Source organism: Patiria miniata, unplaced genomic scaffold (genome assembly GCF_015706575.1).
Source record: "Patiria miniata isolate m_02_andy unplaced genomic scaffold, ASM1570657v1 HiC_scaffold_14, whole genome shotgun sequence".
Lineage (NCBI taxonomy): Eukaryota > Metazoa > Echinodermata > Asteroidea > Valvatida > Asterinidae > Patiria > Patiria miniata.
The window spans coordinates 10,773,703-10,845,791 of record NW_024037052.1 but is presented as its reverse complement, the minus strand read 5'-3'; the positions used below and the strand labels follow the sequence as shown (position 1 = coordinate 10,845,791).

Sequence of the window (72,089 nt, the reverse complement as noted above, 5' to 3'; positions counted from 1 at the left end):
TTTCATAAGAAAATCACCAACATCTTTCAAAGGTGCTGAGCACGGATCCACCGAGTCGACTCTGCACCATCTATAGAAATGTTGAAGGCGGTTGTCGTAAGTCTGTCTAGTGGATTTTCGACGGCCTCTGGCAACCATGTAGGCAGCGTCTGCTGAAAGGCCTGCTGATCAGAAAGAATGCTGGACAACATCCAACACGTTAAGTGGAGATTTTCTGACCCCAGGTGAAAAATCTTCGACCGAGGTTGGCAAATGAGGTCCGCTGGTTGTGGAAGTAAGACTGGGGGATGTACAAGAAGGCAAATAAGTCTTCGGAACCATGCTTGGCAAGGCCAAAAGGTTGCAATGAGAAGAACCCTGCACGCTTCCGCTTCTATCTTGGTTAGAACTCTTGGAATTAGTGAGATCGGAGGGTACGCAAAAGCCTACATGTTTGTCCAATCGATCGATCGAGTATACCGGCAGCTGGTGGTTTAGGGCTGACGCAAACAGATCTATGTGAGGTCGGTCGAATTTCTTGAAGATAGCCTCAACCACAGTTCGATGAAGAGTCCACTCTGTGGGGATAACCTTGCCCCTGGATAGGCCGTCTGCCAGGGTGTTCACTTTCCCTGCGAGGTGAGATGCAGATAGTCGCACCTTGTTCGCTAGGCACCAACATAAACATAACGGGGGGGACCGAGTCCCCCCCTGTCAGTTGACATACGAGACGACTGTCGAGTTGTCGGACATGATCCGAACATGATGACCTGTCACCAGTTTGGAAAAATGAATTAGAGCTTGTTGGACTGCTAACAACTCTAGAGCGTTGATGTGATATAAACTCTCTTCTGGGGACTACATTCTGGCTGTGGTCTCTGCTCCCAAGTATGGATCCTTGTATGGATGCGTCGGTCGTCAGAATCAAGGTGGGTTGAGGTCGAGGGAAGGTCACTCCGCAACTGAGGTTTACCCGTTGGCGGCACAAGTTGAGATGTTGAAGTGCTAGGGGCCGAATCGGAACCAAAAGCGAGAGAGAATCTCGTTTCGGACGATACAAGGCCAGGAGATGGAGTTGTATGAGAAGCATTCGCATTCTGCACCAAGGAATGAGGTCCACTAGACTTGCCATTAGTCCCAGAAGGCGTAACCAGGCCATTTACCTTTAACTCACCACAGTGACCTTGACCTTTTGACCTTTTGACCCCAAAACCAATCCCAACTTGCCTACTCCCAAGGGCAACCCCCTACCAAAGTTACAATCCCAAACAACATTTCTAACTCAAGTTATCATCTGGAAACTAAGCTGCCCGGACGTTCGTCGGTGTTTACGAGGGTATACTTGTGTGTCTTTCTTTTTGTACAGAATGTATTTGTATGTCATTTTTACCCCTCAGCCGAGAGGCTCGAGGGGTATTGTCATCGCCTACGGCGTCCGTCCGGCTGGCTGTCCGTTCTGACCATACCACCCTTGTGGGGTGATGTTCCTTTCAGGACACATCACCCCACTTTTTTCACAATAGAAAAACATCACCCCAGAAGGGAATCTTTAGAAAAAGGGATAATGGGAACACAATGCTATCACCCCACAATTCCGTCTGGCTGGAACGTCCGTTCTGACCATACCCCCTTGTGGGGTGATGTTCCTTTCAGGACACATCACCCCACTATTTTCACAATAGAAAAACATCACCCCAAAAGAGAATCTTTAGAAAAAGGGATAGGGGGCCTAATGGGAATACAATGCTATCACCCCACAATTCCGTCTGGCTGGAGCGTCCGTCCGTATGTCAGTGCGTACCGGACGGACGGACGCAGTAGGCGATGACAATACCCCTCAAGCCTCTCGGCTGAGGGGTAAAAAATTGCACCTCACATGTCTTACACATGTAAATTGTATGAAAGTGCCCAATAGTACTTTCTGCCATCTCATTTTTGACTTAATTTGCTTCTGGAATGGCTTCACAGAAATTGTATGTCTATGTACGAGTACATAGACATACATACATTTGTACATGCCTGTGCCATCCTTTGTAATGAACACCTTGCCCTGCTTATACCACCTTCGTGAAGGTGCGTCACATAAATGTCCTTTTAATGCTCATTATACATGCATGTATTTGCAGTGATTTTCATTTTTCAAACATGAGCACAAATGTTGTAACATTTGACCCAAATAACATTTGTCCTTCCGTTACCGTCCTTCCGTTACCAATTTGGTAACGGAAGGATGCGATTTAATTAATTTTAATTAAAAAACGAGAAGTACAGAAGTGTCAGTTATAATGTCATATTGAAGGCCTACCTAAACTTGCTTTACATAGTAACTTTCACTGCATTCAAACGGCAAGTTTTTAAAAATAAATTAAAAACAAGAATAGTGTTAAAAAACACAAATGCCCCGCAACCATGCCTATTTCCATGACATAACACCACTCTATTAACATCAACTTACCTGGATCACATGGAACGTTCATTGACATCGTTATTGAGGGATTTGGTTCAAATTGGACGGGTGGTTTTTAAATTTAAAAAAAGAAAAGAAATGATATACCCCTAGAGGGCGCCCTTTCAGATGACATCATAATTTTTGTGTCCTTTATTCCTTTCATAACACTTTCATAATTTATTTGAATATAGATAAAAAGCTTCCGCTTTCGAGTTATATTAAATTTTTATTGCACTTCCGGTAATACCAGAAGTTAAAGTCAAACGGTTTTGTGCCCGGGAAAAAGAATTGTTGCCCGAGGCACCAATTAAAACCTGCTCGAAAAACGAATACGATACTCTATTTAGTTCTAAAGCTGAAACTTTTTTCTCAAATTTGGCTCTTAAATTGATTGCAATTTGACACCTGATGACATCACGGTGACATCAGATAATTTTTTACATCTTGGGATGGGGGTTCAAGTTCATACCAGGTTTAATCATATCCCCTAAATCGTTTGGGGAAAAAAATGGTTCGGTTTGAGTTTTAAGCTTCTGTCTGCATTTTTATTTCACAAATACTTTAAAGGGAAAATACAACATTTGCAAACATCAAAAAATAAAACTACCAAATCATTTTGAAATACCTTGCTGGACTGTTAGTGAATGACAGTGTAAAGCATCCTGTAAAATCATGGCACCTGGTATACTGTCATTTTCAAGAAAAGTGGTATTTTTGTATCAATTTCCAACGCTGATCGGCCGATCAGCGTTGGAAACAACTGGCTTTTTTTTCAAATACTGGCCCCAATTGACCATAGCACTTGTTTGCAATCGATTACAAACCTATGAACGGGTACGAGCCAGCTAAACTGGTTCCCTGACCTTACAATTCCCCAATGTATGTAAACTGCTCTGTTTCTTTTTATATGGAGTCAGGGAACCAGACTACAGGAAAATGATCGTTTTTCTTGGTTTTTATAGCATTTTCGAACCAAAAACCTCCAAAAAGTCAGTGTAACTATATTTGCTATAAATTTCCAACCCCCCAATTCCATCCATTCCTGGAAATTACAGCAAAAGCAAATGATGTATATTCCCTTTAACCTTCTGGTTGACCCGGAAGTAAAGGTCAAGCGAGTTCAAGTACAGACAAAAAATGTTTATCAATGAATGGTCTATCTGAATACAACGTATGAACATGATTGATTATTTTGTTTGAGAGTTATAAGTGAAAGATGTTCGTCATTTTTTTCAACAAAAATCGCTTGTAATTTGACACCCGATGACGTCATCATGACATCAGAGTTATATGCACCACTAGGAATGAGGGTCAATATATGTTAAAGTTAACAAGTACATACCATATACCGTTTAGGGAAAAAAACACAGAGAATTATTGTCCAGAAAAAAGAAAGAAAGATAGAAAGAAGATTTATCAGAATTATTCTAAACAGTGGTCAAGTTGTGCCCGACCACTCAATGACAAGGATCTACCGTATATCAGTGGTATAAAACAAATATTGAGTGGCTTTAAATTGTGAATTGAGAGGAATATTATCTCTCGGTAAAATCTGGACTTTCAGTTCAGCTTAACCATTTAACACTGCGTTCCGACTTGAATTGTGAAAAGGTGGATCAAGATCCGGCATTTTGGTGTGATTGTTATCTTACCGCAACAAAACCGCAAGTCGCGTTCCCACTTATGCTTGATCCACCTTTTTGAACGGAAATGTCGAGTCTGAAAGGTCACTGAGTTCAGTATTACGCATGCGCTAGCTTGCTGAGCGCGCTCTGTGGGAGTACAATTGCATGTTGTTGCATGCTAGGATGGGTCAATTTTCAAACAGCGCTATCAGAATTCACCGACATAAATTACACGAATTCACCGACATAAATCACGGATCCGTAATAGATCCTTGCATAAATTAACTATTGAAATCGAAAAGCGCTGCTCATTGTGTGATGTCACATTCTCGCGGTTGAAACCAATGCATTGATAAGGAATTCCCCAGTTCTGAAGCTTCTCATTGGTTAAAAATGGTCACATGATGTACTACGACATCATTTTCCAATTTTCTATAATCAATTCTACAGATTTGTCACCTCTGTACGTACCGTGTTATCGGCACTATTCTCATCGCATACTCGTAAACTTTTCTATGATTCTGTACTGTGCCAAAGTGACGTGTTTTTGGCGAGTGCGGGCTTTACACTAACACAGAGTTATTTATGAATGTAAAAATAAGTAAAATTCACAAAAGAAAAAGGTTTGAAACGGACGAATACCCAACGAAAATTGTACAAGGCCTAGTGTAGCTTTATTAGGATATACCACGTGCGCTGCATGCATGCATCATGCATGCGTCGTGACACATTTTGCAAGCCTGTAGTTCGGCAGTTGTTTATTGTGCATGTTGTGCAAACTGGAATTTTTCTTACGAGCTACATGCCTAAAAACGTGTTTCTTCATTCATAAGACCGCACAATTTTCGTGCCACTCGTGCACCGGGCGGATGTTGACAGGTCAAATTGCCGCATCAGATCCACCTTTTGCATTCCCATTTGAGCATGATCTGCCAATTGCAGGATCTGATCCACCAATTGGGGGATCTGTATCCTAGTCCAGAGGTTGATCGAGAAAGGTGGATCTGATCCTGATCCACCTTATAAAGGTTAGCGTTCCCATTACACACAATTGCTGGATCTGATCCACCAATTGGGCGATCTGATTCGGCAATTTGGCAAAAGGTGATCAGATCCCCCAATTGGTGGATCTAGTGGGAACGGGGTCTCAGTTAGAGAGAGTTGGCTGTATGGCTTGTTTGAATTGTAGCCATCTTGGAGGTGTGTGCTTATTTGTCAATGGGGACACGCATGAGTAGACCTCTTGTGCATTCATTGTTTAATGAATAAGCTTCAAAACCTCCAAGATGGCTGCTGAATGCAATCAAGCCATACTCAATGATCCTTGTAATCTTACCTTGATGGACCTTTCCAACTCATCAGCCTTCCATGTGTCTTCTTTGCTTTTCTACATTAAAAATAGAGCGTAAAACAATGACACTTAGTGGGAGCACTTTCAAAAAATAACAGCGTTGCTGTTGAAACCCCTCAGCCAAAGTTTGTCGAAAAGGGCAAACTGACATTCCATGCAGAAACCATTAACTCACCACAGTGACCTTGACCTTTGACCTTTTGACCCCAAAACCTATCCCAAAGTGCCTACTCCCAAGGGTAACCCCCTACCAAAGTAAGACACCAAAATCTCATTTCTAACAAGTTATCATCCAAAAACCATTTACATTTAACTCACCACGGTGACCTTGACCTTTGACCTTTTGACCCCAAAACCTATCCCAACTTGCCTACTTCCAAGGGCAATCCCCTACCAAAGATACACACCAAAATCTCATTTCTAATTCAAGTTATCATCCAGAAACCATTTACCTTCAGCTCACCAGTGACCTTGACCTTTGACCTTTTGACCCCCAAACCGATCCCAACTTGCCTACTCCCAAGGGCAACCCCCTACCAAAGTTAGACATCAAAATCTCATTTCTAACTCAAGTTATCATCCGGAAACCATTTCCCCTTAACTCACCACGGTGACCTTAACCTTTGACCCCAAAACCAATCCCAACTTGCCTACTCCCAAGGGCAACCCTCTACTGAAGTTACAATCCCAAACAACATTTCTAACTCAAGTTATCATCCGGAAACTAAGCTGCACGGACGGGCGCTCCAGCCAGACGGACGGTCTAGCCAGACGGAATACTGTGATTCATTTTATTTGACATTCAAAAATGCCCACAGGTGGGTTGCACGAGGTTCTGAGAACCTCTCCAGGTGATCTTTTATTTTCAGGCTCAAAGTGATGTTAACATTATTAAAAAAAATAGGCCTACTGCAAGTAAATCTTGGGAGGATCCTCCTGGCAAGCTTGCAGTTCGTACATGTACAGGGAGTTAGCAAGGACAATTTTCAGTGTACCTAACCAACATGGAATGTGTCATGACTAGCAACAGGGATTAGCAAAGAAATGGGTGGGCAGCAGTGGTGGGTGGGCAATGTGGTGTCACTTGTGTGTGCCACTGAAGTAAGTGAACACCCCTAAGGCAAAAAAAAAAGAATAGTTCTGCTTCCGGTTACCCACTCAACCCTATTTTAGGCTGCAACCCTAAAAATTGTATCGGCAAGCAGTGCTGTAGGTCTCGAGGCAGTGATGTAGGTCTCGAGGCAGTGATGTAGGTCTCGAGGCAGGTCTCGGTATCGAGACCGGTCTCGAGACCGATTATCGTAGGTCTCAACAATTTCAAGGTCTCAACACAAACTCCCTTGCAGTACTTGGGCACAATCATAACTTGCGCACATGTAGCCTAGAGAGAGGCTGGGAACACAGTCAACACCGAAATGCGTGGCGCCAAGGCTGCCATTCAGCAGTCAGGCACTTCAAGAACGACAGACAAATTCAACTGGAGACAAAGAGAACAAAAAGGAAGCTGAAGTGCACAAGCACACAAGACCCTATCCCAGGTTTCACTAGCCCAAAGTATGGTCGAGTGTGTGGATCAAGACTCCACTCCCATGCAAAAACCCAAAATAGGACTTAACTCGACATAATTGCTGTGTATTCATGCGTTGGCAACGATGTGAGACTCCATCATCAATGTATATATGCACAATGTACATGTACACAAAACATATTTTTGTCCATCATGACCATGTGTACTACGAGAATGTGGTAGGCGAAATATCAGCGAGCTGCGTAGAATTACACCGAGTACAGTTTCCCATTGCCAAGCTCATGCAATCTCGGTCGAATGTCAGTTGTAAAACTGCAAGCGCCCTGTAATTTTGTAGAGGATAATAAAAACGGTCACGTGAGGATCAGAAATACTCTTGCATTCAAAAAATTGAAGACAAGTTTGACATATTTGTCGAAGATAATAAAACTCCTAAAATCTGTAATAACCACCGATCTGCAGAAGATTTTGCATGCATAAAAAATTGTTACAAAGATTGATTTTTTGTATCAAATTAAATCTCATTAAAAATCGAATTAATTTTTTTTTTATCATGACTTTAGGTTAATTTCCCTAAACCCGTGTTGGACCAGGATCATACAACATTTTGAGCCAATCAGACCGAATGTTTTCTAAATAGAAAACTTTGAAAAACGTCCTTTCATGATGACGTCACATGCCCCATGATGACGTCATCGTAACAATATTTCTCCTTGCACATTATTCAATTGTGGTTTTAGTTTGTACCAAGTTTAATGCCAATTAAATGAATAAAAAAAATTGTATGCAGAATATAATTTTAAATTTTCAACAAAAAAAAACATTAAAAATCAACCAATGACGTAATCATTATGAAATTTCAGAATTTGTGGAGGCCAACTAAAAGTACTAGTACTTTTATCTACCTACCCACCAAGTTTCATGATAATTGGATTTTCCCTTTTTATATATGTTTTAAAAAATCTCAATTTTTAATAACGTCATCATGACGTCACACATTTTGCAATTTTTACCTATTGCTTAACAAACCTAATGCAAAAAGAATTTTAAATTTAGCAAATTGCATTCGTGAGATATGGCAAAAGTCTTCAAATGACTTTTTGGTAGTCATTTTGGCACCTTGTTTTAACATGCAAAATGTGACTGTTATGGAGAGTTTTTGTGTATAAGGCAGGGAGAAAGGTTCAAAAGAGTTTCATTATGTTGCAGTTCATCAAACTCAGATTTTATGGCATATTAGAAACCATGAAGAGGAAGTAATGTGATTGATGTAACGTGAGTGACGGTACCTCCCTGCAATCTAATGTCCCTTGCATCTAAAATACGCACTTATTTGATTCTACAGCTACATGTATGGGTTGAATAAAAGGTCAAATAATGTTACTCCTGTGTTGCAGACTACAGTTTGAAGAGACTTTAGGCCAAAACAAAAAATACTTCTGCTTCTGGTTACCCAATCGACCCTATTTTTAGGCTGCGATCCTAAAAATTTTATCAGCAAGTCCAAAAAAATATAATAATAAATGAATAAATAAATTTAAAAAAACAATCCTGTTGTCTTTTCCGTCTTCACAAAACACCTCTCAACAACTGTTTTGCATAAAAAAAATGCTTGTACAGTAAACTCCGGCTAAGTCAGCACTCTCGGGACCCGAGAATTTGTGCCGGCTTACATGAATGCTCTTCTGCAATGATTCATTGCACTAAAATTGGCTTCGATTCACCCTGGATTGTCTCCTTAATGCTTGAGTTGAATCCAGCAAATTAATCCTCGAATTGTGTCATCACGTTAGGGGTATTGATAGTGGAGACCACGATACATATGGGCAATTCCACGGTTCGACGGACATGGCTAAGAAAAAAGTTATATTTTTTAACCCAGTTTCACATTTTTATTACAGAGTATACATTCAAGTATGAGAAATTAACAAAGAAAACCCAATTTTATCAAACATTTTTTGAGAAATCGTGTCGTAAAGTGAAAAATATTTTTTCACTACAAAGAACTCAAAAAATTAGGTAAAGTTTAAACATTGATTGCTATTAATGCAATTGGAGATATCATAACCTTATTTCTAGCATGTACATGTGTGATAGTCATAATCTCTGAAACATATGTCAATTCACAGCCGTCATCCATTTGTAGATGTCAAAAAGTAGCATTTTATACCTTTTTTTGGTCAATGTAACGTGAGTAACCGAAAAGATATAAAAGTTTTTTTTCACCAACATTTATAATGAATTAAATTTTGGTATTTAGGATTATCATTCTTTGCATGAACATAGATATAAATATAAGTGCTTTGTTGACACTAATACACACATTTAAGAATAAAAGGCAACAAAATTTGGTAACGTGAGTAACTTTTGTAACGTGAGTAACCAAAAATGTAACGTGAGTAACCAAGTTTATTAGCCCGAGTCACCCAAACTATACCCAAACTGACTTTTGCTTGATGATGTTGATTTTGTTGATAACTGTTTATCTTAAACCAAAGAACCTCAAGCATTAAAAATACCTTTAAGCATATTTTTTCCTGTTTATGGTGCAAAATGGTCTTTGAGACAGCATAATTTGAGACAGTGCTGAATGACTTCATCCCTACCTCCACTGCTGAAGTAAAGAAAGTTATCATGGGGTTCACCAACATCGACATGTGAGCTAGATCGAATTCCCACGGGTCTCCTCAAGGAACATGTTGATGTCTTTGCCCCATTCATCGCAAAGATAGTTAATAAGTCCCTCCATTCTGCCACATTCCCAACGTGTATGCAACATGCTCTTGTGAAACCTCTCTTCAAGAAGCCACATCTCGACAAGAATGACCTCGCAAGTTACCGTCCTGTGGCAAACCTCAGCTACCTCTCTAAAGTTATTGAGCGAGTGGTGTCCATTCGCCTCCAGTCTTACCTAAAAGATAACAACCTTCACGACGACTTTCATTCTGCATACAGAGTAAATCACAGCGTTGAGACAGCCATCCTACGAGTACAAAATGACATACTCACAGCGATGGATGGTGGAAGGGTAACTGGGCTTATCCTTCTGGATCTGAGTGGTGCATTCGACACTGTTGACCATGAAATTCTGTTAGAAAGAGTACAGCAGATTGGTATTGGGGGGAAAGCTCTCCAATGGTTTGGATCCTACATCTCCAACAGGTCACAAGCTGTATGTGTTCGAGACGCTACCGCCGACACAGTTCATTTAAAGTTCTGTTCCACAAGGATCGGTTCTCGGTCCAAAATTGTTCAATATCTACACGCTCCCACTACACAGCATCATCAAGAGTCACAACCTCTCCTATCATACATACGCTGATGATACCCAGCTGTACTTCTCATGTCCTCCAGTACAAGAACAACTAGATGCATGATAGTGTGGCCTTCCCATGGACCCAATATTCTGTGCTATAATGGCATAAATTAAGTTTTAGCAGACTCTCAGAACATGAGAGGTTTGTTTTGATGGCTCAGCATTAGTTAAAACAAACCCACTAAATTACAGCTGGACTTAAGAAGAAACATCAAATTCCCGATCAGGGGATCAGTATGCACTGTAATAGTGTCAGAATAATGTCAGATGAAAACCTTTATCTTGGAGTAGGCCTACTTGCCATTGGAGATCCAAAATGCAAATTTAAGTCAGAATTCTGAGATGGGTTGGACAAAATGTAACGTGAGTAACTGTAACATGAGTAACCATGTTTTTTGTGGATTGCAAAAAAAAAATGGGAGATTTTGGAGGATTTGTTTTACTCTTATTATGTGTGCCCCATGGCATGGTCTTTTATCCATTTAAAAGAAATTTCCACAGGTTGCCTGTATGAGGACACTTTTTGATCAAAGCATGTTTTCTTTTTATGCATGTCCAAAAATGTAACGCGAGTACCCGATTTCGGGCGTCTTGTTTAGGCCCAAAAAAATGTTCTCCAATACCTATGTTCCCCAATACCGATGTTCCCCCGAAATTCTTAGGATTAGAGTTAGGGGTAGGGTTAGGGTTAGGGTTATAAAAAACATCCTCGACTCTAATTTGATCAAAACTAGATAGGGGCCTAACACTACACGATCACCTGAAAATCACATCTGAAAAAGGGTGGACTACTTTTCTATCACTTTAAAGAGGGTAAGTGTGCTTCTAAAGTGTAAATAACCTACAAACAAAGTCTACATGTGAAAATAAAAACTTGACAAAGTTCTACATTTTAGGGTACATGTTCCAAGTGTGGCCTTTATTTACAGAGGTAGTCCAGTAAATTGGCCACATTTATGTAGTTCTGACGCCTATTGGGTAGAAAAATACTAATTATGATAATTTAGTAAAAAAAAATCATGCCAAACAATTCTGAGATGGGTTGGACAAAATGTAACGTGAGTAACTGTAACGTGAGTAACCATGTTTTTTGTGGATTGCAAAAAAAAAATGGGAGATTTTGGAGGATTTGTTTTACTCTTATTATGTGTGCCCCATGGCATGGTCTTTTATCCATTTAAAAGAAATTTCCACAGGTTGCTTGTATGAGGACACTTTTTGATCAAAGCATGTTTTCTTTTTATGCATGTCCAAAAATGTAACGCGAGTACCCGATTTCGGGCGTCTTGTTTAGGCCCAAAAAAAAAATATTCGGTCTCTGGTCAGACCAAAGTTCCGGAATTGACGCGACGACGCGGCTTTTTTTTTTCTTTTTTTTTTGCATTTTTTTTTTCTTTCTTCAAGCTTGAATTGTACAGACAAGGTGGGGTACTATTTTGCTTTTTTGGTGTCCTCATGTACATTGGTGTCCTCCATAATTTGCCTTGGTGCTTTCGATCATTTGCCTTGGTGCAATTTCCCATTCCTTGTGCTCTTTGGTAAAAACAAGGAGGGGTGGAAATAGAGGGCGCTGTTGGAGCTACCGCAGAACATTTTGGGGAAAAAAAGAGATTGACGCGCATGTTTAAAATCGACGCGCACGCTGACCAGAGATCAACTGATTTTTTTTTTTGGCCTTATCATACATAACACATTTTTCTGGATGTCATCTTTGGTGCTAAGGTAGGGCTAAGTCTACTCTATCTACCATGGGAATAACACTTATTAAACCTTTTCAGTAAGGTAATTACAGCCCAAGGAAACTCAAAAGTACATCAAAAACGTAACGTGAGTAACCGTGGAATTGCCCATATGTACGTGCACAGTAACAAATTAAATGGGTGTGTGGTCCGGTATATACCACGCACGCATTGACTGCAGCACTGGTCATTCAATAAGACAACCCCTAAAATGGACAGAGCGCATACATGTGTATAGACTAGAGGGCGTACTGATATTGATATGCTCACGATGCATATGTGATGTATGCAGTAGGACACCCTTTTTCGACACCGATGCATGCAGCGATCACAGGCCGTGCGAAACCACTTTTCACTCAACACTTTGCCAATCGCAGTACAGGAAGTCGATGCCAATGCGTGATTTGTTGAATGCCGACTTACACAAAAGATTTTGTGATGCTTTTTATGGAAATGGGACCGAGAGTAACACGACGACTTGAGCGAAATGGCGACTTTTAAAAGCCAACTAAGAAATAAAAAATTCAATGGAAATGCATTACGGACAATCGGGACTTTCAAATGAACTACAAGCAAAATCAAAATGTGAAAATAAAAACTTGACAAAGTTCTACATTTTCGGGTACATGTTCCAAGTATGGCCTTTATTTACGGAGGTAGTCCAGTAAATTGGACACATTTATGGGGCTAGTCACAACGAACGTGTTCATGGTACTCTGGTACCCTGAGTTAAGTTGCGCATGCACAACACGGCGGGAGTCCCACCAGTTGGTACCCGACCACCTGTCTTACATGGCAGGATGACCGTAATACCATGTTAAAATTCTGCTTCACTCCAAAAATCTGTCAAATCACCCAGGAAAAAAAAAAAAAAACTAACAAAAAAAAAATGATAAATTTTAAGCAGGGACATCAGTTTGGCCTCTTTGTCTGTTGCATCTAGCCCATGTAAAGCTGGTACTGGTATGTCATTTCCCGAGTCCAAGTGGCGACCATTTAAAAAAAAAAAGCTGGTGGCCATCTTGAAAAATAGCCCGGTTGGGTGGCCATTTTGGAGGGGAACAAAAAAGGGGGCCTCCTTCCTTGTTTTTCAAAAAGGCAGGACACTGAACATGTGGTTTTTTTACTTGGCCTAAGAACATACGTACAAGCCTGTACATTGTATGTCACAGATAAAGGACAGGGTTTTGAATTTTGAGGGAAATTTGGAGGTAAAATGACGATGACGACGACAAAACACATCACGAAAATAAAGATAGTGATCACCGGTTCACAGTACGAAGCACCGAGAACACACAAGGCGCCCTGTAGCCCGAATGCCTCTGATAGTAGAGTACGGCCAGAGGCATTCGGGCTAGGTGTGCTGAATCGCATGGCACCTGAATCGAAATTTCTACCCCAAGAAACTGTTCAAAACGTACAAAAAAAGGTGTCATTATATTGAGAGAAGTCTGCTTTATGTTAAAAAGGGGGTCTACCCGATCATGGGCGATGTTCTCCAATACCTATGTTCCCCAATACCGATGTTCCCCCGAAATTCTTAGGATTACAGTTAGGGGTAGGGTTAGGGTTAGGGTTATAAAAAACATCCTCGACTCTAATTTGATCAAAACTAGATACTAACACTACACGATCACCTGAAAATCACATCTGAAAAAGGGTGGACTACTTTTCTTTCACTTTAAAGAGGGTAAGTGTGCTTATAAAGTGTAAATAACCTACAAACAAAGTCTACATGTGAAAATAAAAACTTGACAAAGTTCTACATTTTAGGGTACATGTTCCAAGTGTGGCCTTTATTTACAGAGGTAGTCCAGTAAATTGGCCACATTTATGGGGCTAGTTGTGACGTATTTTTCATCAAATTTCTTGGCAATGACAGATCCAACACTCACATAAATTAACAGAAAGCCTAACAAGTAAGTGATTAACCTAAAGGAAAATATTACATGTAGTTTTAAACTCTTATGTGAAATAACGTGCCGCATGACAATTTTGAGTGTATTTACGCCTGGACGGAGCGTGGTGTTGTTTACAACGCCATGTTCACGGGTCTAGCTAGACGCGACTCTAGGCTAGGGTGAAATGATTGTAGGTCAACTCGCGGCCATCTTGAAAATGGAGGGGAACTCATTGCCCGCGGTTGCGGCGTGAAACGCTATGGAGCCATAAACAACAGTTGAAGAATTTCCGGTACAAATACAAGAAACTAGTGATCATTTAATAAGAATTTGTGTTGGGAAAACCTTACCAAGTCGGAAATATAGGTTGATGGTGTGAGCTTAGGCACTGACCGATATAGCGCAGCGTGAGTTTTCGAGGAGTGCCCATGGGGCCTGTGTGCGAAGCTGCCGGTCAACTTCGCGGTCTGTGCACGTGCTGCCAACATCTTTGGACAGGCACCCCATGACAAGTAATTCTCTCCCACTACATTTTTATGCCAACTTTTCGATAACAATAAACAGGAACTTGATGGAACTTCTTCTTTTTTCAAAGCTTGGATTGTACAGACAAGGTGGGTACTATTTTCCTTTTTTTGTGTCCTCATATACATTGGTGTCCTCCATCACTTGCATTTGTGAAATTTCCCCATTCCTTGCTGCTCCTTGTTACAAAAATTTGAGTTGGTGCGGCAACAGAGATCGCTGTTGTAGCTACCGTGGACAATTTTGGGGAAAAAAAGATTGACGCGCATGATTAAAATTGACGCACGCGCTGACCAGAGACCGAGTATTTTTGGGGGGGGCCTATAGCAAATAAATGAAAGATTCCTATTTGAGTTTTGACTTCAGACATTTTGTGAAATGTTAATTTATTTCAAATTGTTACAACTCAATGATTGCCCCGAGTAAAAGTCTAGTTATGGAATATTGCTTCACGAATCTACTTGCAGTATTACTTGCACTATTACAGTAGTACATTATTGTAGGCTTTTTGAGTTTTGACTATCAGAAATGTTGTGAAGTGTAATTTATAAGAACACCCATAAAACACCCCCCCCCCCCACCCTCCAAAAAAGAAGGACAACTAGAAGGGCATCGTTTTCATCCTTGTCCCAGCCCAAACAAATAACTTTACTAATATTTTTTGTACATTTTAAATATAAATAGTTAAAACACTTTTAAATCTTTGTAGCGGACCACGTACATGTACACATAGGCGCTCCATACTTTTGTATCCATTGATTAACCTTTGACCTTCAGATGAATGCTGGGAATTGTGTTGTGATGTAAGAAGGCGGATTGTTTGCAATCGCGGACGAATAAAGTATCAATATAAATCCAGTAAGATCGACTCATGTCACAAGTTCCTGTTTAGGCAAATCATCAAGTAACTTCGCCTGTTACATCTTTAACGGAAATAATGGACTGCGAAGTTGACCGGCTGCGCTATATCGGTCAGTGCCCAAATGTGCTCCCACTGTCCAACACAAATTCTTCAAAATTTGTCAAAGGACTTTGTGATATTAGGACCAGAAAATTGAACATTTAACCGTTTGTGTTTTTTGCTTTATCCATGTGTTGTCAGTCATCATCCACATAGATCGAGAACTGTAGCGATTGTAGCGATTAACCCAATTATTGTTGTGAACAAGAAACTGTTACTAAACGTTTGTGCTGTTGTCAGGAAGACTATTCAGCCATTCTGTTGTCGTAGCTATGGATAGATCAACCTACCTCAATCGCTTTACCGCCGACCACATTGGCCAACTGTGTGAACTAAATCATATTGATGTGACCACCATCAAAACCATACCAGAACACATAACTTGTCTCGCCGAGTTGCCACACATGGTAGAAGAGTTTCCCATGCCAAACCGAAAGTAGAGACCCTTGATCTGCTCAAGATAATTCAGGAACTTAAAGCAAATCGACGCCAGGACACTGAGAAACTTTGTCAAACACTCGCTTGTGCTGTTGCTACCAAAATGCCTCCCGTCGTGAATGTGGGCCCCAAATTACCTGACTTTCACAAGCTAGGGCCTGATGATGATGTGGCATGTTACCCGAGTACCTTTGAGCGTGTGGCCGTTGCTGCCAAAAAAAAAAAGAAAGATCAGTGGCCCCGCCTATTGGAACCCTATCTCACCGGCAAAGCCCAGAAAGCATTCCACTCCTTGAGTGATACAGATAACCAGGACTATGACAAGATCGTCGAGGTCGTCCACCTTTGCTACTTCTTTACCCCCCAAGGCGTATCAGCTGAAATACAAGACAGATGTGAAAAAATCGGATGAGACATTCGAAGAGTTCGCTCATTGTCTTGAGTGGAACTTTAACAAATGTGTTCAACTATCAAAAGAAAAACTGAACGATGCAGACACCAAACGAGCATTCAACCTTGTCTTGACAGATCAATTCCTGTCTGTCACAGGGGATGAACAGCTTTGTCTGAAACTGAGGGAGAAAAAGTTTGCCTCGCTGATGGAAACTGCCAAGACAGCCGATGAACTCATCCTTCATTGCCAATCAAACAATCTCCAGACACCTACCGGACCCCAACCGAAACCTGACTCACCGCCAACCACCATTACTGGCCGCACCGAACCATCTACTCGACCTACTACTACCACCAGACCAGACCAGACCAGACCAGACCAGCCTCATCGTAACCTGTACAACATCGTGTGCTACAAATGCAACCAAATTGGACACAAGGAGTCCGAATGTACCTACCCTGCCCCACCCCAAAAAGCAGACTCATACTCCCTTGGTGAAAATGAACACTAGTCCGGGTAGCCGAGTGAATCTCATCCAACAACACACCCCACCCCTTGATGTGGACTCAACAATTGACCCTCGCACACGTCGTGCATGTAGCCCTCTGATTGAGGCCAAGATAGGCGACAGTTTCCGAGTGATTGCTTTGGTGGATACTGGGTCCACACTGTCATTTGTCACTGACGAGTTTTGTGCTCAACTGCCAACATCCGTGCCTGACTCGTCCCCTGTTCAGACACTTACTGGATGGGACTTACAACACTGGGAACAATCACGTTGCCTGTTGACGTTGGTGGAGAAACCACAAACATTGTGTTGCACCCCTCCGCTCATAAAGGAGGACAATCATCAACTACAAGCAGTCCCTAAAGTGCTCCAGGCTGAAAGTGTTGCCCCAAAGCCAGTGCCAGGTGCGATGGAGCATAACCCCACTCATGCTGAACAGTTCCAGCAATACTTACGCCCCTGTGTCGTAAGAGACACAGAGACAGCCTGAGAGAACCCCTGTGGCGAAATGGAGTTCCGGGCCCTGATGTCTGCACCAACCCCATTCCAGCCCACAAGCGTCCCCATGAGGAACAACAGGAAGATCCAAGTTGGCAAGTGTCACTGTGTCATCTGAAATAGTCATCGCCCATGTCGACTGCGTCTAACTCTGCATGAGACAGACTCTCAGCCGGAACACTGTGATCATCAGCGACTCTGAACACTTCTGTTCATGTACATGTGTTGTTCTAGCTGCGCTGGAATTTGTTGAGGCCCAAAAGTTCATGTTTTGTTGTTAAAACCAAAAAAAACCAAGTCAGGTGTGTTTACAAACACAAATGCCCCGCAACCGTGACTGTTTCCATGACATAACACCACTCTTTTAACATCAACTTACATTGTACATGTACCTTGGTCACATGAAACGTTCATTGACAGCATTAGTGTCTTCTGTAGGTATTATATGAATTAATCCCTAATCCCTATGATCTCAGAATAAATAGGGCCTACAAGATTTCTATTGTTTTAGCCACTGTGACCTTGACCCTTAACCTTTCGACCCCCAATGCGATAGGCCTATTTGGATTACCAAGAACGATCCACAAACCAAATTTGAAGTTCACATGTAAAGTATTTCTCAAGTTATCGCGCTGACAAAATTTCTTTTGTTTTAGCCACTGTGACCTTGACCCTTGACCTTTTGGCCCCAAATGCAATAGGCTTCTTAGGATTGCCAAGGACAATCCACAAACCAAATATGAAGTTCATATGTAAAGTATTTCTCAAGTTATCACGCTGACAAAATTTCTTTTGTTTTAGTCACTGTGACCTTGACCCTTGACCTTTTGGCCCCAAAAGCAAAAGGCTTCTTAGGATTGCCAAGGACAATCCACAAACCAAATTTGAAGTTCATATGTAAAGTATTTCTCAAGTTATCGCGCTGACAACATTTCTATTGTTTCAGCGACTGTGACCTTGACCCTTGACCTTTGAGCCCCAAATGCAAAAGGCTTCTTAGGATTACCAAGGACACTCCACAAACCAAATTTGAAGTTCATATGTTAAGTATTTCTCAAGTTATCGCGCTGACAAGACACACACACACACCCACCCACCCACCCATACACACCCACACCCACCCCCCCACCCACCCACACACCCACCCACGGAAGGACAAGGCGGAAACAGTATGCCCCTTCGGCTTCGCCGCGGGGCATAACAAAACGCTAGAGACAATCAAAGGAAGAACACACTAATTTCTTTTGATCCCTTTTGATTCGGTCAGCTTTAATTCCAGTATTAGTTCACCTGCATTCCTTGTTTTTTGATACGGCGATTGTTCCGATTTACATTAGGCTTTTACTTAGTCATGCCAGAAACTGAAGTTGGAGAAGTTGTGCGTACTACATTGTATCTATGCCAACAAAATAAGTTCTCTAGTAGTACAACATTCCACCCAGATGTGTTCCGTTGGTACGTGTGGACTTAAGTTGCAAAAATGTTTCTTAAGTGTAGACATTATGAGATCACCTTAATTCCATTTTTTATGTATGTACTTATGATCAGAACTCTAGAATTTCCATCCCTCAGATTGAGTGACTGGACTTTGGAGGGGAAAGTGTAGCGGACCACATACATGTACACATAGGCGCTCCATACTTTTGCATCCATTGATTAACCTTTGACCTTCTGATGAATGCTGGGAATTGTGTTGTGATGTAAGATGGCGGATTGCTTGCAATCACGGACGAACAAAGTATCAATATAAATCCAATAAGATCGACTCATGTCACAAGTTCCTGTTTAGGCAAATCATCAAGTAACTTTGCCTGCTACATCTTTAACAGAAATAATGGACCGCGAAGTTGACCGGCTGATGCACGCATGGGTGAAAAATCACACTGCGCTATATCGGTCAGTGCCCAAATGTGCTCCCACTGTAGAACACAAATTCTTCATAAAGGATCTCTGGTTTCTTGAATAATTTGTATCGGAAATCCTTCAAAATGTTGTTTAAATAAGATAGTGGATATATTGCCGGCGGTAATCCCGGCAAGCTAACGTTTACTAAAGGTTTGCCGACGGAAATTCTTATCAACAGAGGGCGCTGTAGTCTCTAAGATAGGGCTGAATTATAAGATAATTACCACCAACAGTTGTGTAGCACCTGTAGTCTAGTGGATAAGCAACGGATCTCATACATGAGCGGGAAGAGCCGAGTTCGATCCCCGCTGGCGACATTTCTAAGGTTTTTTTTCCCCATTTCCCCAAAATAAGAATTTTCTTTTTTATATTATTTTAACATGTCTCAAACATTTTATTGAAGAGTAGATTACATTTTCTTTTTCAGATTTGTGGCTCTGGAGGATTTTTTTTAAGGCAGTGGATATTTAGCCGGCGACGGAAAACCTTTAACTTGCCGGATATGCACTGAACATGCGCAGTTAGTGGTTACTGTTTATTTGTTCTAAGACATTTTCCAGTGACAAATTTTAGTCTGGTTCCATGCCCACATTATCGTTGAAACTTCGCATTCACAAGATGGGAATCAGACCATTTTACAATTTCGGACTTTATTTCCCTTTAAAAAAAATCCTCCAGAGCCACAAATCTGAACAAGAAAATGTAATACATTGCAATAAAATGTTTGAGACATGTTAAAATAATAAAAGAAGAATATTCTTATTTTGGGGGGATGGGGAAAAAAAACTTAGATATGTCGCCAGCGCGGAACGGAATCGAACCCGGGTCTTCCCACTCATGAGATCCGTTGCTTATCCACTAGACCACAATTGCTACACAATCGTTGGTGGTAATTTAATATCTATAAGAGAGAGTTTTACTCAGCCTCCGAGACGATGTTGCTCCTAAAAGGATCCGAGACCGCGGGCTCCCGCGGTGCCAAAATCGCTCCACATCCGTGGGAAAATGCGGAGGGTGTCTTCCGCCGGGTCAGACACTTCGGGTCGTCCTAATTTTCCCATACAAACTGGCGATCCGCTTCGTCGATTTTTCGTGACTGCGTTTTGCGCAGGAATTTGCCGTCATCGTGTGTGCTTTCACATTGACTGCCTGGCCGCCCCCTGTGCTGGCTTTTCTGAAAGTCTAGACTGTGCGAGGTCAGCGGCTTCGACGTAGGGGTTCCGTTTACATGTTCTACTTGGCCGTTCTGCAAGTGTTCACCAAACGGTTGTATGGGGTGACCTTGGTAAAATATTTGTTTGTCCATGGTGCGTGGCCACCAAGTGTCCCTATTCTTTCATATGCTTTGCTTGTTGCCCCTGCGCTGAGTGCAACAAATACTCAGAATGACTACACATTAGTATGCCTTGCGCGGTCCGACCAATCGAAAGTGAACACTGTGTACTTCCGGGGTCTGCGTAAAACCGTCGATGGCAACGCGTACTGCAGCATGCTCCACACCCTGGAAACGAGGTTGGGTCTACGGTGCTCGCCATTGCACAAGCATGTGACGTCGCGTGATGGAGTGCTGTTGCTTCCATAATGTGTTTACAGCTCCATGCTTTCACTAGCTCTATGCTTCCACCAAGGCTGAGCGCTGTAAGTTCGCTGCCCGCCACGTCACGGTATAATTCAGTGTCGTGTTTGGGACCAACAAAGGATCGATGCATTGCTTCAAATATCGCGATCTTGAACGCAGGCGCAAAAAAAACGACAAAACAGATAGCCGGTCCGTAAGGAAAAAATAGGACAACCTGAAGTGCTTGATTTAGAGGAAGAAATTCTCCGTATTTTTCTATGGACGTGGAGCCATTTTGGCGTCGCGGTCGCGATCTTGAACGCAGTCACAAAAATCGACAAAACTGATCGCCGGTCCATACGGACAAATTAGGACGACCTGAAGTGCTTGATTTGGCAGAAGAAATTCTCTGTATTTTTCTATGGACGTGGAGCCATTTTGGCGTCGCGGGAGACCGTGGTCTCTGATCCTTTCAGGAGCGAACATTTCTCGGAGGCCGAGTAAAACTTGCTCTTATAAAGATGGTTGATCAACTTGTATAAAAGTTGAATCGACTTTTTCCTCGCAGACGGTCTCGCAAATTGTGAGAAGTTTACGTTTGTTGAAGAGTCCAATACTGAAAGTAAATTATGACCTTCCTCCATCATTCAGACCCTTTGTAATTCTTCCCCGAATAAAAATTGTAGCCTACTATAATGATTCTATTGCTCAGAATACCGTGTAGCTGATTCAATTACCCCAAGCTCGAAAATGATGTTTAAAAGATGATCTTTTGCTCAAATTGGTTTTAGTGGTCAGAAATTGCCTCAGATCACACCACAAAAATTGCTTTTCTATAACTGCATGTCTCCTCAATGATCCCCCATTTACATTTAACTGCCCACATTTTCATCCCCAACACTATGCCCTATATACCCGATCTATGATCGGGTAAATCAGCTTGTATCTTATAATTCAGCCCTATCTTAGAGACTACAGCGCCCACTGTTGATAGGGATTGCCGCCAGCAAACCTTTAGTAAACGTTAGCTTGCCGGGATTACCGCCGGCAATATATCCACTATCTTATTTAAACAACATTTTCTTTTTAAAGGGAAAAAATGTCTGAAATTGTAAAATGGTCCGATTCCCATCTTGTGAATATGAAGTTACAACGATAATGTTGGCATGGAGCCAGACTAAAATTTGTCACCGGAAAATGTCTAACTTTAAGTAACAAAAAACAGTAACTGCGCATGTTCAGTGCATATCCGGCAAGCTAACGTTTAGGCCTACTAAAGGTTTGCCATCTCCGGCTAAATATCCACTGCCTTTATAATTTGGCTCCATAGCGTTTCACGCCGCGACAGCAGGCAATGACTTCCGGCCCCTCCATTTTCAAGATGACCGCTGAATGTGCAGCCATACTGCCAAGTGCCATACTGGGCCTATACTCGTGTACCCTAACGTGGCGCACTTCGAAGCTTACCCGACTTTCCTCGTGTAGTGTTGCCAAACCTCTTTGTTGACAAACCTCAAATTCATGCAATGAAATACTAGTACTTTTACCTTATCAATGCTTGCTATTTTACCTCTGTGAACAATTTCAGTTTCATAAAATTTAATCCGAAATTCAAAAACGGTGGTGTCCAGAAATTGGGCACAAAGTGGCGTAGCCCCACTAGTGTGGCCGTCGGTATGCTGCGCTGAACCTTTGGCCACACACCGTGGTACCGCGCGCTACTGAGGACGAAGTTTTCATAAAAATTCAGGGCAGTTTCTTACATTCTCAGTTTCTTACTTTCTTATGGTTGTATTCTATGATGTCTCACCTGTCACTTCTGGGATGCTTAGGTCTAATGATGTTCCATTTTCCGAGATATTCTTCAATCTTTCTGGAGCCCATATGCACTCGTGAAACGTCTGGTGGTGGCAGCCATTTTGAATGTGACAAGAGATGACCTCAAGCTGTGACGTCGCGTTTATGCAAATTGCTTGTCGAGCGCGCGAGGGCGCGAGTTGCAAATGCGACGGCTGTTTTCTGTGCCGTAGATCCTGAATAGAGATCGGTGCACGTGGCCCCCTGACGATAAATGCATGGTACAGGAAACAGCCGTCGCATTTGCAACTCGCGCCCTCGCGCGCTCGACAAGTAATTTGCATACACGCGACGTCACAGCTTGAGGTCATCTCTTGTCCCATTCAAAATGGCTGCCATCACCAGACGTTTCACGAGTGCATATGGACTCCAGAAAGATTGAAGAATATCTCGGAAAATGGAACATCATTAGACCTAAGCATCCCAGAAGTGACAGGTGAGACATCATAGAATACAACCATAAGAAAGTAAGAAACTGAGAATGTAAGAAACTGCCCTGAATTTTTATGAAAACTTCGTCCTCAGTAGCGCGCGGTACCACGGTGTGTGGCCAAAGGTTCAGCGCAGCATACCGACGGCCACACTAGTGGGGCTAAAAGTGGCGGAGTGTTCCCTAACGTGGCGCACTTGAATAAATCTTGGAAAATTCCAAATTAACACTTACGAATTCCTGTAAACTTGATAAATTCTGATAAGTAATCAATATCTTTACTTACATACCCAGCCAAATGTTTGTCAGAAAATTATTTTCTTATTTTTCAGGGCATTTTCAAAGGGTTCACTTTGCACTTGAAAATAAAATCGGAAAATCACACCAAAATAGCTTTCCTTCTAACTTTGTTACGGGTAAATAAACTCGCGATTTATGAACAGGACCGTTTAGAAACTTGATGAAATTTCACTTTCTGTGAAATTTCAGTTTAAATTTTTGCTCTAGCCTAGAGCAAAATTTTAAACTGAAATTTCACAGAAAGTCTAGGTAGGCGCTACCGGCGAAAAATCCAAGTGCGCCACATTAGGGGCCGCGCCACGTTAGGGTACATCAACAATACTTATCCAGGGGGCGAGTTGGTCAGGGGGCGAGTCGGTCAGTGGGCGAGTTGGCTAGGAGGGGAAGGGGCGAGTCGGCCAGGGGGGAGTCGGCCAGGCGGCGAGTTTGTAAGGGGCGAGTCGGTAGGGGTCGAGTCGGTAAGGGGCGAGTCGGCCAGCGGGCCAGGGCCCTGGCATGCCAGGGGGGCGAGTTGACCTGACACCGGTGTCCGTTAAATTGGGCTAGGGCTAGCTGGAGTTACCCAGCCCTGAGTTTTATCATTGGGTTGTCATCCTAGATGACAACCCAATGATAAAACTCAGGGCTGGGTAACTCCAGCTAGGCTAGGCCAGGGCCTAGGCTATAGAATATATACCTTTCCAGTGAAGGACATCATACAGCTAGCTGCCTTCGCTGGAACTGCACGCGGTGAATGAAACACACAAAGGACAAACGTACGACTAATGCTAAGTAAGGTTAAGAAGTTGGTCTAAGTAAGTCAACCCTTGTATTAGTGCGTGCGGCGGGAACCGGTACCCGCCGTATATGCGCACACTTACTGCATGCGGATCGGAATGCGATCTTTGAATTTATATTTATTGACGTATGACATTATGATCGACGCATGCGCGCGTGCCATCAAGGGCCAGTGTCATATGAAAATTGAACTTCTATGAAAGTCGGACTCCTTTGCCTAAACCCTCATGTGATGTGCACGTGACCAGTCACTCTCCCATTAATATGGCGCTATGCACCAACCTCGTGCCCCGTGGGTACGATCTTGCAGCGCCATGTTGTTTCCCATCATGCCTTGCGCGATCGTAACCCCTGGAATTATGTAATTTAAATATACCAAAATACAGTACATTATAATTAGGGCTGCAGTTTATCCGTTTTACATGCCGACGCCATCTTTAAAATGTTAAAAGTTGTGATTTTGAAGAATTAATCCTTTCAAACACAACGTTTGGAAGTTGTGTTAATTAGCAAAGATTTGTATTAAATGTACGTATCCTTTCTGGCCTTTACAACCACAGATACAGGGGGTTTGACATAATCCATATCGTACAGGCATCGCGACTTTTAAATCATAATTATTTTTTTTGTACGTGACGTTACGTGCAAAGCTAAGCACGCGAGCGCGAGCGCATTATGGGCGCGCCCGGCGTGCAATCTTCGAAATACCCGCGCAGTACGCTGTGAGTAGCCATTCCGCGTCATTTACCTCATCATCACAGCCAGGGGTTAGTGTAAGGAACGAGCACGCGCCCCTGGAGCCGAGGATGTCTATGCGCTCCAATTATCATACTCACGCATGCGCAATACTACTGATGAATGCGTATTCCAGAGAGACATAAATTTACGCTACACCTGTCGCAATTTGGAGGACGCTAGCGCTGTCGCCAAGGAACAACTGGTCTTGATTCAAGACGTCACCACGTTATAACCCGTAGAGTTAAACCATAGAGCTGTAAATACTATATTATATTTTGTTGATGTGCCCTTTTATTTCTAACGTGGCGCACTTGGATTTTTCACCTGTAGCGCCTAGATAACTGAAATTTCACAGAACATGAAATTTCATCACGTTCTAAAAACACTCTTGTTCATAAACGCGAGATTATACAAAGAAATGTATTTCCGCGTGATTTTCCGATTTTTATTCAAAGTCTACAGTGAACCCTCAGTGAAATTGCCCCCAAAATAAGCAGTGTTGTAGTACTCGTACTCGAATACTACTTGCGTACTTTTTTGGAGTATCGTATACTCGCACTCGAATGTCAAAGTACTCGTACTCGATAGCTCGTACTCGGACGTTCAAGTACTCGTACTCGGAGACCTGTTCTTGTATGTACTCGGAAGCACAAGTACTAGTAGGTACTAGGTACTCGGCAGTACTCGGTACTCGGCAAAAAGTACTCGACTACAACACTGCTGTGCACCTACATGTCTTCAAGAAAAGTCATGGGCAGATTTTTATTTTATTGTTTTTAAGGTATAAAGTCATCATACCACTAAATTGCATAATAAATTTGTAACTGATGCTTTTTCCAAGAAAAATATGCAAACAAATCAAATGCACATAAAGAAGTACCTTTTATAAGCCAAACATCACCAGGAAGAAACGTGACATTCATAGAAAACGATGAAGATTTGACTAAAAAGGCTGATATCCTGGTCCTTACATCTATTAGCAACAACTTCAAAATGAAACGGAAGTTCAGGAATGAATTTGATTTTTTGGGCCATGTCCCTGTTTGCTTGGAATTGCCCATATGTACGGACGAATAATCGAACGCCTTGACCAAGGCTAGAATGACATAAAAGCCGTACTTCTATTTTAGAAGCCGATGCTAAGGGCGGATCCAGAACACAACTTGTTTTTTGTGGTCCCCCAAAAAGTGAGTCCCTGGCGTGGGGTTCGGTGCCCGTTTAACGGCCCCAAATTATTTTGGATTTTATATGCTCTGTGGTGCGATCTGACCACTTTGAGTAAAGGATTGTAGTGTATGCAGTGACTGCGGCCTTTATTGCCACGTCACTTTGGGTTCTTTTTTTGGGGGGGGGGGCATGGTCCCCGTTGGCCCCTTCCCAGATCCGCCCTTGGCTGACGCCGACTTGTTATTTTATTGGAATTGTATATTTGGCGACTAACCAAAGTCAAGCCGCGTTCGCACTGGACTTTTTAGGGGGAATAAAAACGGGGTCTACCCGATGTTCCCCAATACCTATGTTCCCCAAAACCGATGTTCCCCGAAATCCTTAGGATTAGGGTTAGGGTTAAGGTTAGGGTTAGGGTAAGGATTTCGGGGAACATCGGTATTGGGGAACATAGGTATTGAGGAACATAGGTATGTACCCATAACAAAAAATCTAGTTTGCTCAAGGTTTAACAAATCATTAGTCAAGTGCCTCTCCTATCGTTCTTAAATATTATTTTTCTTTAAGGCCTATAGATTAAAAAAGAAGGGTGGGCATTTCTCACTGATAAAAACACCAACATTCTGCTGGTGAGGGTTTCTTATACCCAAACAACTTGGAGAAGCCCAAACAATCTAACCTCATTTCCCGCTTAAACAAATTCCGCCTTGATTTTTTACTAGTAAACAAAAATTAAATTTGGTTCATGGTATCAAACGTTCATTTTTCTGCTAGTGGAAATTCTGAAATTTGGTTTGGTCATAAACGCAATTTCCGATTTTCTGCTATTATTAGGCCTATAGTGGGAATTTGGAAATTTGCTTTGGTCGTAAACACAATTTCTGATTTTCTGCTAGACAGTAAATTCGGAAATTTTGTTTGGTCGTAGACGCTTTTTCCAATTTTCTGCTCGTAGAAATCGGAATTGTTGATAATAGAAAACTAACAATTCAGAAAGAGGACTCCGTTTCAACCATAATTCTGTTTCTGTTCTAGCAGAATGTTGAGAAAATGGGTTTACGGTCTTCCACTTCGAAATAACTTCGCGAAATCACGCCAAAATAAATTTCTCTGCTTAATTTGTTACCGGTAGATAAACACGCAATTAATGAACAAGATGTAATGTTAAGAACTTAATACAATTTCAATTTCTTTAAAATTTCAAGTAAATTAGTTTGCTCTAGCAATAGGCTACAGGCGAAAGATCAAAGTGTATGAGGCGCCCTTTATGACTTTATTACGAAACAAAGATATATATAGAACGACACAAATATTTATAGAACGAAACAAATATATATAGAACGAAACAAATATATATAGAACGAAACCAATATATAGAGAACGAAACCAATATATATAGAACGAAACCAATATATGTAGAACGAGAAAAATATATCGAGCGAGAATTAAAATAATTATATAAAACGAAGCAAGTTGCAAATGGACTCAATTTAGGGTGACTGTAAGGTCAATGCCAAATTCTGCTAGATGTACTTCCAAAATCTGATTGATTAAACAAAAATCTGCCAAATCACTTATGATTTACACGAAATACATTATAAACACCTATACTCATATGCAGATGTTATAAAATGTCCTTAACCCCCCCCCCCAACAACAACAAAATTATGAAATTTCCTTTACAAAAAAGTTATTATTCTTTTTTTAAATGGCTCTTGTCTAGCCTGGTTTCCAATGTCTACAGTACTTTACTGTGTTCTCGTACCTCAACGCTTAGACTGGCCAAAAAAGCTCCTTTTTTTGAGGAAATCAGCTCTGCTATATTTTGCCGTCCAAATCACCAATTTTGCAGAATTCTGCTAGATATCTGCTTAAAAAAAATCATTTGCTAGATTTTCTGTGAAACTTTTTTTCTTCAAAAACTGCTATATTTTCCCGTCAAAATCACCAGTTTTGCAGAATTCTGCTAGAAATCTACTAGAATCAATTCAATCTTCTAGATTTTTTGTCAAACTTATTTCCCCCCCCCCCAAAAAATGTCAAATTTAGCCGAAATTCGGCTAAAACGGTCAACCCTATTGAAACGTTAAATATATAACACGAAGCGCCCGCTAAATACATAGAATCAAACTTTAAAATACATAGATCGAAAAAGTAAAATAATTATGGGTGCAGACCAGTAAATCGGCCCGAAATTGCCTGCGCCGGCCAAATCGCGATTTGCATGCCCTCAAAATCTTCGGTATTTGAGCATGCTGTGGGCCATGAACTTGAAGGTTTGTAAAAAATATGGGTGGAAGCCGTGCACAGGACTGGGAGCTTGCAGTTCTGTGTAAATTGGATGTAATTTGGACCCTAAAAGCGCTCTATTTTGCAATGGAGTGTAGGCATCGTTTTTCAAAATGGCGATGGGCTTCAGGACTATTTTCAGGGGTGATCGTCTTCAGATTGAAGTTTCTCCTAAAAGTTATCAGTTGACCCCCCGTAAATTGAACAGAAAATGAAAGATGATGAAATAAGCTTTAATTTGATGTGTGTCTCGAACACCTTGGAGAGTTGTGAGTATTTTTCCCGAATTTTTGAAGTGGGAGCATTTACCATTGGGGTCTATGGAAGTTTATTTACTGGTCTGCTACCTTATATAGATCGAAGCGCCCTCTACCGTCTACCTACGGAGAGTGAACATCTGTGGTCTACATGTGTTGATACCACTGATCTCTATATAAAGACTGGATAGCGGATAAGCATACAACATTCACACAGTAGACTTCGCATATATATATAGTTCGTCCTTCGAAATTCGAAGATGACAGCCAACATCTCCATACTAGTTGGTGTTGTGTGTTCGCAGATGGCTAATAAGTCCAATTCTAGCCAGGAAGCTACGGTCCTACACTGGACACACTAGGTTGGGGGTGGGGGTGGACACGTAGGGAAGCATCTAGCTGACGAGATTTTCGTTGCTGTCGTTTCAGCTCAGCCTCCCTGATGCGACGGGCTTCGAAGCTTGATGCACCTTCGTGTGATAATCTTCTCCATGCCGTTCGATCATGGGCATGTTCTTCCCAGCTACTCACATTGAAGTTGCATTGCTTCATGGTTGCTTTAAGGCAATCCTTGTATCTCTTGAATTGACCACCAGCCGATCTTTTGCCTGTTGTTAGTTCACCGTAGAAGATCTTTTTGGGGAGTCGATCATCAGGCATCCGTACTACATGACCTGACCAGCGAAGTTGAGCTCTCATGATCAAAGCACCTACACTGGGCAATTCCGCTCGCTTGAGGACTTCAGTGTCTGGGACCTTGTCTTGCCATCTGATGCGCAAGATCTTTTATAGATCTCTATATAAAGACTGGATAGCGGATATGCATACAACATTCACACAGTAGACTTCGCATATTGACCAATTCGCCCCCGGTCTCACGAAGATGGCCGCGCATAATACGAACGTTCTACGCGTAAATACGCGCGCGTTGTATCAACAGTTGACGCTCGTTTTGGTCACGTACACATATTATGATGTTCTAAAAGGGACACATTTCCGTAGTGATTATTATTTCAAAACGCCGAAAAAGTTATATTTGCGGCATTTTAGTAACCACGACGTTAGAAAAATTGTAGTTAACCTTGGTCAGTGATGGTGGTCAAAATATAAGTCAAGTGAACCGCGAAGTTACAAAAGAAATCATGCTGTCTATAAAAACGGCAACTTGTCCTTTGTAGATCACCAGCCGGTCTCACCAATATGGCGTCAAATTCGTACATTGTGCGGCTCTGTATTAGCTACCAGTCTTTATATAGAGATCAGTGGTTGATACCCATAGACGTCCAAAAGCCCGACTACGCTCACGCACAAACCGCCCTGTAAGGTATGGAGTCTGGGAACAGTCGTTTTTCTAGTTCCGGATAGCAAACATCATTCAGGCTGCTTAGTGCTTTCGTCTAAACTACTCCACGTGACAAATTCAAGTGACATTGATTAAAAACTTTACCTTGAGTGATGGAGATACTACACAATAATTTTCCAAATTTAAGTTCCTTTTAATTTGACTTTACGGCGTCAAAAGTACCGATGCCCTTTTTCCTAGTTCCGGATGGGTTCAATCAGTTCCGAGTCGATCAAACACCAACCTCGTCCCCATTGCTTACTTTTCAACCACGCTTCCCTGGATAGGAAACTTTATTATCCTGTATCCTGATTCGATACCGCTATAGTAATGGATTTTTAATTTTGTATCGCCCTTGAGTGTCAGGTGTTGTTACTCACAACGCGCAGTACATGTTTTCGCGATCATGATCGTCCACGCCTTCTCGAAAATACTTATTTCCTTTCCAATTTGTTTATATGAAATGTTGTCTCGTTAAGATCGTAACAGTTTAATTAGATAAATCGTGTTTCGTATGGCACGCCATGCTCGCGCTGCGACGAATTGACTATGTTTTTACCCCAGACCCCGCATACAAAAACAAACGATAACGTAACGCACATGCAGGCACCATTCTTTTCCTCATTTGCATAAGTTTTCAAAAATCGTGCACATGCAAATTATCCAATACCAGGGTGAGAGAGCAGGTAGTGATGGGCGCGCACCGCTCGACACCCTGCTCAAACACTGCTTCGCGCGAAAAAAAAAAAATCCGCACACGAGAAAATCAATTTTCAGCCAGAAAAAAAACCGAGTCAAGCACATTTCTGATAAGGTATAGTATTTAATTTTCCAAAAATAGTTAATTCAAGAGAATTCCAGCAAATTTTAAAAAGAGAAAAACGTAAATGCTTTTGAAACTTTTGTCTGCGGCACAACGGCACGAACTCACACACGGACCGAAATCACTTTGACCATATAGAGGAAGAAAATAGATCTATTTTCTTCCTCCATGATTTAGCACACGAAAACGTCACAACATAATCGACTATTAACGCGCGTGTAGTTGGGTCTTAAGTGCACACGCGATCCGGAACTAGGCAAAAACATACGGTCATTCATTGGCAGATTTTCAAAAATTAATTATAGAGACTCTAAAACTTATTTTGATTCAGTCAACAAACATTCGATGAAAGAGTATATACGACTGTAATGTTTGAATAAAATATTCGAAATCACCGGTATGAGTGATGAACCGAGGAGAAAATTTATCGTCGATTCGCAGCTTCTGTAATTTGCTACAAACCGTCCAAACATGTCAATAAAGTGCGAGTCGGAAATCTGGCCAAAATTTCTCTTCTGAAGATTTTATCAAAAAGCTCTTTGTGTATGAAGAAACTTACATTTTCCTTTCCAAAATGCACTGCGTCCGAAGAAATAATTATCGGAGACTATATCAAAAATAACAATAAATAAAAAGGTACATTGAAGCGATCCGGAACTAGGAAAAAATCCGGAACTAGGCGGAAAACGACTGAACTACTATAATTCCCAGATTCCATACCTTACAGGGCGGTTTGTGCGTGAGCGTAGTCGTTTTTTGGGGTTACCATGGATTACTATGGGTACAACACATGTAGACCACAGGAATCCAGATGTTCACTCTCCGTAAGTAGACGGTAGAGGGCGCTTCGATCTATATATTTTACTTTTTCGATCTATATATTTTAACGTTTGATTCTATATATTTAGCGGGCGCTTCGTCTTATATATTTAACGTTTCAATAGGGTGACCGTTTTAGCCGAATTTCGGCTAAATTTGACAGATTTTTTTGGGGAAAAAGTTTGAAAAAAATCTAGCAGATTGAATTGATTCTTGTGGATTTCTAGCAGAATTCTGCAAAATTGGTGATTTGGACGGAAAAATATAGCAGAGCTGATTTCCTAAAAAAAAAAAAGCTTTATTTTTTTGGCCAGTCTAAGCGTTGAGGTACGAGAACACAGTAAAGTATTGTAGACATTGGAAACCAGGCTAGACACGAGCCATTTAAAAAAGAAGAATATTTTTTTTTGTAAAGGAAATTTTATAATTTGTAATTTTTTTTGGGGGGGGGGGTTAAGGACATTTTATAACATCTGCATATGAGTATAGGTGTTTATAATGTATTTCGTGTAAATCATAGGCGATTTGGCAGATTTTTGTTTAATCAATGAGATTTTGGAAGTACATCTAGCAGAATTTGGCATTGACCTTACAGTCACCTTGAATTGAGTTCATTTGCATTTTGCTTCGTTTTATATAATTATTACAATTCTCGTTTGATATATATTTCTCGTTCTATATTTATTTGAGTTTCGTTCTATATATATTTGATTTTCGTTCTATATACATTGGAGTTACGTTCTATATATATTTGATTTTCGTTCTATATATATTGGTTTCGTTCTATATATATTGGTTTCGTTCTATATATATTGGTTTCGTAATAAAGTCATAAAGGGCGCCTCATAGATTCTTCCGTCTGTTAGGCCAAAAAAAAAAATAAGTCGGTCTCTGGTCAGCGCGCGCGTCGATTTTAACCATGCGCGTCGATCTTTTTTTTTTCAAAAATGTTCCGCGGTAGCTCCAACAGCGCCCTCTATTTCCGCACCTCCTCAATTTTTTTTCCACAGAGCACCAAGGAATGGGAAATTGCACCAAGGCAAATGATCGAAAGCACCAAGGCAAATTATGGAGGACACCAATGTACACGAGGACACCAAAAAAGCAAAATAGTACCCACCTTGTATGTACAATTCAAGCTTGAAGGAAAAAAAAAAAAGCAAAAAAAAAAAAAAAAAAAAGCCGCGTGGCCGCGTCAATTCCGGAACTTTGGTCTGACAAGAGACCGAATATTTTTTTTTTTGGCCTTACGGCTATTGTGCCGACTGAGCTGTCCCAGACCATTCCTAACCATTCAAAGTTTTGTGTTGGGGTCCAATGTGATTTATCTTTGTTCGGAACAAATCAAGCATTTATCAGACTAGACTTTACAATCTTAGCAGTGTTGTAGTCGAGTCACCAACGTCAAGTCCGAGTCCTTGTCACAAGCCTCGAGTCTGAGTCCGAGTCTTGAGTCACAAGCCTCGAGTCCAAGTCCGAGTGAGGAGTCACTTGTTAGTTGTTCACCAAACTAATCATTTTGTTTTTCAATTATGTTTCCCTCATCCATTCTGTCTTTTAGGTAAATCCCAGTGTATGGTTTACCATACATGCTGTTTTGACCTAAAATGTGTTTTCCTTTCGATAATCCGAAGGTTCGAAAGTCCGAAGGGCCCATTAGCCCGAAACTAGAATAAGGTTAATTAATCCGAAGGTTCGGTAGTCCGAATCGACAATAAGGTTCGATAGTCCGAATAGATGATAAGGTTCGATAGTCCGAATGGGCAATACGGTTCGTCAGTATGACACTTCGGACTATCGGACCTTACTGTTGATCATGTTGATTCGGACTATCGGACCTTATAGTCTTTTCGGACTGGAACCTTATTGTCAATTCGGAATAATGAACCTTCGGACTGTTGAACCTTATTTTCGTTTCGGACTATTGAACCTTCGGACTGATTAACCTTATTCTACATTCGGACTATCGAGCCTTCGGATAAATGAACCTTCGGACTAATGAACCTTCGGACCATTGCATCAAATGTTCAGATTAACGAACCTTATTTCATTTTCGGACTAACGAACCCCCTCTTATGGAAATGTTGTGCATTCGGACTACCGAACCTTCGGACTACCGAACCTTCGGACTATCGGACCTTCGGACTATCGGGCAGCCCTCGTTTTGTCAATGAAGTAAAAAAGAATGCTACGTTCGTCGCAAAAATACGTAACGTTGGTTTTTGTTTCTTTTGATGAAAATACGTGCCTCGAGTCACGAGTCACCAAGCTCGAGTCCAAGTCTTCATGGTCGAGTCCGAGTCCGAGTCATTTTCTCATGTGACTCGAGTCCGAGTCCTGGACTCGAATCCTACAACACAGAATCTTAGTGATATTCAAGGTCGAAATCTCATCTGGGGACCTCCACCATCCGTCATCTGTAGCCTATACAGAACAAAGAAAATACCTTGGGATCTCCAATGTTTGACTAATGGTCGGAGACACTTCGTGAAAACATAAGGTGCTGATGATAACCCAAAGGGAAGAACTTTGAATACGTAAAATTCAGTGGCGGTTCAATGGGTGGGGGGGGGGGGGGGGGGGGGGGGGGGGAAGCCCCCCCCCATTTTTGTTGGTCTAGCCCCCCCCAACAATTCCATAAAAAAAATTGCGCTAGAAAAATGTAGGAATGTGACGTACATGCGAACGGTCTCCCCCTATAAAATAAATAGTCGTGAGAAGGGTGCATTTTTACAATTTTAGTTTAGTGTGCCTGATGTAGGATGTTATCAGCGCTCCCCTTTGAAAATATGGCACGAGCCGCCCCCCCCCCCCTATTGATTTTCGGAGGCCTAAGTGTCCAGAGAAAATAACCGGTTTACATTTCAGCACGCCTACTTGAAAAAAATTCTGGATCCACCCTGCTAGCCAGCCCCCCCCCCCCCCCCAAAAAAATATAGGCTCTAGAACCGCACCTAGTAAAATTGCATGATGTTCTTGTCTGTCCATGAAAACCTAAGAAAGGTTTGACGAGGTTCAAAAATATCTATGATGATACCCTGACTTGAGGTCGAAAGAAAACAAAATCGTCTTTGAGGAAATAAGAAAATGCAACTTTCCAGTCAGTTTCAAATCCAGAATTAACCTAAGTTTACCGGAACTTTGTGTGGAAACTGAAAGGGGATTTAGGACTGTGGGTTTCTGTGATACCTAGGCAACTAAACTCTTTGCTAACTAATCTTGTATGGCATGCTGCACAAATTCTGATTAGTCAAGTGCGGATCTGTTAAATTTTCAGAAAAGTTGGAGGTAGCGTATAATTTAAGTCTTTCTTTGACAAAGGGTTCAAATAGTCCTTGTTCACAGTCATAGAAATTCTTCTTCTGGCCTTCGAAGTTGACAATTTGGAGAGAATCGGGGCCGTAGAGCAAGTCACAGGTATTGAACTATTCGTAGATCACGAACTATGAAAGATAATTTGGTTTGTTTTATTATAATTTTACTTTGCCGTCTTTCCCGTTCAAGTTATCATTCTTGTTCCTCTGCAGGAATGTTAATATCAATGTGCAATTAAGAACTCTGTATACCACACACAATTGTGAATGAAATTACTCAGAATGTCGTTAGAATACTCTGAAAGAACCAATCCAGTGATAAATTCAGTGATTCTGATATTGTATGGCCTGACTGTGCAGTGTCGTGCGAAAAGCGTGAGTGACACGAACGCATTCAAGCTACTACCTATAGGCTTCCAATTCTAAGACCTATTGTTATTTTAATAACTCTCTACACCTGTCAAGCGTGCTTCTTCTTCTTAAGAAAATTGCACCTCTGTTCGAAGAACTGACATTTCGCGTGAACGGTATCAGCCGTGTAGTTGCGAAGGCGAAAGCGTGTCAGTTGTCAAGCAAAGCTAATCCGATTACGTACTTAGACGCTGTAACAGTGCAGTGGAATTCGTGAACCCCCCCAAAAAACATGGCAAAAACCAAATTCTAAACTTCATGTCAGTAAAAAAATCGCCGTCATCGATGCCGAAACGTCAATACCGGTTACCTTCAAGTCTGGAAGAAATCGCTCGAAAACTTCCCCAAATCTATGTATTTACATCAATTTCTAGGAATGTCTTCAAATTGTTATTTCACGAGTAGTTGAACAAATATAGCATCGAAGTACGTGTACATTCCGAATTTCAGTTTAATCTGTTGTTGCAAACTCTAGTGTTACACTCTTGAACTACTTCCAAGGAAAATTTCGACAAAGGATTTTTTTGGCCGGTCCAACCAACGTTCATTGTTCAGCAAAGCGCCGTAGGCGCTACGGCCCGGTTGACCGATTGCGGCCCGGCAACACAATGACGACGGGCATATTAGCATATTCATTAGCGTCACTCGGCGTGACTTGGCATGGATTTCGGTATCGACCAATGACCGCCGGCAAAAAGGGTGATATTTATCGATGTAGGTGACCTCGTCGATCTTCGTGAGAATCACGAAGGGCCTGTCCCACCAGCATTGCAGCTCAGGTGTGCCACCAATTCTCTTTCGAGGGGTGTAGAGCCACACCGCATGTCCTGGCTCATAACCAGCACCGCTTGCATGGCGATCGTACTGCCGCTTCTAATACACCTGGCTTCTTCGCAAGTGGAGATGGGCAAACTCATGGGCACGCTGCATCCCGTCCCTTAGTCGTCCACATACTGATGTACTTCCACAGTTGCATCTTGTCCCCGGGAGACGAGGTGTTCATACGGGAGGTGTTCATCCCAGTCATCCTGCTGCTCCCTGACAAACTCAGCATCGTCTTGACCGTGCGGTTGAACCGCTCCACCATTCCATCTGACTGTGGGTGGAACGGTGTGGTGCGGGTCTTGTGGATCCCCAGCAACTTGCAGACTTCCTGGAATAACCCTGCCTCGAACTCCTTTCCTTGACCCGTATAAATCTCTTGAGGGGTGACGAACCGTGTGATGACCTGCCAATTAGGTCGATCGCTTTGCACTCCATCGGTGAGCCGACCACATATTGTTGAAGGGGGCCTTTAGGGGCCGCGCAGGCGGCTTCTTTGATCCACAGGCGTGGCACTTCTGGCACCATTCTTCTGCTTGTTGTCGCATTCCTCTGCAGTAAACCGGAGCCTGTCTCAGTCAAGCAATTGTCCGGTTAATCCCCAAGTGCACTGGCGTCCTGCTGTCATGCGCCAATCTCAAAACGTCTTTCACCTTCGCCCTCGGAACCACCACCTTCCACTCTGGTGCTTAACCAGCCGGTTGGTCCCACCCAATCTGTAGGACGCCTTCCACCAAACGGAGTGTCTCTAACCTTGTCCACCAGAACTTGGTGCCCTCGTCAAGCGCGGCGACGTCACGCCAACCGGGTCTGGGATTCTCTTCTCGCAACCACTGCATGACCCTCCGGAGCTCGGGGTTGTTTTTCTGTTACCTTCCCAGTTCTTCACTGTCCCAGATTTTGATGAGCCCGTCCCGCGTAACAGGATCATTCTCTTACTTTTCATCGTCTGGTTCCTCCCGCCCTGTCACGGCTCCCACCAGTGACGTCTCCCATTGTGCTCCTCCAGCGATAGGTGATTCTTGTCCCTGCGAGTTAGATTCTTGGTGGGCAGAAGGAACATCACCCGTGTAGCACTCTTGGCTCCCATTTGGAGACAATAATTATTAATAATAATAATAATAATAATAGTAATAAAACTTACTCTTATCGCCCCAATAGGGTGACTTTCCCATAGACTTGTGCACAAACCTAAACTGTCACCTAACCCAAGTTTACCTTATGTTTTTTTTCCACGAAAATTAGTATTTATACTAATTGGACCATGAGGAATCGATCTAGATGGTTTTCGACAGCAAAATTCCTTGTCCTAAGGGTCGTTTTCATAAAAGGGCGACAGTTATTTTGTCGCCTCAATAAGGTGTATCGCCCTATTGTGGACAGAGTTCGCAAAACCTGTCGCCCTATAATAATAATAATTATAAGTAACTACTACTACTACGACAACGACAACGTAGACGACGACTACTACGACTTCTACGACTACTACGACTTCTACGACTACTACTGTGGTGCACTGACGGGAGTAATCGAGACTTGACTCGTTATTCTTTGATGCTCTGGAACCAACATGTTTTATTACAACAACAGAGGGCGCTATAACAGTTCACAGTGATAATACACTACACTCCTCCCCTACTAAAAAATGTGTTTGTTTGAAATCCCATACAACCGGGTTATAAATACATTTAATTTCAGTCTGGGTAGATTTTTACACAATGTCAATTTTTGCCAATTTGTTAACATGGGTGATTTTCCTTTTGTTCAATTACACACTCTTAATACAATGTAGTCTGGTTTACAATTTAACTAACTGAATTAGTTGCATTTTTCTAAATTTGTCACATTGAACTTAAAAAAAGAAAAATGTACATGTACTTGCATGTTGCTTTTACAGAACAAAACCTAATTAGTCAGCACAACTCCACTTGAATTGTATAGTAAAATTGTTGATTTGACTTGCTTAGTTGCTTTACCTATGGTTCGAATGTTCACCCATGGAGTTTAATACAAAAAGTTAAAGTCAATAAAATATGTTTCTTAAATGTAAAGCATTTACATGGACTCAATCAGTCTATCAGGTTTCTTTATCACTCTTTTGGGGTATCTACCTCCTGGAGTCTGTGTAGTCTGGAGCTTTGGAGATGACTGAACTGGAGGTGATTCTGGAATGCCCTGCACATTTGACTGATTTTTCTCTGACCCCTCTGAAACCCCTGAATCACTCTGAACCATCTCAGACGGTGAACTCGGTTTATGAGTACCTGTCTCATGATCAACTCTTTTGGGAACAAGTTGCACTGGCTCAGGTGCTGTTTCCTTTTTGCAACAACTCCCACTACATATTTCTCCTTTCCACCTCGGAAGTTTTTTACCATGACTCTTTCCGACTTCCCAAATTCTCGAAAATCCACTTTAGTAGTGTCGCTCTTAGATTTCGGTTTTTCTCGTTCCCGAATGCTAGTGTTTACATATCTGGCTTAAGCAAAACTAAACCTAGTCCTTGGTGCATGTTTGAACAATAATTCGTAGGGAGAGTAGCCTGTCGAAAACTGAGGGGTTACTCGATATGACAATAAAAAGTTGTCATTGATGTAATGACACTCCTTGATTTTTCCCAAGCTTGTCATCCATCAAATACTTCTTCAGACTTTGTTTCACAATTTGTACACTCCTCTCCGCAGCACCATTTGAAGCTGGGTGATACGGGGGTACTAGTGTATGTTTGATTCCATTTTTGCTCAGGAATACCTAAAATTCTTCTGACCTAAATTGCGGTTCACTGTCGGACACCAATTCTTCAGGTAATCCAAAAGTTGTAAACCAACCCCTCAATACTTCCACAGTCTTGGCACTGGTAGTGGTCTTCATGACCTCTACATTTATCCACTTAGTATAACTATCAATCATCACAAAGTAATTTGTACCCTCAAGTTCACAGAAATCAACATGCACTCTCTCCCAGGGTTTTCTTGCGTGTGACCATGGTACAAAGGAGATCTTACTGGGGTTATTTCTCATTCCACCCAGGATCTAGCTGATCCATAGCACATTGGAATATCGCTGGAGCAAGTTGACACTCCAAACGGTAATCTCTGTTACTGATACAATCCCCTGTGTGTATTAATGGTTAACAACTCTCTGCTGCTTTCAGCGAGTTCTAGTTGCAGGTATGCATTCGATAGGTCGATTTTGCTAAACACCTTCCCACCTGCAAGAGTTGCAAACAGATCTTCTGCAGTGGGTAGCGGATATGTGTTTTTCTCTACTACTTTGTTTACTGTTTGTTTATAGTCACCACACATTCTGATACTCCCATCGGCCTTGGGTACAACAACTATGGGGGCTGCCCATTTACTATGTGTCACTTTCTTGATCACTCCACTAGACTCCAGCCTATCCAACTCATTTTCCACATCTTCTAACTGTGCATAGGGAAGTGGCCTTGCTTTGCAAAATATTGCTTGGCTACCTTCGTGGATTGCTATTTCCCTTACAGAAATCTCCCATGTAATTCCCAAGGGAAATTTTTCCATGGGACACCATGGGAATTGCATGGTGAATTGGACACCATGTAGCATGGGAGTTTTCCCATTGGCTTTTTCCCATGGGAAATTTCGTATGGGTTTTTTCCCATGTATGGTTGCCTTTCATTTCTCGAAAGATTTATTGCTTCATGGTATTTTTTAATAATAGGAGTGGCCAATATTCACATTATTGCTCCCATATCAGTTGTCAAGTTGTACCATATTATCACAGTGTTCGCAATTTATTTTCTCATAAATGTTTTCAACCATAATAACATGTGAATCAATATTATCCAAAGTTTGAATGCCACATTTTCCACATAAAAAAAATACTGTATGCATCATTTAACTTCACTTATCAACAGAAAAATTCAAAAATGTGCAATTACAACACTCGTTATTGTGAGCAATTCTCACAAAAATGTCCCATGGTGGTCCCATGGTGGTCCCATGGTGTCCCATGGTGTTCCCATGGTGTTTATCCCATTGTGTTCAATTGGTGAACATCCACAGGAGTTCCCCATGGTCAGCTTAACAAATAGAATTCTTGATAACCTCTATGACCACAAGGGAAATATTTTCAATTGAATTCAAATTTACAGCTAGGCGAATAAGTAATTAAATCAAAGAAAGGTTTGCCTATAACTTCTATGATGGTTTTCCATGGCACATGCATGTTCTCCAGTATAACCCGGCAGTGTCCCCGAGCTGCCTTTTAAATCTCCATGGTGTTCCCATTGTGTCCATAATTTATATCACCCACATTATGGTGTTCCCATGGCGTCCGAATCCTCATGGTGTACCCATGTGTCTAAAATCCCCATGATGTTCCCATGGTGTCCAGTAAATCCCCATGGTGTTCCCATGGTGACATACAATCTCAATGGTGTTCCCATGGTGTCCATAAAATCCCCAAGGTGTTCCCATGGTGTCCATAAAATCGCCATGGGGTTCCCATGGTGTTCCCATGGTGTTCCCATGGTGTCCATAAATTCCCATGGTGTTCCCATTGTGTTCATTAATTCCACATGGTGTTCCCATGATGTCCATAAAACCCCCATGGTGTTCCCATGGTGTCTGTAAAATCCCCATGGTGTTCCCATGGAGCTCGTAAAATCCCCATGGTGTTCCCATGTTGTCCATGCAATCTCCATGGTGTTCCCATGGGTTTCCCATGATGAGCATAAAATCTCCCATGGTGATCATTTTAACTTACATGGTGTTCTTGATGACCCCATGAGTTTCTCCCATGGGAATCCCATGGGATGCTCATGGGACATTTCTGTAAGGGTTGTTCCTCATGATGTTTGATTTGATCCCTTGAACTTGCTGGTCTAAATACATGGTCATAAACATGCCCATACCTGGGGCTTTCCTCTTGCTACGGTTTGGGTCACATGCTCTCCCAATGTGCCCAATTTTGGAGCAATTGAAGCATTTTGACTTTAGGAGCGGACACTTTGTTGGAAAGTGATCACCGAGGCAGCGATAGCACTTCATTCGGCTATTCGGCTGGCTTCTGTTCACATTCTGCTTGTACACTGACACTTTGTGCACTTCACCACTGGCACTAGCACTTGGATGTGTGGATGTATAGCTTTTCCTTGCAGATTGTTACATTCCTTCTCTGCCATTTCCATGGATAGGGCATCCTCGCATGCATTCTTCCATGTTAAGTTGTTTCCTTTACTGAGCAACTTGGCCTGTATTCTGGGGTGACGCAGCCCACCCACAAAGGTGTCTCTTAAGTTGGTGTCCAGATCTGATCCATATCCACAATGCCGGGAGAGTTTTTTTCAACTCGTAACTGGCCACCGACTCTTGGGGCTCTTGTTGCCTTTTTCTAAAGGTCATCCTCAAGGCAATCTGGTTTCTCGACGATGTGAAATAGTTAAACAAGATGGTTGTCAGTTCCTCATACGATTTAGTTGAGGGATCCTCCGGGCAGACATAGTTTGACACCACCTAAAATGCTTCCGGCCCAATAACTGCCAGAAAAATGTCCACCTTATCTGCAGTAGGAAACTTATTTGCTTTTAGCCAGACCTCTAGCCGTCGCTGATAATTATGCCATTCCTCCTTCCCGGAGTCAAAATGACCTATCGTGCCGATGAAACCTCGTGGTTCCGCCATGTTGGATTTTCACGCCGCTGACACGGAGCAAACTTTTACTATTTTGCTCAACAAATCGATCTCTCCTGGTCGAAATGCAAATATGCCAGTTACGTTAAGCTTACCAGCTTCCAGATAGCTTTGGTTTTACACGAAAAATCCCATTTTCGTCGCCATTTTGTGGTGTACTGACGGGAGTAATCGAGACTTGACTTGTTATTCTTTGATGCTCTGGAACCAACATGTTTTATTACAACAACAGAGGACGCTATAACAGTTCACAGTGATAATACACTACAACTACGACTACGAGGACTATGACTACTACTACAACTACTACGACTACTACGACTACTATGACTACTACGACTACTACGACTACAACGACGACGACGACGAGGAGGACGACGATGACGATGACGACGACGATGGCGACGACGACGACGATGGCGACGACGACGACGACGACGACGACTACTGTATATAGAGGAGCTACTTCGACTCCTACAACTGCTATGACCACTACGACGACTACGACTACTACTACGACGACTACGACTACTACGACTACTACGACTGTAGGGACCCGATCTGCTCCTCCCCACACAAAACTGTTGCACCCCTATTTTTATTTTTGGAATAGTCCTACTAGCTAGTACCTATGTACCAGCATAACATGTGGCCCATGTGTGGTCATTCTTGAATAAGACCACACTGAGAGAACATCATATTCATCTCTCCCTGTCGCAGGTATGTTGGAGATTATTCTTTTAATTTTGATGCATTTTGGTTGTCAATACTTTGCACTTGTATATATTTTCTTTCTGTTTAATGCACTTTAGTTGAACTAGATAACAGAATTAGCCATTGGATAAAGTTTTGATCTAGGAAGATTCTGTTGAGCATAGGCCAGGTAGAAAGTTTTGGTGCATAAATAATTAGTTGGCCAGAAACCCCTGCTGGGGTGGGACCACTACTGTATAAAGAGGATTGCGGTCTAGCACCAGATGTTAAATCCATTAGACCAGAGCTCAGTGCTCCTAAGGCTCTAGGCAATGTATCCATGGTAACAAGACTTTTGGCCAGAAGAATTCTGCACGTTGTTACTCAATTGCTAAATAGGCTAGTCTTGTTGTTTATACTATGGCCACACCAGTTATTTTAGTTGTTTCCATTAGCTATGTACATCTGTTATATGTTAAACTATTATTGAATAATGTTATTTATATTGTGTATCATTGTAAAATGGTTGATTCTTGAATAAGACCACACTGAGAGAACATCATATTCATCTCTCCCTGTTGCAGGTGTAACATTTGGCGACCTTGCCAGGACGGGTTGTAATTGGTAAGTCTCTTTTGAGAGAAGCCAGTTACACACCCATGCCTGCCCGAACATAGACGTACATGTAACCATGGCGACGGAGCTGGAAGCAGTCCATAAGGAAGTTAACAGTGCCCTCTACCTTTTGACAACAGCACAACTCGAGGAGGTTGCAGGTAGCCTTGATGTGATTGGCTTTCAGCCTGACCTGTCTCACCTAAGGCTGGTGAAGCTCATCACGCGCCATCTAAACCGTGATGAGGTGGACGAGCAGCCGAATGGGGGACTGTCAATGCTCCAAGCCTTGAAGGAGACGCTTGGGAAGATGGAAGTTTCCAGCCCCGCCCAAAGTTCCCAGACGGGAACTGATGAGGCATCAACCGCTGAGGCCTCAGCACCCTCCCCATCGCCCGGTCCAGTTCCAGCTGCCATGACGCTACGCCGGGAGTTCAAGATTGCCGGTCAGATCGGGGAACCTGGCCAAAAGGATAAGCTGTCCTTCCCCAGTTTGATTCACCAGATTCAAGTCGGTGTTGAAAAGAAATACCCGCAGAAAGAAATCATCGCAGCAGTTATCAGAAGTATTGTGCCAGGAGCAAAGCTTCGGAGCTACCTGGAAGGAAAGTCAGATCTGACCCTCCCCACTCTCCGTCGACTGCTGAGGGCCCACTTCAAGGAGAAGGATGCCACGGAGCTCTTCAATCAGCTGTCCCGCCTTGCACAGGAGCAAAAGGAGTCTGCCCATACCTTTCTGATTCGCGCTCTGGAGCTGCGCCAAAGAGTGCTCTTTGCCTCTCAAGAAGCGGGTTCAACCTTTCTCTTACGAGCCAGCACTGGTTCAGGGTGTCTTTCTCCACTCGATGCTGACGGGCCTGCGGGATAGTAGTGTCAAGGCAGAGATGCGTCCTCATCTTGCAGACAAGAGTATCTCTGATGAGGACCTGTTCGAGCATCTGAACGTCGCGGCTACCAACGAAGAAGAAAGTCGGTCGAAACTCTGCAAAGGTAGTTCTTCTCAGGATGCCCGTGTTGATGCGGTTGAAGTGCAGAGTGAGCAGAAGAGTCCCCCACAGAAGTCCAATCCCCTCGTCCTGGAGGTCCGTGAAAGCGCAGCTGATATAAATCTGCTAAAGGCCCAAATTGCAGAGATCCGGGAGGCTGTGATGAGTCTGAGACCTGGTCAAGCCCCAAGCCGCCCCAGTCCTCCGCCCCGACCTTACGGATGCCGGTCCTGAAGGCAGACTAGTAATGGGCCATCCTGCTCACTCACACTGTTTTAAGTGTGGCTCATCGGAGCACTTTGCAAGGGGGTGTCATCAAAGGAGAGGACCTTCGGGAAACGCCAGTGGACTACCGCCGAGGGACAAGCAGTAGTTGGAGAAGTTCAGGAGTCCCAGGGTACAGGAAAACCAAAGTCAACCCCTTGTCCAGAAAACCAGGTGCTAGTCTGTCATCTTACACCGAAGCAACATCACAAAGTCGTTAGACTTGTTGGTAGAAGATGCACAGTAAGTTGCTCCCTCCAAGGAGTTCGCACTGATGCGTTATTGGACACTGGGGCCCAAGTTTCGATTGTACCCCTTGGTTGGATGGAGCGGAATCTTCCAGACCTTCAGTTATGAGCCATTGAGGAGCTGATGGAAACGGGTGAGCAGTTCAATCTTGCAGCAGCAAATGGAACTCCTATCCCATTCAAAGGATGGGTGGAGTTAGAGTTTAGGTTGACTGGGGAGACGGTGTTGCACAAGGAATGACAGTTCCTGTCCTCGTCAGCACAGATGAGATTGAACGACCCATCATCGTATACAACGTAATTGAGATGTTAGTAAAGACAGAAGATTCCTCTTCATCCATCAAGTCAGCATTTCCTGGACTTCGACCCGCTCAGATTGCTGCTTTAGTGGGTTTCATCAATGGCAACGACCCAGATGATTTCTGTGAGGTGAAGCTGGTAAAAAGGATGTGGTGATTCCAGCTGGAGAGAACATGGTACTCACTGGGAGTGCACATCCAGGACCAGTAACTGAAGACATGACGGTTCTTTTTGAGCCTGATGTCCAACGCTGCTGGCCGGATGGTCTGCAGATGTATGAATCAGTTGTACGTGTTCCAAAGGGTTCCTTCTGCAAGGTGTGCATCCTAGTCTGCAACCATAGCAAGAGTCCTGTCACGCTCAAACAGAAAACTGTACTCGGCAGACTACAACTAATCCATTCCATCATCCCCGGTGAGATACAGCCTGATGTTCCAGCCACGACTGACCAAACAAAAGTAGAAGTGTCCTCTGTCCAAACCAGTGGGGATAAGTGGAATCCAGAAGTAGATCTCCTTCATCTCCCTGAGAAGCAGCGGAAAGCTGCAGAAAAGATGTTGGAAGATGAGTTTCAAGCCTTTGGAAGAGATAAGAGCGACACTGGATGTGCGCCCGACTTAAAGATGCAGATCCGCGTACATGATGAACAGCCAGTGTGGCGCAATTACTCCTCCATACCACGTCCCTTGTACAGCGAGGTTAAAAATCACATTCTTGACCTCCTCAGTAAAGGCTGGATCACCAAATCTCAGTTACCCTACTCATTGCCTGTAGTTTGCGTACGCAAGAAGGATGGAACACTTCGCTTGTGTGTCGACTACAGAGAACTCAACAAGAAAACCATCCCCGACAGACAGCCAATTCCGAGAGTACGTGATGTTCTAAATAGCCTGGCTGGGATCACTTGGTTTTCCACATTGGACCAAGGAAGGTCTACCATCAAGGGTTCATTGACGAGGACAGCCGACCACTGACAGCCTTTGTCACACCGTGGGGGCTCCATGAGTGGGTGCGCATTCCCTTCGGCCTAATGAATGCTCCGGCAACGTTTCAACGATACATGGAAGGCTGTCTAGAAGGACTCAGTGGGAAAATCTGTCTACCTTGATGATGTCCTGGTCTATGGTCGGACTTTCGAAGTACACCTGGAGAATGTCCGGAAAGTACTGCAACGCCTACAGCAGCATGGTATCAAACTGAAGTCAGCCAAGTGTCACCTGTTCCTGAAGGAAGTCTGTTATCTCGGGAGACTGGTCTCAGCTGCAGGACACAGAGCGGACCCTGCAGACACTGCAGCTTTGCAGGCAATCAAGATGAAAACACCTGCAAATGTCGGTGATATGAGAAAGGTGCTTGGACTTTTGGGATACTACCAGCAGTACTTGGAAAACTTCTCCTCCAGGGCAAAGCCACTGTATGATCTGCTGTCTGTATCAAGAAGTTCAAAAGCCGAGCCAGATCCAGTACCGACCAAGAAACGGACGAAAAAAGGACATCCACTTTCGCTAAGAAGTCAGGACCGCTCCCTTCGCACCAGCCAGTGACATGGACTCCACAACATCAGGAAATTCTCAACTCCCTAATAGACCGTCTCATGCAACCACCGGTGATGGCTTTCCCGGACTTCACCCAGCCTTTCTTCTTGACCACAGATGCATTTCAGGAGGGCCTGGGTGCTGTACTGTACCAGAAACAAGAAGGGAAAACCAGAGTGATTGGTTTCGGGTCCAGAACACTTAGCCCAGCAGAGAAAAACTACCATCTGCACTCGGGGAAGTTGGAATTCCTGGCCTTGAAATGGGCGATAACAGATAAGTTTCAAGACTATCTGTTCTACGCACCATCATTTGTAGTCTACACGGACAACAACCCTTTGACATATCCTTTCCACCGCCAGACTAAATGCAACAGGTCATTGCTGGGTTGCTGAACTTGCCGATTTCTGGTTCTCTATCAAATACAGACCGGGGAAAAGCAACAGAGATGCGGTGCCCTGTCCCGCATTCCCATGGACTTTGATGCATATGCAGCCTTGTGTACACAAGAAATTACACCCAATGCACTCACAGCAACAGTTCAAGGCATTAATGCCTTCAGCAAGCATCAAGTTTTCTGGGCTGCAGCTATTAGTGTGGATGATGAGTCTCTGCACCCAGAGGAGAAAACCCCAGTCCCAATACAACCAGTCCTCAATAGAGCCTCACTTGCACAGTCTCAGCAGGAAGATGGTGAAATCAGTCGTGTCATCCATTACCAGACTTTGAAGAAACGACCATCCAGACAACAGTGACAAGAGGACCTACCAGAGACACAAGCACTGATGAGGGAGTGGGACCAGCTTCAGCTGGATACAGATGGCATCCTCATCAGGAAGACTCAGTCACGTAAGCAGGTAGTCCTCCCACAGAAGTACAGGGCCAGGGTTCTCAAGGAACTACACGATGAGATGGGACACCTTGGCGCAGAATGGGTCGTTAACCTAGCAAGGGATTGCTTCTTTTGGCCGCACATGGCTCGAGACATCGAGACATATGTGACCAAAGAATGCAGATGTCTTAAAAACAAACGTCCCAACATTCCAACCAGAGCCCCACTGTCTAGCATCACCACCACCGAACCCTTCGAGCTAATTTCTATCGATTTTCTGCATCTGGAGAAGTGCAAGGGAGGATACCAATACATTCTAGTGATCATGGACCACTTCACCCGATTTGCACAATGCTACCCGACGACAAACAAATCTGGCAAGACAGTGGCCCAGGTGATATTCAACGACTTCGTTCTCTGATTTGGGTTCCCAAAGAAGATACACCACGATCAGGGTGGGGAATTTGAGAATCACCTGTTTCGTGAGCTAGAACAGTGCAGCGGCGTTGGCCACTCCAGAACAACGCCCTATCACCTACAGGGGAACGGCCAGGTGGAGAGATTCAACCGGACTCTACTTCAGATGCTGATGAGAACCTTAACAGATGAAGAAAAGGCTCGTTGGAAGGACTCCCTGAACAAGGTAGTGTTCGCCTATAATAGCACAAAACAGGAGACAACAGGGTATTCGCCATTTTATCTTCTGTTTGGCCGTGCCCCTCATCTTCCGGTTGACTTGTTGTTCGGCCTGACGCCAGGTTCCGGGACCCACTGATCAAATCCTAATCCGAAGAAGTATGTGGACCAATGGCAGAAAAAGCTTCAGGAGGCCAATGCAATCGTGAGAGGGAGAGCAGAGAAAGCCGGAACACGGGCCAGAGGTTATTACGACAGGAAGGCAAACTCCAGTTGTCTTAAGGCAGGTGACCGTGTTCTCGTTCGACGTTTGGCGCTCCCTGGAGGTCCCGGTAAGCTGGAATCTTATTGGGAAAAGCAGATCCATGTGGTCATCCAGAAGAAAGGTGACATGCCGGTGTACGATGTACAACCAGAAGACAACTCTGGTAGAGTTCGTACTCTTCATCGGAACCATCTCCTTCCATGCGAGTGTCTAGCTCCAGACAAACCGGAACCACAGATAGAACGCAAAAAACCACGCAAGGTGACTCGCTCCCATCCCAAGCCTCAGTATCTAGCCCAATCCAGTGACGACATTTCAGCAGAAGAGAACGTCACGTGGATGGGTTCCAAGGGAACAGATGAACTGACGTCAGATCGACCCACTCACCTTCCAACCTAATGCCCAAGCGCCTGTGGAGGATGACACAATCGATCTTGACCCTAGTGATGCATTGGCCCCAGATAAGCCCATCCCTACTCATGTACCTGCAGAAGCAGAGATCAAGGATGAGCCAGAAGTGAGTCAAGATCCAGTCTCAAACCCAGGTGAGGATGATCCAATCGAACGTCCAGCGCGAAATAGACAAGCCCCAGCCAGATTTACCTTTGATGTCCCGGGTGAGCCAAGAGTGAGTCATGTTCAGCATTCAGCCACTCCAACTGTTGTGCCTCAGCCACAGATGCCACACCAAGGACCATGGACAAATGCCCCAATGACCCGTGCAGGTGGCTGGACATGGTTACCGCAGATTCAAAACTTTGCATGGATACCACCTATGAATCAGTTCCCTTACGTGTATCCTCTTAATGGACCAGTCCCATTGATGTACCCTCAGAATGGGCCTGTCCCGGAGATGTTACCCCACGGATAGGAGTGGCATACATGTAAAGATGTTCCGAAGGCCAGATGGCAGAAATTCGGTTGTTTACTACCACAAGTAAAAAAGAGTTAAGGATGGACTGGATTAGGCTGGCCAGCAAAGGGTACTTGGAGACATTCGTGAACACTTGAGGCTTAATGGGTTCCAACCCACCACCGAGTTTAATGCGATGAGGAGTCTCCATCAGAAGTTAATGCCATCCTGTAACAGAGACACTTGTTAGGCTTCAAAGTGTTGCATTTACATTAACAATGTTGGAAGGCTCGGAAATTATGGAATGATCCTTTTGATTGAGAGGTCCTTGGCTTCCAAGAATTAGCTACTCAAGGACCCTTGACTTCGATATTCATGCAGTGCTTGGGAAACACTACTGAATAGCATACAGTTTGTTTGCATTTCTGAGCTAGATATTTCCTATGTCCCACTTGTGCACTGAAGCATTTATAGTTTTGATGTTAGTAAATAGTTTGAGTAATTTTTTCCTTAAAAATTAAGTGTAGCCATGTAACAATTTTTTTGCCCAGTTTAGACTGTCATGAAAGTTTTCTTGATTTAAAAAAAAAATATTTGTAATATTTTCAGAAATGTTTGGGACAACATTTATTTTTTTGGGGGGCGCATGTAGGGACCCGATCTGCTCCTCCCCACACAAAACTGTTGCATCCCTATTTACATTTTTTTTTAGACAAGCTGTAGAGGATTGCGGTCCAGCAACAGATGTTAAATCCATTACCTAAGACAGTACGTGTAGTTCTTTGTTTGGATAAGTAGACCAGAGCTCAGTGCTTCTAAGGCTCTAGGCAATGTATCCATGGTAACAAGACTTTTGACCAGAAGAATTCTGCACGTTGTTACTCAATTGCTAAATAGGCTAGTCTTGTTGTTTATACCATGGCCACACCAGTTATTTTAGTTGTTTCCATTAGCTATGTACGTCTGTTATATGTTAAACTATTATTGATTATAGTAAATGAATACCACAGACAGTGCACACTGAGTTCATCCTTACTCTCCCAATCTTTCACTACAAACTACTGCTGTGTGTTACTTTCCTGCATCAAATCTATCATAACACCGTTGCCAGGATGATGGGAAACCAGTCGGAAGACAACAAGTCTTCAAGAAGTCAAAGAAGAACTAGGGGAACGAAAGAATCAACAACAGCGTCCCCTCCCAATGAAACGTCCACTCCTGAGACCAAGCAAGATGGCTGCCACTGTCAACAAGATATCCACCAAAAGCTGGACAAGATCATCAGATCCCTTGACTCCATGGCATCTAGGTTGTTAACTCTTGAAGGCAAGTTCCAAGAGATAACGTCCAAGGTAGATCATCACGAAAAGACCATTTCCGACCTGGAAACAGCAGTGGAATTCGCCAACAAGGAAACCAAGGATCTGGTAGCGCTGATCAACAACAGATGTGGTGGTAACTACCAACTTATCGATAAACTTACTAACCAGATGGAAGATATACAGAACAGGAGCCGGCGTAACAACATTATCATTCACGGTGTTCCGGAGGGGGCTGAGGGAGACAAGACTAGTGAGGAATTTGTGTCTGAATTCCTCACAAATCATATGAAGTTGGAAGGTGCCGAAGATCGATGTGGAGATTGAACGGGCCCATCGAACCCCAGCACATAGACCGGCCAATCAAGCCACAACTCCGGCCACAACAAGCCGTCAAAGACCAAGTCCAATTCAATGTAAGCTACTCCGTTACGGGGACAGGCAGTTCATCCTAAAAAAATGCAGCGAAGCTGAAAGGCAACAAGTACCAGGGTTCAACAATCTACATATCAGATGATGTTTCAACCAGGGTCCGGGATTTCCGTAAGAAGCTGCGGGAAGACAATCTACCGACCATCCGACGAGAAGAGCGCGTACAATTCGCCTACATCCCTTGCTCTATTCCGCCATTAATCAGATACAAGCTGCACACTGGGGAATTCAAGACCTACACGGGGAAATAGATGTTGTATTTTCTAGTATCAAATAATATTTTAGTGATCTGTAATAACTCTTTTGCATTTTTGCAGTGTTGGACCTTCAATAGTTTTGCAGGCCGTGGTTGGCAAAAATGCAGTTTGCCAAGGCGTACACAATCCAAGACTAAAGGCATACACAGCCCACACAGCGGCTTTCTCGAACCTGTCTAAAGGGAGAAGTATTTTATGACCTGTCTGTGTAATTTATACTCAAGCTTATTGTTTTATTAAATGTTCATGTTATCATTGTTTACATCTCTGTGTGTTGACGGTCCTTGTGTGCAGGAGTAAAGCATTGCTGTATGTACCTGATCATATGAAATTAACTACGATACTGTTGTGACAACTAGCATAGATCCTGATATACACTTTCAAGCTCCTACTATTAATTGTGATTACTATGATCAAGAACAATGTATAAATGCATTTAAAATTGTAGTAGTAACATTTATTTCAATGATGTCATTCATTACAATTATGTACAAACATGTATACGTTAGAAAAAGTCACTAGTATAATATATGATAGATATGTACACAGTGATTAATTATAAAGTGTGAAATTAAATGACAACATTTAGGTATAAGGTTAAGCAGAACGCTTTTGTGCCCTTACCTATGGACAAACATACGACCAAAGGACAAACAAAACAATACATGAGACAGACAGGACAAGCGTGAGACAAGGCCTAAATATTAATACACAAAATAATGGAATTTCAATTTATGAATATGATTCGAGAAAATGAGTTTTTAAATTTTTGACAAAGACAGATAGTGAAAGTAACGATTTAAGAGAATCATCTAAACTATTCCAGTACAAAGTGCCTCAGTGAATAACACTATTTTTTGACATTGACGTTCTGTTAAATTGGACAAACAAATTCCCCTAGCACTACTTCGAGTATTATATACATGAACGTTAGATGCTAAGGTAAAACAAAAATTAAAACATGACGGAAGTAATTTATGCATACATTTATACATTAGTTTTCCTAAATTAAGGTAATATAAGTAATTTCATTGTAATATATTTAATTTAGCAAATAATGGAGCAGAATGATCACGATAGCCAGCATTCGAAATTATACGAACTGCTCGTTTCTGTAAAGTAAGTAATTTGTTGCACTTAATAGATGGCGAACTACCCCAGGTCAAGATTGAGTAATTTAAGTATGGTAAAACAAATGAATTAGGCAACAAAAAAAAGTCTCCGGTTTCTGGTATGCGCGCGCGTCGCCGTAGCCATGCGCGTCGGCAAAATGAAAAAGTTTTTTTTTCAATACAAGATGATGTCTCAAAACTGCCAAACTCACTGATTTGACTGGAATCCTGCTGCTGCACAATTTTAACGTGTTTTTAGATGGGGTTATGATTGAGAATAAGCTTTATGTGGCCTCTCTGGACTCCCATATATTTGCACTAAGTTTAGTCGGGCACCATTTGCAGTCATCAGCCGACATTTGAAGCCAAAAAAAAAAAAAACCCAGGTAAAAACTAGAAATTGTGGTTGTGAACAACCACAGAGCTGTTCCCAATATTGATTATCTGTTGGACCCATAGACATATAGGTAGAGATCTATGTCTGTTTGCAACATAAGATAGGGCTTTCCGCATTATGATTTGTTTTAATCAATGTCCCTGACTATCACTACGAATGAACATAAAATCTGTCAAAGTTAGCCGGAAATCGGCTAAAACGGTCACTGTGGACAGGATTTGACCTCAGCAACACGTGCGCTGTGCGCGGGCTGACTGACATACGATATGTACAACGTACAATATACGTGCATGTACTGTACATTGTGGACGTCCTGTGCATGTTTTAAAGCAGAGGTATTGTCAACCTGAAGTTTTAAGCGTGCGCGGGGCATATCCGAGTTTGCTTATTGCCTCGAATGTTTGAAACGTTTTAGACCTACCCTTAAATAGACAATTAAGGTAAAAACTAATATAAAAACTGCCATGGTTGATTTTTCAGGAATTTTCTAAGGAAAAAGAGTCTTTTCATTATCTTCCGGTCTGATGACGTCATTCACCTTAAACTTCGCACACGTCTTAAGTGGGTCAAGGTCATCATATACAACAATATTTAGGCGATTCCGACAAACTTCGCCACAGACATCTATTCAATATACATTTTTGAAAATTTTCAACCTGTCGCTAGAGGGCGCTCGAAGATTGCATGACGTCATCGGTAGATGATTTGAAGAATACTATCAGCCAAGAGACTAACACCGTTAAAAGCAAGTTCATATCTATTACCACTTTCAAATTATAAGCCACTTCCGGTTTTGGCCTTTTTCGACCGGAAGCAAGGGTCACGTGATTTCACGCACACTGAATGAAATATAGACCTCAACCTACTCTACCACTTGCTGGCAACAGAATGCTGCGGACGCGTACGATTGATTTCTTATGCATTTTTAAATATTAAAAGTGTAACAATTTAATTGCCTATAAATAAACACCGGATGACGTCATCATGACGTCATCATTACACAATGTTGTTTGAATAAGGGTCTTTGCTTGGACAAAGATTGGTGTAAATGAATTACTGGCAAAGAGTCGAAAATGCCCTCTGAAAATTGACATTTTTTTTTTAATTTCTGTGTACAAAGTCTATGGGAAAAATTAAATATTCAAAATTCTATAATAAATCACGTGATGACGTCAGCATGATGAAAAGTTTCGGCATACATCCTCAGATGATGGTTAATAACTATGCTGAGTTTAAAGTTGATCAGATTTAAAATAATTGCCAAAGTGGCTTGTAGAATAAAAACGTGTACAAAACCTATGGGGAAAAGTGGAAAAAGAAAAAAAAAGAAAAAAAAAAAGGAAAAAAAAAAACTTTAACGAAAACAATAGCTGTTCCCAATTGAAATTGGGAACAGCTAAAAAAAAAAAGCCGCGTCGCCGCACCACCTTTGGGGCAAGCTCCATACCAGAAACTGGAGACTTTTTTTTGTAGGCCTTATACAATGTTAATAAAATCTTACTCGGAAGGTAATATTTCAAACGGTTCATTATTCCAATGTTCTTTGAAATTTTTGTTGCTACTTCATCAATATGATTTTTCCAAGTGAGATTTTCATCAATAGTTACACCCAGGAATTTAGTTATCTTAACCTGATTAAGCCTCGAGTTATTCAAAATCAGAGGAACAGATTGTGTGTACTTAAACTGATTGGCACAAAAAATCATATAATTTGACTTGATGACATTAATACATAATTTATACGGAGAAGCCATGTACTGATTTTTTCAAGTTCCACATTTAGGTTACTAATTGCTTCATCTACATTATCGTAAGTATACAACAAACTTGTATCATCTGCAAATAAACAAAATGTTACAGTGTCTGAAGTATTACATATATCATTAATATAAAGAAGAAATAGTAAAGGACCCAATATGGAACCCTGAGGTACCCCGCACGTAATGAATCGGCTAGTTGAAGTTACAGAGTGAAATGACACATACTGCTTTCTGTTACACAAATAACTTTTCAGTAGGTCCAAAGCTGTTCCCCGCATTCCGTAATGTTCTAATTTACTTATAAGAAGAATATAAGTATCAAATGCTTTAGATAAGTCCAAGAAATTGCCTATGGAGAAGTTATTTTGTTCAAGTGCATTACATAATTTACTAATTACATACGATATCGCTAATTCAGTTGAACGATTTTGTCTAAAACCAAATTGAGACTCGGAGAGAATATTATTTTTAGTGATAAAAGATACTAATCGTTTATAAATAAGCTTTTCAAATAGTTTTGAAAATGTACACAGGACCGATATGGGTCTATAGTTGGTAATGTCATGCTTGCAGCCTATTTTTATAGATCAGTGTTACTTGGTCTATTTTTAGATCATCAGGAAAAACTCCAGCTGAAATACTATCAACAAACTATCGACAATTTTAGGGCCAGTTTTGTTTTCATCGCCGGCAACTAAACTCTTATTTCTTCCAATTCAAGAGATGTCTGCTCCACTTACCTTGTATGAACCAACAAAATAAAACAGAGAGTAACAATGTACAAGGAACATTAATGCTGGCCAAAACAGAGTACCTACCTATGATATCAGTCAAAATATTATTATTACTTGATTTCTGCATGTTCAGCATATATGGAGGATGTAAAATAAATACGAGTAACAGCTACCCCTACCCCTAATGTGATTGATGTCAACCAACAGAGGTGGTAGGTAACATTACAACACAAAACCGATCAAGTTCCACATAGGATGGAGTTGTGGACCAGGCCACCAAACCATGCATTTGAACTTGAGTTTCTCTCCCTGTGCTAATTTTCGACTTTCAACCTGAAAAATAAATTTTGATTTTAACTTGCTCTTTCTCTAGCAATACAGAAGTTATTCACTTGTGAAGAAGACATCAAAGCAAAACTAGAGCTATGTCTGTTTGATGAACATATCATATGGCTTTTCCGCATTTCACGTTTTTCAAGTTTTTGCTTCGTCTGTCCATGCGCAATCATGTTCATTAATGTTCAATTTCATGTAAGAACAAAGTTCTTTGATTCACATGTTTTTTTGTAATACCCGAGGTTGAGCTCTAAATTTCTGAAATCCATAACATGACCAGGGCTTGAAATAAAACTAGTCATCTCCATACGTTCTGTGTGAAATTATCGTACGATTGAGCTATGAGTGAAGTTTCAATATATAACATGAGAACATGTAATTGCGATATTTTGTAAATTACATGCATATAATGGTATCGACAAAGAAATTATGTTTTTCTTTGTAAATTCCAGCTGTTTATATTTTTTATTACACATTATTGTTCAAAGTATCTACAGTACGGCAGACCATGTACAGGGCTTTGGTGGCCATCTTATTTGAGAGGTTACAGTCGAACCCTGATAATAAGAGCACTTTTAATACAACATCCTGCTTACAACAAGGACAATTTTAGGTCCAAAGTCTTTGTTTTTCATTACTGATAATACAAGGTACCTGTTATAACAAGATAATTTGTAAAGTCCTAAGGACCTCGTTAAAATGGAGTTCGACTGTACTTCAAAACTCTGTCAGACCTACTTTGACATTTAAAACAAAAATCAAGATCAAATCTCTAAGGGCTGATTTTTGAGGAATTTTCAAAGGAAAAGAGGTCTTTTCATTCTAACTTCCGATCTGATGACGTCATCAATTTTGTTTTTTGCGCACAGGTTTTCTCTGCATAAAGGTTATCATATATATTTATGTGGAAGTGATTACCGCAAACGTTGCCACAATAATCAACTGAAATTTCATTTTAAACATTTTTCAAACTCCGCTAGAGGGCGCTCTAACATTTTAAGACGTCACCGGTATTTGTTTTTCTAAAATACAACCTGGCCAGAGATTAACATGGTTGAAAGCAACTTCACATCTTTTTCCACTTTTAAATTATAAGGCACTTCCAGTTTGGACCTCAGTGAAGGAAGGATCACTTGATTTTGGAAGTAATTTCAAAAATGAAGACCCTGGATTATTCTATAAATTCCCGTAAAAAAACATTATCCAATCTTTCAGAGTTGATATTATATTCATTTTCAAGGATTAGATCTAGAAATGTTTGGTTGCTTGTAATCTGATACTTGATGATGTCATCGTGACAGCATTACCAGAAAGCTCGAGAGCTATGTTAACTGTGTTGTGCTATTTGAATAAAAAAAATGTGGATTATATCTCTCGCGGTTGATTTTTCAGCAATTTTTTTTTAATGTTTAAAGGTCTTTTCATTGCAACTTCTGGTCTGGTGACGTCATCAAGTTTTCTCCCCCTCAACTTGTTCTTAGCATGAAGCTGATTATATATATAACTCATATTCTGAATTTATTGCATGTTTATAGCTCTACAGAGATGTATCGAGCACTGTGAATTGTGATAGAAGACGATTTCATTGGGCTGACGTCCACAACCTTCAAGGCGAGACTGGCGAACCACAAGCAGTCATTCAGATCCGAGAGCAAGAGGGCGCAAACAGAGCTAAGTAAACATATATCGGACTTAAAGGACGAGGGGAAAGACTATGAAATCAAATGGGACATAGTTCTGAAAGCACTGCCATACTCTAACGTAAACAAGAGATGCAATTTGTGTATAGCAGAGAAGTACATAATCATATGTAGGCCAGATCTAGGTACACTGAATAAGAGAAGCGAAATCGTCTCCAAGTGCAGGCATCGAGACAGATGTGTTCTTACTTCAGTGACGTAAACGCGTACTAACTTCAATGACGTTACGCGCGTAATGCGTGCGCGCGCTTGATTCGAAATAAGGTAAGATGCTACTTGTATTCTATTTTTCGTCATTCTGCTGATGAGTGCCTTATGGTACGAAACAGTCTGTTCAGAAGAGAGATATGCCAAAGTTTGTTTAACTCGTATTCTGAATTTATTGCATTATAGCTCTACAGAGATGTATCGAGCACTGTGAATTGTGATAGAAGACGATTTTATTGGAGATATATATATATATATATATATATATATATATATATATATATATATATATATATATATATATATATATATATATATATATATATATATATATATATATAAATTAAAAAGTGATTTCAGCAAAATTTCGCCACACGCATCAACTGATTATTCATTTTAAACATTTTCAACATGCCGCTAAAGGGTGCTCTAATATTTTATGACGTCACTGCACTGGTAATTTTTTTCTGATGTACAACCTAGTCACAGACTAACATCGCTGAAAGCAAGTTTTTCTAGTTTCAAATTATAAGGCACTTCTGGTTTTGACCAGAAGGAAGGGCCACGTGATTAGGCACGCACGCTATAAAATGAACCTGGATTATTCCATCAATTCCCACAAAAGTCAAGTTCAGGTCTCTCACGGTTGATTTTATATTGAATTTCACAGATTAAATTTAGAAATCTTGGAATGCTTGTAATTTGATGTCATCATGACGTTACCTCAATTTTCATCTGTAACACATCCCTGACCATGTACATACAGAGTTTCAACCCAATCGGCCTTGTAGTTCTTTAGGTATAGGCTGTTGAAAAATGAACATTTAAGATGATGTCACGTCACGTGATGACGTCATGATGACGCCACTCGTCTATGCACGACTTTACTATGGGGTCTTAGTCTGTGCCAAGTTCCATCAAGATTGAAGGTTGTTTACTGTGGAAAGTGACCCCGAAAATTACGAAGTCTGTGTGATTTGTACAAAGTCTATCGGATTTGGGATGGAAGAACAAGAGGAAAAAAAACCCAATTAGAACAAAAACAAAGGCTTTTCAACTTTTAAATGGAAAAGCCACAAAAAACCTAAAACATGCACAAACGTGTTTAGTTATAAAAATGTTTACTGTAAAAACGTTTGATTTCAGCCCAACAATAATTGAGGCATTTCTCTGTGTGCATTATGGACGTACAAGACAGTGGCGGCGGAACAATTTTGAAAAGGGGGGGGGGGGGCAAAAAAGCACTGCTGGTGCGGCCAGCCGTTGCTAAAACCCATTCGTTACTAGGGGGAGGGCCTTTTCTATGTTTTTCTTTTCGTTTTTGGTGTTAAGCCCTGCCCCTCCCCATGGCAACTGCTGTGTATGTAGGCATTCCAGATGATCGAGCTGAGCGATCAGTCTATCCTGTCATTTCCAGAGATAGTAAACTATATAGAAACTTTTTTTTTAATGCTTACCCAGATATAGGGTGAAGAGTACAATAATTTGCAAACTGCCATGCCCCACCAGTGTAAAAAGTGCCCCCCCCCCCCACCGTTCCGCTGCCAGTGACGTAAGATCAACCCAAAATTAAATAGTAGTTCCACAGGGTTGAACATATCTGAGTAGCCTGCCATAGTTAGAATATTTTTCCAGAAGTTCAAAGCACTCTCCGCCCATCAAGTGTTTGAGCCACATTTACTGATGCAGACATAAGAGAGCATGCACATTGAGTTTGGCACAGCTATGGCATGGCAATTCAGTGGTCTAGCAATGTCATTTTTATTGGGGGGGGGGGGGGGTGGGTTAGACGTGAAAAAGGGCACTCGCCTATCCCTGCTGAAAGGCAGACGTTTTTTTTTTATGGATCACTTGGCCTCTGTAAAATCAAGAGGGCCCTGTCCAAACCAGACGATCCAAAAAGGGCAACCGTTAAAGGCCGCTGGTAAGAAAAGGATACTTGTGTTAAAACAAGTGCGAGTGCACAATAAGCTCTGGCCGAGTTGCAAGAAGTCTTGCATGAAAGTCGTTTGCATGTAATTGATCGAAATGATCCCTGCCAGAGCTTAAAAATGCGACGCCGCAAAACTGCTATGCTGATGGCACATATGGAACACAATACTTTTGGTAAATTTTCGGGACAGACAGACCATCAGACCGACCACCAAGTGACATGTAGAAGCTCCTGCCAGAGCTTTAACAAGATGGTTCTCAAACCATGCGTCTCGCCTGCTTTTTCGATTATCTTTCAAGCGTGACTAAAAAAATCAGTATGAAGGTTTCCATGTTGCAGCTATGACCCAAGTTTGGTTCCAGCCCATTTTACAACTTGACCTCATTAGCATATGGAGGTTCCCATGTTGCATCTATGCTTCAAGTTTGGTTCCAACTGGACTTCAACTGTGGAAATTAGGCCAATGTTACAAAACTTTAACCAAAATACCACAGAATGTCAATGGTCCCAACTACACTGATTTTTTTATGCTTAAGTTTATTTCAAAAGGTTTAACTTTACTTAATTGTAACTTGTAGTTGACGGAAGTTCCAATGTAAGGAATTCACTTGAACAATGGGCATTGTGTTTGAATTAGGCTATGTAAGAATGCCTCACCGCAAACCTACCAGTGTAATGGAATGTGAGTGCATGTAGCTCTCTGGTGTTTCTTTATTTGTGTTAAGCCAGATCTATCCGAATTGTGTTAATAGTGTAGTATATAAGGTTTAGAATGCCAAATCTCGGCAGAGTGCCACATTGACACAGTGGGGAGTGGTGGTCTGCAATCGTCACTGAAGGTACGGCGGAGACGACCGGACGCTGCTATGAAGGAAGGCCAAGTTCTACCCCAAGCAAGGTACCTGAACAAGTAAACACCGGTGAAAAAAAGGCACTTGTGTACAAAAGGGTGCCCTTTGCAAAATATTGGAAAGGGGGGGGGGGGGGGCTGCTGGTTATGCCACTGCAAATAGCAGTGCTGTACCACTGATTGACGATAGCACATTGAGTCAAAGGATCGTGTCATGCTATACTCAATGTGCCGAGCCAAACTGTTGGAAAACGGTGGTATCGTTGAGCAGGATTGAAAAAGTCAAATTAATTGAGTTTGGTATTGCAGTACCATGGCATATGGAACAGGCTTCAGTAGAATAAATGTGCAGCTCTTTTTTATTGTTACTGATTCAAGATGTGCTACAGAACAGAATAATGTTGTAACCTCAAGCAAACAGAAAAGAGGAAATAAAAACCCAAAACTACAGAAACACAACCCACCCCCCCAAAAAAAAAAATCTTAAACAATACATTTCCCCAAAACAATTTTTGATTAAGTTTTCATGAAATTTGCATCCTTGGAATGTTCCACTTCAACTGACAACACAAACTCTGCTCTGACCGATGGATGAATTTTTTTGCTGAGTTCCGGTTGCAGTTCGTTTTTCTCTTGCATCTTGCCGCAACTGATCAGACTGCAATTTGACAAGCTGTTCTTGAAGGTTCAATACAAGATGATTGTTTTCTGCCATTTTTTGAGTTTGCACATTAAGTTCCTCCCTTAGATTTCTTATCTCTTGCTTCATTAAGTGCTCTCTTTCCTAAAATAGAAAAAATAACAACAAAACAAAAATACAGCATGTTACAATTTAAATAAGCTTAAATGTAATCTACTTAATTCAGTAGTGTAAATATACACTTATCCAGAAAAAAACACAACAGAGTTCAGTCAGTCGCTAAATTTAAATCAGCGCTTAAAACTTTTTAAGCAAGCTTTTTTAACTTAACTTAATTGTCCACGTTTCTTGTTCTTGCATATTGTATTTTTGAACTGTATTTTTTTAATACATGTGTATTATTTTGCTTATTGCTATCTTATGTTGTTTGTGGTATATACTGTTTTAGCAAACTGTTTGCGTGGAATGGTTTTACATTGTTTAAAGCCCGGTTCATGCTTCGCGTGGGTGCTGGGGCGGGGCGGGGTTTGTGACATTAACTGTGCATTCACAGCACATTGTTGGCGACATGGATTTCGTTTCGCACTTGCTTCCGCGTGGGGTATGAACCAGGCTTAAATCTTTTTAAGTATACACTTCATTGTATTTTTATGTGTCTTAACTTTTTATAGAAAGCGCTTAGGAGCATGATTTTCTTCATGGACGGGCGCTATATAAATTTTAGCTTATTATTATTATTATCCAGAAAACCGATCAAGGTGCCTACACAAAACAAACAGAAACAAACAAGAGTAATTTTGTTTCAGTCTGAAGTGAATAAGTGAAGTAAATGTGATTTCAGTTTTCTTTTGAAGATGTATGTGACAGCTCATTTACATATTTCTCCTGCGCAGCGCCCTCGCTTGACCCTTAAGGTAAAGCTCTCACTTAGCCAATTGTCTTGAGTGAGTCATTCCACCACTAGCACTGGTACTGTAAACCGGTCATACTAAACAGCGTCAACACAGCGTCAACACACTCCAAAGCGTCAACACAGCGTCAACACAGCGTCAACACATCCAAAATGCATTAAAATTGACAAAAGCAGTATGTAACCCATACAGTATGGACAGAAACAAGATTTGTGCTTAAAATCAATAGGTTAAACGTCTGAAAATCGCGATTTTTAGTTCAAGAAAATTGGCTCTCCGTGCCGCTCCGAAATCGGCTACCGAACACCCGCCATGTTGCCGCAGTGGCAGCGCGGACCATACCATTATTCTAAAGGGTGATAGCGTTGTACAATAAACCAACAGAGAGGGACGCGGCCGGGGTCGCCAGTGTTAAAAATATCTGCAAAGACTAACAATTTAATGCTGTGTTTACGCTGCAATCGCCTTTGTTGTTTAATTTTCTTTACTTGTTCGTTGGTATTTACATTATTGTATAATATTGCAAGGCGCCCTCTGTTGTTTATGACAAGATAATGTCATTACCTACACACCCCTACTTGAAATGGTGTAGTCCAAGCTTTGTGCGAAGTCAAGATGGCGGACAACGGCCGTGCAAGTTAAGGTCATTTTTTTTTGCGTGAAAATACGATATTTTTAACAACGAAATGGAAACTCAATCCAATGGAAATTCTCCTTTATTGTATGTTTCACAATTATATGCCCTTTTTGTCAATTCAGAATGTGTTTTGGATGTGTTGACGGTGTGTTGACGCTTCTGTCATGTGTTGACGCTGTGTTGACGCTGTGTTGACGCTGTTTAGTGCGACCCCTGTAAACACCACACAGTGTCCTGCCACTTCTACACATGTTCTTAGTTAATGCCTCAAGATTTTGTGGATGACTCGACTGGGGTAAGAATTCATTTATATTGTTTTAATAGTTGTTCTTATTGCTGAAGTTCCTAAGTTTCTTTTTATTGAGACTTTGTGAACACTTTTTGATTAATTCTGAAGTTAGCTGGAGTATTCTTAAACTTTACTCTGATTACTGAATTTAAAGTGGATTCATTCATTGATGGTCTTTAGGAAGCCCAGATTCACTGTGTTGTTGTATTTATTATTGCATATTTAGGAAAGATCATCCTTTTGATGACTTTCTGTGTTAAGAGATATAATCTATTTCCATGGATTTGAAGGATTTAGATTTCCCTAACTTTGATTATGTGTACATGTATATCCACTTTATTTCTTGTTCACATTTAGTTATTTTCTTGAGTACACAAAGTTCAAGAATAGATTTCCTTATTTTACAATATATTCCTCATCATCTATTTTCCACTTTTTTTATGAACATATTCTTAGATTTATACTTTAGTGTATAAATTCATAGTTCCTTTGTCCTGTGTAGATGTCCATAGTGCAGTGTAGTATAGCCACTGTTTAGACCCTTAATCCCCTAAGTTGCTGCATATATAATGAGGTGCACACAGTTTCTTGGAAGGCACCATACCTTAGTACAGGGAGGCAGGAAGTCTGCCAAGTATGTTTATTACCCTGCAGAGATTTCTTTTGTCCAGTGTTTATTGGAGCGTGTGACCTAAGATACCAGTAGTGTCTTATTAGACTGGCACACTAGTCCTTAAGTTTATGTGATGCAGCATATATTGCTCATATTTCTCTTTTTACACTTGATTAAGCATGCCATCTGCATATTTGTTTAGCATTCATTTAGTTATGTTATTTCTCCATAGTCCTTTTTTGTGATATTAATTCATTTTTCCTAAGTTAGTTTCTTTATGGATCCTTAGGTTATAATGATGAGTGGACTGATTTAAGTCTATGGTTTGCTGAGTCCATAGTCATATATATTTAGAGGTCACTGCACATGTGCTTTAGTTATTTCCTATTTTGTCTTTGCAAGTTAAAGCATTCACATGCCTTGTATTAATTCATTTTGGAATTTAACTTGACTTAACGGTTAGAAGCAAATTGTGTTATTGAGTTCGATTTATCTCTTTTGATTGCATTAGATTCTCTGAGGATTATTATTGTTCTTTTTATAATTTACTTTGCTGGATTGGTATTTCCTAAAGCATTGTATTTATATGGAATTTCTATTTTGTATCTTTTCAGGGTTTGTTTTGTTTGTGTAAGATGCAGTTCACCATTAAATGAACCAGTCACAGTAAATGTACACCATCCTTGTCGTGTCACATTTTCCAGTGTCACATTTGGCGTCGTAGACAGGATGGTGTACTAATACTGCATCTACCCCCAGTCGAGGATGAGGCGAAACTAACGGCAGACAACTGACCCCGAGACGAGCTGCTACAGTTATCAAGAATGGAGGGAATGGAGCAACTGCGGGCCGAGCTTGAGGCGATGAAGGTAGCTCTTCAGGCGGAGAAGGAGGAGCGTGAGAAAGCCACAGCAGGCGTCAGCTCCACTACCCCACCAGCGAAGCAAATATACGTAGCGGCAGGGAGACGGCTGGACCGCTTCAGGGGAAAGCCGGAGAAACCGAGTGATCCATCTGTCCAAGAGTGGGTCAGTGACGTCAAAGGTCAGTTGACTGCACGACAGATCGGAGGGGAGGACGGTGCTGCGTTTATCATCGACCATCTTGCCGGCAGAGCTAGGCAAGAAATCCTTGGCAGAGGTGACACCGTAAAGAGTCCAGAGGAAATCTACCGTGTACTGCTGAAAGTCTTTGGTGATGGTGAGACGCTTCCCGAGATCCAGCAAAAGTTTTTCTCCTTCCGACAAGGCCAAGGAGAAGATCTACTGAGTTTCTCCCTCGAGCTCATGGAATTGTTTAATTCCATGGCTCGCCTGGATGTCTCCTTCAATGCTACAAGAGATAAAACGCTGAAGGGAAGACTAGCCGAGGCAGTTTATGATGAGGGTCTACGGAGAGAACTGCGGCGCATGAACATCGATTCGCCAGAGCTGAGTTTCTTCGATGCCAGAGACCGTGCCATCGAGTGGCTTGGCACCAGCCGTGTCAAAACCCAGAAGGCAGTAGCAGTACAGGAGGTCAAGGCTGAAGACGGGGCACATGGCATGAAGGCACTTCTTGAGAGGCAGGGTGAACAACTGCAGCGGCAACAGCAGCAGATTGAGGCACTCTTACAGGCCATGCAGCGACCTGCTCGCCGTTGGAGTCAGGGTCCTAGACGTTGCTACAATTGCCAGTCCACAGGTCATCTCAAGCGAGACTGTCCCCATCCCCCGTCATCCCCGTTGTCAGGAGGAACGAGTCAGGGTACCAGGGATCCCCAGCAGTTTGTCCCCCAGCAGTCTATGGCACAGCACTTTGTTCCCCAGCAGTCCACGGCTCAACAGTTCATTCCTCAGCAGTCCTCAGTACAGCAGTTTGTCCCTCAGCAGTCCCCAGCACAGCAGTTCGTCCCCCAGAAGCCTGGCCCTCAGTTAAACTAGAACGGCCTGTCATTGAGAGCCACACGGCAGGCCCACAAGAATCAACTAATAGCGGCTCAATCTACAGAAAAGCGGTAGGGCAGTGTCCAGAATCTGTCGTCCAGCTTGGTGCATCAAGGGTGCGTTGTCTACTTGACACAGGAGCGCAAGTTTCAACGATTACTGAATCTTTCTTCAGAGAACACTTTCCTGAGACAGAATTAGTAGATGTGACTGCGTTCATCAGCATCTCCGGTGCTCAAGGTCTGGCCATTCCCTACCTCGGCTATGTTGAATTGCCACTAACAGTGCTGGGCCACTCTTTCATCAACATGGGTTTTCTGGTGGTCAAGGACCCTACAGGCACATCAATTGCAGAGAGGAAGAAGAGAGTACCAGGAGTGATTGGGTCAAACATCTTCAGGGACATCCGAGAGAAGTTACGGCAAGATGCAAGCGGCCAAAACTACCTGGAGGTTTTGAACAGACGAAGTGACGGACCTGAATGGGCTCATGTACTCGCTCTCTATGAGGAAGTGCGAAGTGGCACTGTACATCAGTCAGATATTGCAGGTAAAGTCCGAACAGTGGGTTCCAAGCCCATCCTAGTCCCCGCCAACTCTCTCCTTCTGATGGAATGTTCAGTGAAACCTGCTGCAACTGATGTGACTTACGAGGCCATAATAGAACAGCTGGATGTAGATGTGACCCACATACCAAATGGGTTAGCTGTAGCTCCTACACTAGTCTCCGTCGACAGCAGTGGTAGAATACCAGTTCAAGTTGCTAACTTTACAAATGATGACCTCTATTTACCCCCGAGAACCCCAGTAGCCACAGTGAGCAGTGCGGTCGCCGAACAGCACAGCAGAGCTTTTGAAGCAACTTGGCAGGAAATGCAGGCAGGTGAAGTTAAAAACGACTGCGCTGATGAAGCCAGGAGCCTGATGTCACGGATGAAAGTCGGTACTGGGCTAAGTGACGATCAGCAACATCAACTCCACCAACTAATTTCCAGCCATGCCAGCACATTTAGCAAAGATGAAGACGACATCGGACTCTGTGACAAAATACCTCATGCTATCAACACTACTGACGATGTTCCAGTTCGAGTACCTCACCGGCGCATACCACCTCACCAATGGGCTGAAGTTCGAGAATACCTGCAGAAATCTCTCGAAAGGGGCGTGATCAGGGAGTCATCCAGTCCGTATGCTTCACCGATCGTACTTGTGAGGAAGCGAGATGGAAAGCTGAGGCTTTGTGTTGATTACAGGGCCCTGAATGCCAAGACTCACAGAGATGCCTATCCACTTCCCCGCATCGACGAAGCCCTCGATGCACTTGGTGGAGCAAAGTTCTTTTGCAGCCTGGATCTCGCCCATGGGTTCCATCAAATTCCCGTTGCTGCAAAAGATGTTGAGAAGACAGCATTCCGAGTAGGGACTGGAGGTCTGTATGAGTTCACCCGTATGCCCTTCGGCCTCTGCAATGCGCCAGCCACATTCATGCGCTTGATGGACAAAGCGTTCGGTGACAAAACTTCCAGTCTCTCATCGTCTACTTAGATGACATCTTAGTCTTTGGTCGTACCTTCGAGGAGACGCTTGAACGACTACGGTTAGTGCTGGACCGCCTCACTGAATTTGGCTTGAAGGTTAAACCAGAGAAGTGCAACCTGTTCACGGAACAACTGAAGTACTTGGGCCATTCCATATCTGATGGAGGGATATCTCCAGATCCTGAGAAGATCAGCGCGGTGAGAGAATGGAAGAAGCCAGCCACAGAACGTGAACTCCGCGGGTTTCTTGGTCTAGCTGGGTACTACCGCCGTTTCGCACCGGGGTTTGCTAAAGTCGCGGCTCCACTCCACGCACTCTTAGGAGGAACAGGGAAGAAGAAGCACAGAAAGGTCAGTCCCACCAAACCCATATCAGATGCATGGGATGAGTCTTGTGACAAGTCTTTCACTGACTTGAAGCAACTTCTGACGTCTGCTCCCCTCCTAGGCTACCCTGATTTCTCTCGTCAATTCATCCTGGAGGTTGATGCTAGCTACCAAGGTCTGGGTGCAGTTTTGTCCCAACAACAAGAGCAAGGTTTGGTAGTCCTGGGTTATGCCAGTAGAGGCTTGAGAGAGAATGAAAGGAACATGCAGAACTACAGCAGCATGAAGCTTGAACTGTTAGCATTGCGTTGGGCAATCACTGTGAAGTTCAGGGACATCCTTCTCGGTGCAAACTTTGTCGTTTACACCGATAATAACCCCCTCAGCTATCTTCAGACGAACACGAAGTTGGGAGCAACAGAGACCAGATGGGCTGGAGAGTTGGAACAGTTCCAGTTCACAATCAAATATAGGTCAGGAAGGAGTAACCGTAATGCCGATGCCCTCAGCAGGAAGACCACTCACAGTGAAGATCTGCAAACTGCCCACTCTGAAGAGATGTCCACTGAAAAGACCATTTCTTCATCTTATGCTTCCACTCCCATCCCCTCCACAGTTGTTTCGCAAGTAAGAGGTACCCTGGTTGAAGCTGGACTAAATGAACTCCGCATCAGACCAGATGTGACAGCACCTGCTGCGATGTCAACCCTTCCCTCCATCTCTACCGAAGACATGGCTACACTACAACGGAACGACAAACACCTAGGCAGATTGTGGACTTACTGGGAGAGTGGACGACAACCACACATCAGTAAGCTCATGAAGGAGGACAAGCCAACGCGGAAATTGCTGAAGTTCTGGAACCACCTGGAGGCCAGAGACAACATTCTCTACAAGAAAAGAAAAGAAGCGAGTGGCGAGATCAGTCAACTTCTACTTCCTCAAGTTCTACGAGAGCAGTTGTTAGCCGCAGTCCATGATCAGGTTGGACATCAAGGAGTAGAAAGGACCCTTGCACTCGCCCGTAGCAGATGTTTCTGGCCAGGGATGATACACGACATCGAAGAGTACTGCCGGAATTGTCAGAGGTGTATGTTGGCCAAAGCTGGGAAGAAGCTCCATCCTACCATGGGTTCCTTAATCGCCAAAAGACCCCTTGAAGTTCTCGCCATAGACTTCACCGTCCTGGAGCCTGGCACAAACAATGTGGAAAACGTGCTGGTTCTCACCGATGTCTTTACAAAGTTTACACAAGCCATACCATGCAAGGACCAAAAGGCAAGAACGGTGGCTCGATGCTTAGTGAGAGACTGGTTCGTCCGTTTTGGTGTGCCTCGCAGACTTCACAGTGACCAGGGCAGGAACTTCGAAAGCAAAGTCATCCGGGAACTCTGTGAGATGTACGGTGTCACCAAGAGCCGAACGACGCCTTACCACCCCGAAGGAAATGGGCAGTGCGAGCGTTTTAATCGTACCATGCACAATCGCTTACGCACGCTGCCCCCAGACCAGAAGCGCAGATGGCCAGAACATCTCCCAGAGCTGATCTACGCATACAACGCGACACCCCACTCCTCAACAGGTTACTCCCCCTACTATCTCTTCTTCGGCCGGGAACCGAGATTACCCGTAGACCACCTTCTTGGGTTCAGAAGAGAGGAAGACGACGATCCTGAACTTGACCAGTGGATAGCGGACCATCATGTGCGAATGCAGCAAGCATTTCAGAAAGCTGCAGGCACAACAGAGAAGGAGGCTCTCAGAAGACAGCAACGCCACAATGAGGCAGCGAGAGATGAGGATCTCCATGTTGGAGCAAGGGTCTTTCTTCGAAACCGTTCCGTCAAGGGGAGAAACAAGATCCAAGATGTGTGGGACAACCGACCTCACAAAGTTGTGGGGAGGCCGAACCCAACCGGCCACGTCTACATCGTTACTCCGCTTGACGGAGAGGGAAAGGAGAAGACCCTGAATCGAAAGGACCTCCTAGACAGCAGAGCCTTGGTGCTGGATGAGGAGGAACCTCCACCTACTGAATGTCGTCATCAAGATGACCAAGTTTTGCCAGCGCACACTGACGAAGATGAGGAGGCAGATGAGGTGGTCATCATATTGGAGACAGAAGGTGAGACTCCGGCGATGCCAACAGGTCAACCAGAGCCAGAGAGTGCACCTGCTGCTTTTCACAAAGCAGGGGAGCACCAGCCCGAGGACCAAGCCCCTCAATCTTCAGATGTGCAAGATCCGGAGAGAGCACCCGCTGCTTTACACAAAGCAGGGGAGCACCACCCTGACAATCTAGCCCCGCAACCCCCATCAGAAGTGGAAGATTCTTCACCGGAACCCACTACAGAGGAGGAGGTCCCACTTGCCAAAGCGGAGCAGTTGCGCCACACCAGCCGTGCTGGAGCGGGACAACACTCCAATCCCCATCACCTCCCGAAGTCCGTCATCCAGTCGGAGACTCCAGCAATGCCTGTCCCTGCACCTGCGATAGACCCACGTGTACTAGCAGACATCAGCCGAACGCAGCTGCTGTTGGCACAGATGTTGGCCGGAGTCCAGCCAAGATGATTTTTTTTGTAAATAGTTAATTGTACTTTGTTTTTTTGTATTAATCTTTTTTCTGTTTAGGTTGTCGGGACGCCAACCTTAGAGCAGGGGAGTATGTGACAGCTCATTTACATATTTCTCCTGCGCAGCGCCCTCGCTTGACCCTTAAGGTAAAGCTCTCACTTAGCCAATTGTCTTGAGTGAGTCATTCCACCACTAGCACTGGTACTGTAAACACCACACAGTGTCCTGCCACTTCTACACATGTTCTTAGTTAATGCCTCAAGATTTTGTGGATGACTCGACTGGGGTAAGAATTCATTTATATTGTTTTAATAGTTGTTCTTATTGCTGAAGTTCCTAAGTTTCTTTTTATTGAGACTTTGTGAACACTTTTTGATTAATTCTGAAGTTAGCTGGAGTATTCTTAAACTTTACTCTGATTACTGAATTTAAAGTGGATTCATTCATTGATGGTCTTTAGGAAGCCCAGATTCACTGTGTTGTTGTATTTATTATTGCATATTTAGGAAAGATCATCCTTTTGATGACTTTCTGTGTTAAGAGATATAATCTATTTCCATGGATTTGAAGGATTTAGATTTCCCTAACTTTGATTATGTGTACATGTATATCCACTTTATTTCTTGTTCACATTTAGTTATTTTCTTGAGTACACAAAGTTCAAGAATAGATTTCCTTATTTTACAATATATTCCTCATCATCTATTTTCCACTTTTTTTATGAACATATTCTTAGATTTATACTTTAGTGTATAAATTCATAGTTCCTTTGTCCTGTGTAGATGTCCATAGTGCAGTGTAGTATAGCCACTGTTTAGACCCTTAATCCCCTAAGTTGCTGCATATATAATGAGGTGCACACAGTTTCTTGGAAGGCACCATACCTTAGTACAGGGAGGCAGGAAGTCTGCCAAGTATGTTTATTACCCTGCAGAGATTTCTTTTGTCCAGTGTTTATTGGAGCGTGTGACCTAAGATACCAGTAGTGTCTTATTAGACTGGCACACTAGTCCTTAAGTTTATGTGATGCAGCATATATTGCTCATATTTCTCTTTTTACACTTGATTAAGCATGCCATCTGCATATTTGTTTAGCATTCATTTAGTTATGTTATTTCTCCATAGTCCTTTTTTGTGATATTAATTCATTTTTTCCTAAGTTAGTTTCTTTATGGATCCTTAGGTTATAATGATGAGTGGACTGATTTAAGTCTATGGTTTGCTGAGTCCATAGTCATATATATTTAGAGGTCACTGCACATGTGCTTTAGTTATTTCCTATTTTGTCTTTGCAAGTTAAAGCATTCACATGCCTTGTATTAATTCATTTTGGAATTTAACTTGACTTAACGGTTAGAAGCAAATTGTGTTATTGAGTTCGATTTATCTCTTTTGATTGCATTAGATTCTCTGAGGATTATTATTGTTCTTTTTATAATTTACTTTGCTGGATTGGTATTTCCTAAAGCATTGTATTTATATGGAATTTCTATTTTGTATCTTTTCAGGGTTTGTTTTGTTTGTGTAAGATGCAGTTCACCATTAAATGAACCAGTCACAGTAAATGTACACCATCCTTGTCGTGTCACATTTTCCAGTGTCACATGTCAATTAAGGGATGTTGTTTGAAAGAGATTGAAGGTAGCTTATTCCAAATGACGGATGCTATTTCTTCCAGGATTGTGGTGGAGATGAGTGCCTAAGACTTTTATTGCAAAGTAATACTTGTTCGCCAAGAACCCACTGATCGCAGACAGCCTGGGATCAGGACTGTATGAGGCATTGAAGGTGCAGAAAGGATGTTGTGCGCAACCAGCATCTGAGAGTTCCAATCTACTGTCTTCAAGGTGTCTGTAAACATATTTCTGGTTTGGTCCGTAAAGAGTCATTTGGTTGAGCTGGTCCCTATCCCTTCAGCAACAAGTTTATCCTTAATAAGGATGGGACTTTGCGTTTAGTTTAAACGTATATCAAAACTACTAAGCAAAATTTGAACTTTTTAATAGCTAAATTCCAAAAGGCAAACGCCTTCCCCAAGTCGGAGTATAATTTAACTTTAAAGGTCATTTTGAATAAGCATCAAGCATCTTGCAACCGCGATGTTATGTGAAGACCCATTCTGCTCGTAATTAACACGTTACAGTGCCTTCGATGAGCGTTACAATTATCCTGAATGACCTTTGATCAATATCACTGCATGCACACTTGAAACACCTAACTGGATTAAAGGATTGTTGAGGAGACATGGATTCCTAACTGTGTCTGACAGGCCAAGAATGTGAATCATGTCACGCTGGACTAGACACAAAGTGCCTCTGCTAAGCTTTGTGCCATGGTCCCTGATTTCAAGCAGCAACATGTCACCATTTTGTCTGAAGGTTGATTGTCCTGAATCACTGTGACCAGGAGAACAGGAGGGCTCTGTCCCAAAGCAGAATATAGACTTTGTTTATTCCCAAGCTCAAGGCTTATTGAAGGTGCCTGTTTTACACAGTGCGTCAGACCAATGCACGCCTGTGTGCCTGGAAAGTATGTGCATATGTTTCAAATGTTATTTGATATAGGCGGCTGCTTTATAGATATATAAAAATTCTGATATGGATAGAGCCTTGTGGGTAAACTATCATGTAGACTCTTAGCAAATGTACTATGCACTATCGTATGTATTATCATACCAGC

General features: G+C 42.3%; 3 protein-coding genes across 3 annotated transcripts in view; 2 read left to right on the top strand and 1 right to left on the bottom strand.

Moving 5' to 3' along the window:
- The window catches only part of LOC119722043 (cytoplasmic dynein 2 intermediate chain 1-like), a 244,618-nt gene extending 220,401 nt beyond the window's left edge, over positions 1-24,217 (bottom strand). The window contains exons 1-3 of the mRNA XM_038192032.1: positions 23,939-24,217; positions 15,950-16,021; positions 5,390-5,440 (exon numbers count right to left, since the gene is read on the bottom strand). Coding sequence (XP_038047960.1) covers positions 5,390-5,440; positions 15,950-16,021; positions 23,939-23,959 — 144 coding nt within the window. The 5' untranslated portion in view covers positions 23,960-24,217. The remainder of the gene's footprint in view (positions 1-5,389; positions 5,441-15,949; positions 16,022-23,938) is intronic.
- Positions 24,218-47,116: 22,899 nt separating this feature from the next.
- On the top strand, positions 47,117-48,463 carry LOC119721785. Its single transcript, XM_038191743.1, has 3 exons — positions 47,117-47,557; positions 47,600-47,806; positions 47,978-48,463. Exons 1-3 carry the CDS (start codon positions 47,117-47,119, stop codon positions 48,461-48,463), a joined length of 1,134 nt encoding a protein of 377 aa, XP_038047671.1.
- A 13,892-nt stretch (positions 48,464-62,355) lies between these two features.
- LOC119722042 lies at positions 62,356-64,972 on the top strand. Its single transcript, XM_038192030.1, has 2 exons — positions 62,356-62,437; positions 63,659-64,972. The coding sequence occupies exon 2, from the start codon at positions 63,869-63,871 to the stop codon at positions 64,964-64,966; it is 1,098 nt and encodes a 365-aa protein (XP_038047958.1). The 5' UTR covers positions 62,356-62,437; positions 63,659-63,868; the 3' UTR covers positions 64,967-64,972.
- The last annotated feature ends 7,117 nt before the right edge of the window (positions 64,973-72,089 follow it).

Excerpts from the sequence above, each read along its gene's own strand:
- LOC119721785 (XM_038191743.1), top strand. The coding sequence starts at position 47,117 with ATGAGGGAGTGGGACCAGCTTCAGCTGGATACAGATGGCATCCTCATC. Across the intron at positions 47,558-47,599 it reads CTGGCAAGACAGTGGCCCAG|AAGATACACCACGATCAGGG; the intron begins GTGATATTCAAC and ends GGGTTCCCAAAG. Across the intron at positions 47,807-47,977 it reads GGAAGGACTCCCTGAACAAG|AAAAAGCTTCAGGAGGCCAA; the intron begins GTAGTGTTCGCC and ends GACCAATGGCAG.
- LOC119722042 (XM_038192030.1), top strand. The coding sequence starts at position 63,869 with ATGGAGGGAATGGAGCAACTGCGGGCCGAGCTTGAGGCGATGAAGGTA.